We start from the raw sequence: 72,089 nt of genomic DNA on the forward strand, positions 1-72,089 counted from the left end.
GCCTTTTTGTATAAATGGTGTTCAGCCATCTCTTTTAATACAAAGCAACTTATTCTATCCTAATCAGGTTTTCCATATGTACAACTTGGCAAGTATTTTATATTAAGGGATAAATTAGCAAACATAAAGAGAAAATAATAAGTTCTCCAGAGAACTCACTGAATGTATTTCACAGGTTGGAAAAGAAGATTAATGACAGCCTTTTTTTCTGTACTTGAAGGTAAAAAAGATGAATTTATTTATAAGACTGTTTATGAAAAAAGAAGTGTTGAGGGAAATACTACATTAAAGAAAAAACCAGATTTGCTTGTACTTGTTTCTGCATATTAACTTCTGGGGTTTGGTTGTTTTTTTTTTTTTGGGCAGGTGTCCTGTGACTCTGTGTCAATGCTCTTTGTCCCACACTCATAAGCACCCCCGTATGCTAAAGAGTTCTGTCATGGTGCCGTGTTCTTAAGGAAAAGACAGGATCTCTGGAGAGCACAGCCCAGAAGTGCCCTGTGGGTATGAGCAGTGCTTCCCCAGACTTGGTCTGGGTGGGATGACTCTTTAATGATTCATTAGGCTCTCATTAAAAAATATTTGGAAGTCTTGCTGTTCCATTAACCAATACAAACAACTTTACTACATTCTTGCTATTACTTCCTTCTCCTTCTTTCCAGTTGCATCTTAATCCTATTTAAGGCCTAGGCTCTGAGCATCAGGAATACATCCATGTGTATTTGCAGAGTGCCAAAATATCACAAGCACCTTTTCTGCTTTGACTTAGGTCTGGTGTAATATAAAAAATATATGATCACATTAACTCCCAGCTCCTTCTTTCAAGCATTGGGTAGGTGTGTTCTCTCATCCTCCATGGGAAGTGATCATCAATTTATAATCAGGCTCAGCTGCTTCACTGTAGGATTCTGTATCGTTTTCCTGCTGGCATATAAATGATACTCTCTTAATACTCTCAGAAACCACATCCTTCCCTCCCCGAAGTACTTCATTAATGAATTATCCTCATGTTTTCTAGGATAGCTCAATTCTACACCCTCGAGTTTACAGAAGCTGTTGGATTCTCCTAAAGCAGAGACTTGAGGATAATGTAACCCTTAAATGCTGGAGTCAAGTGCAAACTTATGCCTTGTAGAGAAAGCTGTTCTCCAGAATTACTTGGAAGTCATTAAGGCACTTTGTCATTAAGTCTGTTAATCGGAGAGGGAGGCAAGCACTGTTCCCACAGTTTCCAGCACTCGTGCTTGGGTGCACCTGAGAGCTGAGGCAGCAGTGCTGGTCGTGAGGATGAAAAGCATTTCTAAGCATTACACTGCATTTTTTCAGATCTTTGAATTAAATATGCTAAAATACTCGAATATAGTGACAGTAAAGGGATATACACCCATGTAAAGTAGATATATGGTAATCAGCCTTGTGCAAGAGGGACAGAGGCTGCACAATTGTATGAGAATCCCAGGCACACCTGTAGGATCAGGTGGCACCTGCTCTCCATCTTTGCTCACTGTGTGTCTGCTTGCAGTGATTGTTTTAGGATATTACACTGAAAACCTTTTTCTATTTCCAATACACATTCATTTGCATTCACATGAGACAACGCTCTGCAGTTGTTACTAACTACATGTTGAATAGCCTCTTCCAAACAGAAGTATTGCTCAACAGGAGCAGAGGAATTTGAATGAAAATCCATAGTTACCCAGTGGGAATGAGGAATCATTTCTTATCTTCTCTCCGCAATTTCTATGTCATTGAAATGAATGGGGTCTTATATGAAGCTTCCATTATCTGAGCAGGAAAAATCCTTGCTACTTGCCATTAATTGTGCTATTCTGCTAGGAGATCTGCGAAACCATGGCTATATTTTTAGGCTCTTTAGCCAAACATTTTTTTCTGACTTGACCTGGATCTGCTTTGAGTTTAATTTGGAAACCTTTCCAACTCAAAACACATGAGGGTACATGTCTCTGGCATGAGGCAATTCAGTAGAGAAACACCGAGACACCTTCATATAAGAGCTGTTGGATGTGCTATTATGCCTTGCAGACAATCCTCAGGCTCTGCTAATTATTTCATGGTGCCTGCATGTTACAAAGATTGTGCATATTAAAACCAGAATGGCCATTTAAAGATGTCTGGTAAGGTAAGGTCTGCTAGAAGTTTGTGCTGACTAAACATCCATGCTTTAAATCTTCACTCACAGTAAGAGGGTGTGAAAGGGCCATTCCAAAAATACCGCCTCTGATCTCTGCCTACAGACAGGGAGGTAGAGGTTAAACCCTAGCTTGTCAAGTAGTTTTTAAGGATCATTCATATACTAATCCCATTGAGCAGTCTGCTATGGTTGGAGACACAAAATGATCCACAGAGAGAAAAAGCCCTGATAACTGCCCAGGGCTGCACTCAAAAGTTCATGTACAACAGCAGGGCTCAGTTAAATCCTCAATTACTGTGAATACCCTGGAAAATCTGGCATTTCCAGCTATCAGACATGCAAGTTAGGGGCTCTGCACAGCCTTTTGCAGACTGCTGTTTTCAAATCAGGCTCTACAAGGCTAGAAGCGAGTCAGGAAAACAAGTGAGGCAAGGGGCAGCCTGGATAACCGCTCGTGAAACCCTTCTGTTGGAAACAGGCTCCATGCCAGCTTCTTCTTTTCTATGATGTTTCCCTTTCAGGTTTGAGTCTACTGTCTACCTCTGCCTCTTTTGAAGACTTTTTTTTTTCTTTGAACATTGCATTCTTGCTTCATGGGGAAGCAGAGCCATGGGAGCACCAGCAAAAAAAAAAAAAAAAGCATTTTTAGCTCCAGCATACAGAGTTCAGGCCTCTTACTTCATTTGCTTTTGGATCTTCACACATATTCAAACCCCTTACAACCCCAGTCCCTGCTGGCAGCAGTGGGTTTGCCAGTTCCCAGTTTCTTTGAGTGTTAGAGGTATTGTTAGGGCATCATCTATGTCTGGAAGAGAAGGAAATTACTTTGAAACTTATGTCGCAATTGGGACCTAATTTCTTTAAAAAGATGGAATGACATTTTTTCTTTTTTTCCTTAAAAAATAGGATCCCAGCTTGATAATGCCTAAGAAAGCTCTGAAACACTTGCTGAGCTGGTTGAAATAGATAAGCCTAAAATAGATTCTCTACAGGCAGTTACAGAAACTTGAATCTGGAATATTGATCAGGTAAACTGTTGGAAAAACATGGTGATGTACAGCCGTGCTACACAGTCTAACCCTGCCCACTCATGCTTCCAGTAACAGCCCAGAGCAGCCAAGTGCCTGCATTAGTGTTAGAAGGAGGCACATTTTCTTTTGTTTAGAGTAACGTTGTCATATCACAGGCTGTACATCCACACCAGGAAAAGAAAGGGAAATCAGAACCTTTCCTAAGCCAAATCCTGCTCTGGAGAGCATCACACCATGCCACTGGCCAGCCCAGACAGATCCACCCGCCACTGCCACCTGTCACCAGTAGCTTCCTGGGTCAGGTCATCCTCCTTGCAGCACCAAAGGTTGGGCACCTTTCCAGTCCCTGTCAGGGGCTTTTCCACACAGAGCACAAAAAGCCTCGTCCAGGGCTGTACCAAAGCCAAGCCTAGCTTTGAGTTTTCCTTTGTTTTCTCCAGGAGAAGAGTCTGACACTTCCCAGCTAGCACGGCGGAAAATGCACTATCTGAATGCAATTGTCTGGAGCCATGGCTATACTAAGCTGCTTGTGTTTTCAGACATCTAACGTTACAAAAAGACTATACACCCCTAGTAGACTACACACCAAAGGAAGTGTCTTTTTTTGGAATCAATATGTATTTTTTATCACGTTTTCAGAAAACTGCATGGAGAGCGGAAGGTGCTGCAACTGCCATGAGTGGTAGGTGCAAACCAAGATTTCCCAGCAGAGCAATCACAGGAACTCATGTCTAGGGAAGAGCTTTGTGAAGATGAGGAGGTGAACATGATCCTTCATGGCCAAGCAGAGACCACTGCCCCAGCAGCTTCCTCAGTTCAAAGGTGAATCTCAGGACAAAGGCTGCACACACAAGGCAGTGCAGGAGGCAACCTGACCAAGGCACCATGACTATGGCTGCCGCAAACTTCTCTATATCATGGAGATCCCTGGGAATTTGGCAGCAAAAATACATAGACAGTCCAATAAAATAAACACATCATAACTACAGAGACTCAGAGACAGCTCAGATTTAGGTGCGTTAAACCAAGTCTTCTCAGGATGCAACGAGAGTGAAGCTGATATCATCTCTGTTCCTTGGTACAAACTTCAGAAGACAGGACAGTGATAGCTGGTTTAAAACCTGGCTGTGTGTCTGCAGAGGTGGTTTCAAATAATTTTCCTTTGGGTGAACAATTACAAGATGGATCTAATAATCTACTATGGTATCTTTAACAATCTAGTTGCTGTGTGTTCTGCCCTTTTGGGTGGTCCAGTCTTTGTAAAATCAGGTATTTTAACCCTGGTCATTGACAGGGTCACACAAACAACAGATCATGATTTTCATGTCTGCAGCATCATTTCATTACCACTAGAATTACCATTAGAATAAACCAAAAGACCATAATCTCTCTATTTCTCTGCTGACACAAATATTACCTTATGCTTTACAAGACATTTGAGAAAGCTGAAAATCAAAGAAAAAAAAATCTAATCCTCCATGTAAACCACTGTCACTTGAATAACTAAACTGCACAAACCGTAATGCTGATGGAAACCCAGAGCAGAATTCAAACCAGTTTTAAATATGTGCAACTCATTCCTTCTGTTCTGCCAAGTCATCATCAAAAGAGGAACACACAGACACACAAAATGATTCATACAGGAAATCCAGAATACTGCAGAATTCATCTCTCTGCTGTGACAAGCTCATCCTAGTTTCATGTATTTTGTTTCCAATGCAAATAGCTTTCAAGACAGTGTTTCCATGTTTTATCCAGGCTACTTGGTATGTAGCATGAGTGACACAGGGAAGATTTAGCAAATACAGCACAGTGTTTCATGAATTATGCATTTCTGGATTACAGTCTTCAGGCTGGAGATGTCAGTGCTGCAGACACTGTTTACACAGGAGCCAAGTTTACATCGACGAAGAAGAAGAAGAAGAAGATGAAGAAGAAGACAAAGAAGACGAAGACGAAGACAAGACAAAGATGATGGAGGAGGAGGAGGAGGAGGAGGAGGAGAAAAAAGAGATATAATATTTCAGCTTGGTACTTCTTGGTTCCTCACCAGTTTTTTGCCTGCCCTCCCTAACCATTTGTATTGCTACTGCAGTCACTCTCTGCCACTGATGGCCTGGAAGTCCCCATCACATTTTTACAAGTTTTGAGCAGAATCCTGTAAAAAGAGATGGAGATAAGAGTGGTTTGTCATCAGCAACTAGGATGCTGCAGGGCTTGCTGGGGGTACAGCAAGTCAGGGCTGCCCCCTACTTTCAAAAGCCGGTGTCTGGTTGCAAGGCACAAAAAAGCCCACAGGTAATGAAGAAAATGTAATTGCACCTTAAAACTGGCATTTTTCAGCATCTGTGTCTCATTTTGAAATTCAATGCGCTGTTATGGAGAAATGAGTAAGCTGCAAGGCAGAGTCTTTCTGGGGGTACTGTTGTGTGTGCTGGGTTAAAAGCCAAGGGATAGGGGAAGCACTCGCTTGCATGGGTAGAGCAAAGCTTGGTTCCAGCTCCCTGCTGCTGGCCTTCCCTCTCACCACTGGCAAAAAGGGAACTGACACAAAGGTAGACATGAATGCATTATGGTAAAGGACAAAGCGACGTGAACCTCCACGGCTTTAACACAAGTTTGAAAATATTCTGCTCATTTCACAATGTGGCAGCTTTTTGCAATTAAAATCTCCTTTTTTGTAAGGGTAGCTTTACACTCAGTGTGGGGGAGCAAAAGCATAAAAACATAACATGGATGCACCTGAATAAGACAGAAATTAAGCACAAGTTAACAGAAAACAGAACGGATTTTAAGTAGCATTTTAATCCACTTCTACTCCATGACTACATCTTTTGAAGGGTTGGTTTAACAGCACAGAGGAAAAAAGGCATAATATTTTTTAAAAACAGCACAAAGGCTTTCAAAAGGTTTTCAGAGCCTTCTAATCCTACTTTGGTGTTCTGACAATCTTCCTCAATTAAATACTTCCTCAGCATCAAAGATGTCATTGGTGCTCTCAGGAGCAGTCTGCGGCACTTCTCCTTCCCACAACCACCATAGTGCTGGCCACATCTTTGGGCAGATTTCTCTGCCACATCCTGTGGGTTTGCTCAGCAGGGGAGAGAGGTATGAGCAACAGGCTTGGCTTTTGTTTGTCTTGGCTTTTTGAGTCATCAGAACTCCCCATGGGTAATTTTTCCAGTAGATTTTGGTCTCCCCATTTCTTCCACCCTTTGATATCTGTCTGACAATGCTCACTGCTACCCGTACCTGTACTATTGACAATAAATTTGATTAAAAAACTTCCTAATACTGCCAATAAGGAAGTGCCTAACACTTTTTTTTTTTTAAAAAAAACGCTTTTATTTCTTTTATTTCCCCTTTTGGTCCTACAGAAAGTTTTGCTGACTGTAGTCTATGTTAACAGTAGGACAAAAAAAATGCTAGGAAAGGTCAGGAACTCCAAGAGATGGAAGGACACAACAGTGGCTCTACTATAAGGCTTCTTTCTGCTTCAGGCAGCACACAGTGACTGGACAAATGGGAAGCTGAAGATAAGTTAAAGGAGAAAAGGAAGGAGATTACAAAAATAAAGGCTGTTTCTCCATGGGGATGACGTCAAATCTGAGCAACTGAACTCTCACTTCCTTGTCCTTTGTCTTCGGCTTGTTACTAATGTTGGCATGCAGAAGCCAGGAAGGAAACAGAACAAAACACTTTTAGGGAGATACTGTTATTTGCAAATATCTGAGAATGCTAGTAGGAATCACCATTTTCCTTATTCATTAAGAGGTTTTCAAAAATGTCTCCTTAGCCCAACCTAAAAATGAAGGAAATATCTGAGGAAGGTTGGTTTCTCATGGTTGTTTAAAAGTAGCAATAGATACTCATTGTAGAGCAGTCATTTAACTAGGACTGCTTTCACACAAATGAGACGCATTTCAGGCTCTGCCAAAACCAGGACTGAAACCACTGACTTAGGACAGTTTGCTCAGGACCAGTTCCCGCAGCTTGTTTTGGCTATGGTGGCACCTGCATGGCTGCACCCACGCTGGTTACCCAAGCCTCTCTGCGGGTGTGAGCAGAGACAGGAGTGGGTTGTGCAAGGGGATGGCTGAACTTCAGCAGCTGTGCACAACCCAAATGCACCAGCTGCTGGTATAACAGTGGAGGAAGATCTCCTCCACACAGGCTGTGCAGCCAGGAGTGCTGCTCCCAGAGGTGGCACTCGGTGTGTGCCAGCCTTGCTGCTCTTACTGCAGCAGGGCTCTCTGCTTGCCCCAGAAATAATGAGTGCTCCCCTTGAAAATGAAACCCCAAATACATGGTATTTCTGCATATACTTGCAGGGGATTTACAGATAGTTTTAGCCTTCAGAGTTTGGAAGATGGAAAAAAACATTAAAATATCATGGGAATTAGTTTCTAGATAGCTCACACACAGGCTCGTTGGGCTCTTTGTTCTCATTGTCAAGCGAAACTAAAATACCTTCAGATTGAAAACTAAAGAATCTGGCCATGCCAAGCAGGTTATAGCATGACCATAAACAGTGAGCAGTGCCTTACCAGAGAGGATTTCTTTGCTTTCCTGTGGATCCATGCCATTCCACAGCAGCCAAAGTCCCTGCTCCCCAGAACATTGTGATGCAAATGGAAAACACGGGTTTGCAGCTCCTCTAATTTTTAGGCAGCAGTATTAGCTGAGCTGGAAGATTGAAATGGCAAGCCATGAGTGAAATTAGTGTATTGTGTTAGACGAAAAGCATTCAGGCTGACTTTAAGTGCCATGCATAAGTAAGACACCATTCTCTTTCTCCTGCTTAGCAATTCTTTTTCTTTATACTCCATTTACGCTATATTAAGTATTTATAAGAGATCACTTTAAATCCCCTTTGCAGTCAGCATGTGTACGTCAAGACTCATGCCCATTTGCTGAGGCCATATAGCCAGGGAAACACACTGTGGGTAATTGCTGCTGTGAGGGTTTTGACTGAACAGGTAAAACGTGTATAAGTGGCTTTACATAAAAAGCCATTTTCGAACCTGCTCTCTCTTATGTATGCCCAACTCAAATTCATTTAGCTAAGAATGCTAGCATGTGCTCAAGAAATAGGTGTTAATCTGGGGAGAACCAAGGGAATTTCATGTTTTTAACTGGAACATTACTTTGTGCCCATACAACGAGACGATGTGTGTGCTGTGTCTGCGAGGCGCAGCATGCAGTGTGGTACTGCACCCTGTTGGTCTGTGGCATTATGAAAGCCCAACTGCATTCTCAGTACAATGTGAGGCAATTTCTTTTATATTAAACCTTTATTTCAGCCAAGCTGGTTGCAAATGCAACGTAGGGACAGGTGGGATAAAATAGAAACTCATCCTTGCAGGGAGAGTGTGACCTACAAAAGTGAGAAGGAAACGTTGTGTTAGAAAAGCAGCTGTGATCGAAATGTTCTCACTCACTAGTCAGTGGGTGGAAGCAACAGAAAAAATAATCAGCAAGCAAGGAAAAGGAAAGCAGGTTTTCATGTTACTTATAGGGAAGCAAGAAGGATGTTTTAAATCTTTAGAAGAGTGACTCAAAAGTGGGGCTCACATGGTTCAGATTTGTACAAAAGAGTGAGCTCAGGAGAACAGCATTTTGGGAACTTGGTGACAAAACTCAAATTACAGAAAAGGTAATGAAGAATGTGCCTGATTCAGTCTTATTCCTGAGTACATGGCTACTGAACTCATTTTCACTGAAAAAGATGATATCAAGGTGGCCTCCCAGCAGAGGAGGAAGAGCAGGCATCCTGGAAGGGGTCCAAAGCAAAGGACACAAGTGCCAAGGGGCTGGCAGGCTGTAGGAGGCAGAGTGTATGTGCAGTCAGAGTGCCATCATGAAGTAGACAGCAGAATTAGGGACATCACATCTTACAAATCAAGCCAGGCAGAGAGGTTCAGAGGCAGATGCTCAGTTAGGACACTCCTCTGCAGAGAAGCCTTGCCCGTGCACCCTGCTGATCATTTGGCCATATGCTCCTATGCCATTAGCAGTGTTTCATAGCTGAGCCAGGAAACAGTGCGTACTCATCATGTAGTCTTTGCCCAAGCAGCCTGCAAAAGTAACTCATCCTGTTGAACCACTGACAGTGTTCACACAAGACTGTAACTTAACCTATGTCATTGGTCTTAACAGCTCTTTCTCCATCCATTCCTATGGGTTGTCTGTGTTGTGCCACCATCTGCTTGGAGGGGACTTCCCAGTGAATGCACAGATCAGACAGTGGTTGTTATGTCCTTGCTTGCTCCCATGCTACCGCCCATCCTCCCATGTACAGAGAGCTTCTGGTCCTGCCTGGCCTTTTCTTTAATCAGTCTTGGCCTCAATGACTTACTGTGATGCTAAATAGGATAGAAATAAGCACCAAAGACAAGCAGCTGGTTACAGTTGCTTCTGGACTAGCACCTTAAGGGAATGGGTTTTAGGATGTTCATTTGGTGAAACCAGAGTCTTTCAATAGCTGTTGACAGCAGTATTTTAAATCCAATCTATTGCAACAGTATTAGAAATTACATGGATATATGGTTGGGTTTTTTCTCTTTAAGACACAAGTTTCAGTTACTTTTTGTCTCATTACTTCCTTGGAATTTAAGCTGGGGTGCAGTACAAGCTGTACATGCCTGAGCACCCAAGTACCTGGTTGTCACTTCAGGACATGACTTGAGGTGATCTGCTGCAACTTTCCTTGGGTGTTGCATTCCGGGTAGGGTTCCTATTAGTACAGCCCTTGGAGTGGGCAGCTTTACACAGTGTTTAAACAAGCCAATAACAGTGTTTGTGTCAGCAGCTGTGACCTGCTGTTCTCCAAAGGCTGACAGAGCTCAACACATGCATACAGGCAGGAGCCATGCCTCAAGGGCTGCATATTTAATTACTAATTTCTGTGAGAAACCTCAGCATTTTCTTACTCTCATTTTCTCTTGTGCCTATGTGTAGCCCCCGGCAGGACACAGCTTCATCCCAGCAGCCATTTGTCACACAGTGAAAGAGAGAGCTGCCACTGCCCCAGGCTAGAGGCAAGGAGGGAGGTGAGAGCCAAACACCCAGCCCAGCCCGGGCTTCATGCACCCACTGAGAGCAACTCGCTTAGGAACATTGCAAGCAATACACGAAGAAAGCCAGTGTAGCGAGAAGGCCACAGATGTCAGAGCAGCCGTCAGAATCACCCCACCTTAATCTGCAGAGGGGGAAAGCAAATTCAGTGCGAGGTAGAGCAAGCTGTGGTGAGGTTCACATGTGCACCACGGTCACACAGGGAAGCAGGAAGGCACAGGTCAGGCTGCAGCCACAGAAATAAAGTCTCTCAAGAGCCCACCTGACCAAACAGAGCTGGCTGAAAGCTGCTGGACACCGCAGGGCTGGCCGTGTGCTGCCAGTGGAGACTGACAGGCAGACAGACTGGGGACAGCAGGAGAGCAGGCAGCGGGTGGCCACAGCGCACCTGTGCCTCTGGGCAGCCCTGGGGGCTGCTGAGCTCCCACACCAGCCTGATTCAAACCTACACCTCTTCACCTCTCCAAGGGAAAGGTCCCTTGGATCACTAGGCTTGCAAAGTGACAGAAACACGGAGTCTTCTCCCAGTCAATACCCCAGGAGACACAGCAGGAACCTTCTCCTTCTGCCTGCACCCAGCAGGCACCAGCTGGCCTCGCACTTGGGTGCAGAAAGCAAAAGCAACCATCGTTGCCAGGCCCAGCCCCGAGCAACCAGCAGGATTTTCCTGTGTTCTCTGCCGTGGTTTTGCAGCCCTCAGCCGCGTGTCTCTGCTGCCGGGCCATGCCCGCCGGGGCACTGCCTGCCGCGGCACCCACCTGCCTGCAGCCAGTGCTGGGGAGGGTGAGCACACCCGGAAAGTCCCTCGAGAAGTCCCTCTTGTCCACCCTGAACAAAGAGCACGTCAGCTCCTCCCACCCTCTGTAATTAACAGCCAGACTGGACTTTACATCTTCCCCAACTATGAGCCAGCTTGAGGCAGAGCATTGCCACTCTGCTGGGCTCACACACAGGAGATGGAGCTTTGCTCAGGGGCTTCCAGCTACCCCTGGGGCAGTTTTGGTGTTCAAAGAGTCTTGACAGACACCATTACAAGGGACCACACCAGTAACGCCATGCAGTCAGATGGCTGAACCTTGGCCTTTCTTGTGTGATATCTGTATCTGTCCCCTCGCCAAACATCACATTTATTGGGTTCAAACTAAGGGTAACAGCAGGTATCCAAAGTGCATAAAAACAGAAACAAAGCTTCTGGGAAACTCCCCAGCTCCGGTTCACTTCTGCTTTAGCAGGTGCAAACAGCAATATTCTCTGTCACCTCAGGGCTGGATTACAGGCAGAACATAATGAGTTCTGTAGATTTGAGGAGTGGTTTAACACGCAAGGAACAGGCAAGTCCTTCAACATAGGAACAGAAGACTGGAAATGATGATCTAGCATCATTGCTCTAGCCTACTACTTTTGAAAAAGAGAAGTTTTAATTTTCATTTGTCAAGTTACCTGAGACATTCAAATTTGCTGAAGAGCAGTTTTAATATAGCCGTATTTCAAACCACTGAGAACAGGCTTACTCTTATCTGTTTTCAGTGTTTTCCATATCTTCCTCTTGATGAGATATTTAAGACTGTCTTTTCTTCCTGTGTGAGCTAATCCTTGTCTTTCTGCCCCCCTTGTACTATGTAAGAATATCAATCACTTATCCTACTGTTCAAATTGAAAAGAAAGAAAATTTAACTCTGTTAAGCTGACTCATTATTTTATGATATCACTCATTCCTGGTCCCTTGACAATGAATATCAAGGGAAAGTTTCAGCCACTTCATCTTCTTCAGACCCCCCTAGAGATGTTTTTGTTATGAACACAGCCCTTCTTGCTTTATTATTTCACTATAACAATGCTATAGCAGTGCAGCCAGCCAGAGGGTGACCTCCTGCGATTAGCTTGCAAATTTGCAGGTAAATCTGGAAAAACCCTGGGTTTTTTAAGAATTCAGGGTTTGTCTCCCCGCATTACACTCACCAGGTTCTTCCCTGGTGGTGCCAGAAGGCTTCGTATGGCAGGCAGACATTGCCGGGGACCATGCTCCAGGTTTGCTCAGCACTTGTCACTGCATGGCTGAGAGAGGCACACTGTCCCCTAGGAGTGCTGGCCCAAATCTCCATGACAACAGATTTGGGATGGAGACCTGGCATGCTGAGTGGCAGAAGGTCACTGCAGCAAAATAAAACCCCCAACAAAACCAAACCAAACCAAAAAGGTATAGGGGGAGGAAAAAGAGCAGCTGGGGAAGAGATCAAGGGGCATCTTGCAGCACCTTCAACCATATTGCGGTTGTGAGTTCATTGGCTCCATGTGCTGGGGCTTTTAAATCAATGTTGTAAGAAGCAATTGCCATATAGAAAGAAACCAGCCAAGTCCTGTGTATTTCTATCTGTTACTACATTTATTTTTTACTGTAATAGGGAAAACAGAGAGCAAAAATACATTTCTTGCCCCATGGATCTTGTGATATAAAGTCAGGATGAGAGACAAGAAGAAGTCTGGTAGGCAGACAAAAGGAGAAGGTACTGAGTCCAGTTCCTTATGATCCATTTTTCAATGTAATTCATTTTTAGCTCTGTTTTCTAAGGAATTGGAGAGTACAATTGAAGTGACTGCCTCTCCTCCTATCTGTCATCCCCCTGTGCAAAGACTCCTGAAGCCATCCTGCTATTTTTACCAAATCTGCCAAAGAAGTAGAAGTCTCAAAGATATTTAGTTCCTACAAGGATGAAAAAATGCAGGTGATTGTAGAGAGGGCTGAGGAAGTGCCCCGGAGGAGGAGAGGAAAGGGTGGCTCAGCCCTCCTGCACCGCAGGAGGTGCGGCGCTGCTGCATGAACAGCATGTGCACACTGGCACAACGGGCAGCACACGCAGAGCTCTGAACCCGACAGAGCATATGCTGCCTCTTGGGCTGCCAAAAATACAGAGACATGAGAGGAAGATAAAGCACCACAGTGAGGAATTAGGGAAAACATGATGTACAGAAATGAGGGAAAGAGTAAGGGAGACAGCAGAAATCTGGCCAGTGTTAGATGAGAGCGAGTGCAGAGACTGTGAGCAGGCAACCAGAATGATCATGTGTGGGAGGATGTGCGGGGACATTTGAAATGGTCTGTAGGAACTAAACTTTGTCCATAGAACAACCACTTGGAATTAATTCTTGTGTGTTGATGTAACTGTGCACCTGGGAAAACTGCTGGGTTGGAAAACATAGCAACCCTGGTCCCTTTAGATGGAGGAGAGGTATAACAGAGTCAACAGCAAAACAACATTTGCCCCATTTGTAAGAAATACATTCAAGGAAGGGTGAGTCTTGCCTCCTGGGGTCAGTGCTAAAATTACTGAGCAGTGTAAGTGCAGTGGAAACATTTTGGAAAGTGCTCTGACCCTCACTTGCACTACACTCGAATATGTGTGCTTCCAGCATTCCTCCCATTCCCCGTGCACACACACAGCTCACCGAAGTGCTTTGTTCAGGCTATGATCCACCTACAAATGCTCCCAGGCATCTGCTTCTGACAAAGATATGGGGAGTTTTCCCACAGGTATGTCTGCCATTTATAGTGGTTATGAAAAGACAAATAAACCATAAATATTTAATATTTTCTGTGCACCTTCATTCTCACCCGTTCTTTGAGAAAGCAGTAAGTCTGATGTTCACTGCTGTAGGCAGCCTTGAATCACACCCGCCCACCACCATGGCTGTCACAGTGCATTTCCTGTGCCATTCCTGCTCATCCCGTCATTCCCCATGAATTCTTCATTAGGTCACAGCTGACTCTAATGAGTGCTAATTCTTTTCTTGTCCACACCTTCTTAATGCGACACATGAACTAGGAAGGCCATAAGTAGAGCAAAGAGAAGTGCATCGTTGGTTATCTTATTCTGAATAGCAGTGATATCATATACAAAGTGAGTCCAAATTGTGACCATGGTTATTCTTGAGCAGTTTCATGAAAGCCAGTTGTATTTCACATGGCATTTGATAGTGTGATTAAAAAATAGAGATTTAAAGGTAAAAATTACTTAGTTCATTGCGTGGCGTAGGGGTTCCTACAGAACATTTTATTGAGGACCATTGCTTTACTCCACAATGCAAAGAAAATAGCTCTGCTAAAAGGTTAGGTTTTACATTTCTGGGGTTTGTATTCATTTATAGATGAAAATATTTTTTGAGCATAAATTACTATCTCCAGGGAGTGCCATGCACTGCCAAATCATTTTTGATCCCAAAATAATTTTGTCTGATCATATGGAAACCATTCTTAACATCCAGAAACCTGGATGCCATATAGGCAGGCTGCCAGCCAGGGTAAACCAAAGATATTCTGTCCTTGGAGTGGGAAAGGTACACAGCTCGCACAAGCCCTTAGAAAAAAAAATCAGCATCAGGAAGTGTCTTGGCCAAGAGGAACTTGGCAGAGCAGTATTTTAGCTTTGCTGAGGGACTGTGTATGCCCATTGAAACAGTAACATCTGTGGAGGAAGGGCAGAGCACCGGGATACAATGCAGTTTTATGGCAGCACTGCTTAGTCAGGGAAAGGGACTCCAGAGGGAGCTGATGCAGCCAGCTGGCTGGCTGATGAATGGAGTAACGATTGTGGAAGAGATAAAAAAGCTATCAAGTGCTCCATCTCTCCCATAATGAATTTCTGAGGATTAGTGAAGCTTGCAGTTGAAGTATGTAGGTGTGATGTCAGGAAATATTGAGTGGTTTTTGCATCTTTAAATTATTAAAAATTAATTTGAACTCACAAGCAAGCCAAAGCAATGACAAAACTCTAAAGAATCTGAAATTCAGCATGAAGGAAGGGAATACAGACAGAGTACTGTGCTTTTGTTCTCAAAATGAGAGAAGAAATTTAATGTATTTTCTATTGGTATGATGGATTCCCACTGGATTCAGCTGTGCACCTCATGGAGTTGCTCTCTATGCAGAGCACAGAAAAGCCTATTTTTTGGCAGTGAAATGTGTTGAGTATGCAGCAAAAATAGCACCTAAAGATATTTATTTATTTATTGCTCAGGTCACTGAATTTCTTATTTTGTCTTTACTAAACTCTAGGAGATTTATTAATTTTTCTTTCATTTACCACAGTTACTGAACAACAGCAATTATACGGGCGCTGTCAGGTGATCAGTTCCAAAAGTGTTAATTAAAAGCATTTCTAACCTTGTACCTCTCCTTGAACTTTCATGGGTAATTGACATTGTTAAAGCATTAAGCATTTACCTGCTTGAACCCCAAAATATTCTCTTTTTTCCTTCTCTGAAAGAGCCCTTCAAACAGCAGAGAAATTACTTCAGCAAAACCATAAAATTGATTGCAGAGTCATTATGTCACATGTCTACCAAAACACAGAGAAATATAATTTTTTTTTTTTATGTTTTCTAGTATCATCATCATGGGTGTTACATCGGTACTACAACAACGAGCAAGGCAGTTCCAGGGAGCATTGAAATTTCCATCTGGCAATGGTCCTCCTGATGAGTATTATCTTTTAAGATGCTTTCCTGGCATCTACCAGCTGCCTTCAGGAAAATTTATATGCTATTTTAGTTTGTTTAATTTCTCTTCCCTGCTAATGTGCCTTTGTTATTGCCGTGTGGAGTTCATTAATTGCGCCAGTAGATGGCAGCAATGGAAACCACTTTGTGCTCTCCATTCATAAATGATCTTTTGTACTGAGCGACGACAACATGATTATCAAGCAACGTTTAAAAATTGTTTTGAAAAACCAAGAAAAGCAGTCTTCACAGCTGTAGACACTGAAAGTTATGAAAAAAAAGAACTATGAAACGTGAAAGGAACTATGGGGTCCCTTCCCAGGATTGGAAGGTCATTTTTTCAACACCTAAGTTGCAAAGGCCACAGATGGACGTGAACATATAAAACTGTTGGAAGGCATGACTTTCCCTGAGTACCATAACCAAAAAAGTCTAAAGTAGCTTTAATTCATTTGATCTTCATGGCAAGGAACAAAAAACATTTGAGTCTGGAGCAGGAGAGGACTGGGGAAAGTCTGGAAAAAAATCATTAAGATCAGAGATGGCACTTAAGGCTGCTGGACTTCAACCCACATGTCTGATTTGGTGAGAAGAGGCACAGGGAGCAAGCTTCTTATCTAATCGTTCTAATAAAACAGGAGAAGGGACACGCAGAGCCAGATAGAGCATCTACTTAGGAGAAATGAGTGTTTACACAGGCGAATTACCATACATATTTCCCACAGGACACAAGCATTATTAAACCTGTTACAAACTTTGTCAGCAACCACCAAGGAAGAAAAGAATCTTATTTACCCTTCTAAATACAGACCAGTCTTCAGGGCAATACAGCTGCTAAATTTACTGGCATGGATGCCTATGATACAGCCAGGATTTATCAAGCGTAATAAATGCAAAACTGTCTCAGCTTCGGTTACAAGCTTTTGTTCCCAGCATATTATTTATTTATTGCCCAAAATTAAGAGCATATGGGGAAAATGAGCTTCCCCACCAGGGGATAATGTTTGTGTGCTGTTGAGCAGAAGGAGTAGTGGTGATGCCATGAAGATATTTTGCCTTTTCTTTTATACCCCTCTTATACCTTTTTACAGCTTCTGTATTCCTAGTGCTTTTTGCCTACGTTCTTGGACTTGTTTGTCAAGCTGAGAGACTCAACATTTTAGAGGCTTTGTAGGTAGGGGTTAGTGTGCCCCAGACCCCAAGGTCCTCTCCAGAACACATTCTGTAAGCTAAGACAGAACCATCCAGGGGAAGGCTCCTTGGAGAGGGGGCTCACTTGAGCCTCTCATTGGGGAATCTTTAATAGATATGCTAATTAGTAAAGCCTATAATGTTATACCCGATCTTTTGGGGTGGGTATTTTTTGTGGGGTGCATTTCGGTGCATTTGACCTGGATGTGTGCACCTGAGGATCCTTAAAATAAATACCAAGGTAAAATCCCTTTTCCCCTTCTAGCCGTGTTTGACTCTTGATTTTAAGACCAGGAAAAGGCATCAGTGGAGGTGGGGGCTGTGGCAAAGTCCCAGTTCTGCTCTGGTCCATGTTTATCAGCACAGCTAGGACAACCCTGGGCACGTGTCCCCATGAAGGGTTAGGAAGCAAAGGCTGCCAGTTATGTGCTCTCCTAAAACGGAACTGGAGTGGTGAGAAAAGACACAGCTCCTTGTCATGTTTCTTGTTGACTTTGGGGCTGTAAGTTGTCTTGCTGCCTTTGTGAATTAACAGGAACTCCCATCCTGGAGAAACATGTGCTTTCATCATCAGTGTATCCTAACAGAAAAGTCTGTAACACTTAAAGATTTGGCTAATTGCTTGTTTTAATGAGACAGATAATAAAGTAAATCATGTTTATGGAAATCAATCTGTCCTGCATCGCACTCTTTCCATTAGTGAGAAAATAGTTGTGACTACTGGAAACAAATGATGTTCTGAGGTTTTATGGGGCTTGCTTGAGTTAAAAAGGCTAATATTGCCAGGAGGAATACATGGGTTTTGTAGCTACAAGCCACTTCAATCATGGTGGAGACTTCCAAGCAATTTTGCCTTCTGTAAATTAAAGACCCACAGCCCTCAGGGTGAAGGGAGCTTTATTGCAAGAAAATCTCACTTATACTTCTCAGAAATGTCCCCTGTGCAACACAGGCCAGTGATTATTTTGATGTAAAGCAGAATGGTTTAAAAGAAATGCAGATCAAAAGAAGCCTCCTTTAGTTATATAAAAACATGTAATTATGAGGTTAGTTGATTTTCAGTACAAAAGATCACGACCTCTGGGGTTTGTTCATAGTTGAATATACTTTGTGACTGAGAGCACATGAAGAACATGGCCTTTTACACCTCTAATTGTTCCTGTGGTTAGTTTGTATGAGAAGCACCCTCTCTTAAACACCTCAAATGCGATTATGTCCTATTACTACATGTGTTAAAAAATTTATTACAAGGTACGGTAAGTATTCATCCTACGTGGGTCTGTAATACTCTAATATGTAAATGTGTTTCTCTTCCTTATTTCTAGCTCCTCAACTGCATCAAAAGGCAACATGATTTATATTTTCAGTATGTTATCCTACTGGTCTTAGGTGCTTTTAATAAAAAAAGGAAGGGAAGGTACATGTAGCACTACTGGTATGTTGTTGATCTATAGGGTATGCCTCATTCCTCCAGCCCTAATTATATAACATATAAATAGACTAGAGAGATTTAAAGATATTTTAATAATCCTAGGTACAATTATAAATAGAAAAATTCTGTGATGCAGGAAAACAATGTCTAACTGCCCCCTGAGCAGATTTTCTTAACGCTGACCAAAAAGGCCTGCAGAGGTATGGTATCACACAGAAGCACGGAGGTCCTGGGCAGCAGCATCCATGAGGGGCCTGCTCTGGCTTTTTTGCTTTTCTGCCTTTGCCCTGCAGGAGGAGGAAATTGCAGTTGGAGGCTTGTGAGCTCCACCCCTCTCCCTGCTTCAGTGTGGGTGCTGGCTGCCTTTTAAAGCAGCAACACAGAGCATTTCTGTGAGCCTCCTTTAAAAATGAGATGCCCTCTGAAACGCCTGAACTTAGAAGCAGATTTATTATGCAGGCTGGAATAGTGATTAGCTCTCACCAGTGTCACCAGGCACAAGGGAGCTTTCTTCAGATTCAGTAGTGAAATCTAACGTCAACAACCACCACCAACCAAAAAAACCACACCAACAAAAAATACACAAATGGAAAACAACGTGACAGCATGACCTTGTCCTGCCTTGCCACTTGATCAACTTTCATAACCACAGCAGTAATATCTTACACAATACAATAGTGCATTGTGTTGTATTCTATCTTGCAGTATCTTATCTTTTCCATTATAGCCTTGTTCATACTGTTTTCAGTCCTGACCCCACTGTCTCTGTCCTAGGAGTAGCAGGGAGACTAGTGGAGTGGAGCTGCTAGATGCAAGGTGCTAGACACCCCTTACCAGGCCTGATCCTGACCCTGCCACACATGCAGGCTGATGTCCCAACCCGGCTTTAGGCTGTCACCATCCCCATGCACGTGCCTGAAGGCTGGGAGTAGGGCTGCCAAAAAGGCAGTCAAGGTCTGAACAGGGCTTTAGTGCTGACCTTTTGTAGATGAGGATTCAGGTTGTAATGACATTACTGGCAGGTGTGGTGAGGTGCTGGCATCAGTCTGACTGGTTTAGGATGCTGACCTCAAGGCAGAGGAATGCTGCCGGCACTACACATTGTGATTACCACCTAAATGAGGCAGCTCATGAGGCACCACATCTCTGGATATTTCCACTGTGTCTCTGCTACATAAGCACAACACTTTCATCACAGGGCATTTTGAACCCCCGCAGGGATGGGGGTGCCATCCCTCCATGCCACTGCCTGCAGGGACAGCTGTCAGAGGTGATGGCACGGAGGCCACAGGGGAATCTCGGAGTCTGCAGGCACATCTGTTTGAGAGATGCCACGTCCATGTTCCTCAGTGCATGGTGAGGGTCCAGCAGGCACTATGTTCAGTATGTTTCTCTATGAGGAGGCAAGCTGCTGGAGGCAGAAGATCTCCCTGTGGAGTCACACATGTGCAAATACTCAATTATGAAACTGATGCAGGGACACATTTTGTTTTCTTCTTTTTTTTTTTTAACAGAGTTTCCTTTTTCTGTTTCTGTCTTAAGGTTCTTCTGCTGGTAATAATCAGGAAGACAGCATGTTTTTTACCCACACACCCCAAACGAAATTTGGTATTTCTGACAGCAAACACGTGTGTATTTTCCAAAAGTTTCTCTTGGGGATGGATATTTACACAACACTTCTCATGATAAAATTCTGCTTGAAAAAATTGCTCACATGCCGTAGAAAAACCTTGAAAGGATGGGGACAGCAGGTGCCCAACAAGATTAAGAGTTTGTACTTCTGTGTCCTCAGGTCTGAAACATGCTTGAGAGCAGGTAAGATTTGTGTGGCAGATAGGCACGTCAGTGCAGTGGGGGTGCTGAGCATGGATCCAGACCAAGGTGACAAAGTTAGGTGGCGTAGGCAACTGACGTGGCAAAAGCATTGTGGCTTGTCACGTGTCACTGAGTAGCTGGTTGTGAAAGACACTGTTTGAACAAACTTTGTGTACATTTCCATGTCAGTACCTGTCTGTCCAGATTCTTAATTTTAAAATGCACCTCTTAAGCATATTTGAATGAGTCATTATTTTTGGCCAGCATTGACAGTAACTGGAAAATCTGAACATTATTGCACTGTACATCCCCTGCACTCCATAGATTGCACAGCAGTTTTTTATATGGGTTGCACCCTACTTCTGCTCTGTCCACACCCTCGTTTCTCTATTTCCATCTGAGAGGACTCTTGTTTTGTCACAAAGAGCTCTCCAACTCCTGCTGGATACATACTTTCCTCCCCTTGGTGCAAAAGCCCTTCTGTATAGTTACTCTTTGAGCAAATGGTGACACTTAGCATTTGCAACTTGGTTCTGTTAATTTTTATACATCAGTGCTTGAAATGGCAACGCAGCTTTTGAGTCCTCATCTTTGGGAGCTGAAGCCAGGGCCCACAAAAATCCTTCGTACCCATGTCTGCTTATTTATGTTTGCCTGTAGTAAGGTAACTGTACAACATGGCATACAATCATTGACAGAGTATTGCAAGAATATTACAGACATCCTTGGGTGTTGCAGCGCTAGGTTTGGTTTAGCAAGCTGCCGCTTTCCCGTAAAGCACAGCTGGGCTGCTTAGGGCAGGGCAGACATTCTGCCCTCCCGTAGTCCTTTTGGACTTCCCTGAGCTCCTACTCCGGCTAGCTGGGCTCTGCAACACAGTGACAGTAAAGGAGCCGAGAAGGGTCTCTCCATAAGGAACCTTTATTGTTTCATGTTGGTTCGCTGGTTCCCAGAGGCAGAGAGACCCTGTGATCCGGGAACAGAGGGGTTTTCTCAGATCGCCTGGGCGGTACATGGGCAGAGTTGGGGTACAGGAACCAATAGGGAGAACCAGAGGGAGTGGCCAGGACTAGGGGCAAGGGAAAGGGGGGGGGGGGGGGAACAATATGGGATAAGAAAAGCAGTGGGTGAACAGACTTGGGCAGGAATTGCCTGATTTTGAGACCAGTCAACCAAAAAGCAGTAGTTGGAGCTTCTAGTCAGCATGTCCCGCACTTCCAACAGCAGTTGGAACAGCCCACCTCTGAGAAAATAAGTTGATGAAATTATTGAGAATATCCCAAATCTTCAAAGTGTTCAAATAAGCCTGTGAAAGAGAAGGGGAGCAGGATGAAAGGGAGGAAACTCGTGGTGGCCATTGTAAGGGAAAAGGAAACAAGGGACACTGAACCACTTCAGGAAGGAAAAGCGTACTCAGATGTGGGTGGGATACAAGCCCTGGAGTGAGGGAGGGCTTGGAGACAGTGAACAGAGAGATGAGAAGGGAGTCACACAGTCATCCGGTGGGGAAGAGAAAGGCAGGAATTCAGAAGCATCTGGGATGTGCCAGGATTTTGATCTTGAGGTAACCATAAGGCGTGCAGCCTGGTACTTCCATGCTTTGACTTCAGTAGAATAAAAGCCATGAAGCTATCATCTCTCTTGATACCACAGAAAAAGACCAGCTCTCCTTTCCTGGGAAATGACCCTTGCCAATTCTTTCCCTGTCTTGCTTAATCAGCTCTCTGTAAGCCAGCAGCTGAAACAATCTTTTCCCTCCAACAATGAACCACCCTTCATATTTTCAGGTTTTGGTGTAAAGAGAAGCATGAAGTCTATATATCATTCAGAGTGTAGATCATGAGCTTTGGCAGGTCCCAGCAGCTTCGCTGTGACTTGCAGTGAGAAATCACCTTTCATATAAGCAGCAATTAAATAATAATCTTTCAAATAAGCAGCAGTTGCCAATGATGGAATGTAAAAAGAGCTGCAATTGCATGGTAGACGATAACAGCCTTATTGTTACATTCCCCTCCATTTCAAGAAAAAAAAATATGATTAAGAAACAACACCTTTCAACACTCACTATTTGGGCAGCCTGGCAAATGTATAAGCAATAAGTGGGTGACTGTGCAACACAAAAATGTGGACTTCTGACAGGAATTTCTAGCTCTTGAGAGGAAGCAGCCTAATGCTGCCACTAATTACCAGGACACCAGAAACAAGGGGTTGTTAATGGAACTTAAAATTGCCATGTAAATTGGAAGGTGGTGCCTTTATAAAGGAGGTTTTAAATATTGCCTAGGAAGAACTGACTATGAAGTCCAGGCTGACAGAAATACAGTAAAAATTAATAACTCATGGTGAAAGATCATGGATTTCAGGATTAAAAAAAAATTCAGGTGTCAGATAGGGAGTTACTGAACTCTACACCATGGGGAGGAAGGAAGAAAATACAATACAAATTTCAGGCCTGTTTAAAATAAACATAATAGCAAACTATTTCACACAGGGTACTTCTGATTGACAGAGGGGTGGGAAAGCTATCAATGACACTTAGGAGAATTCATCTGGAATACTGGTCATCTATGTTCAAGAAGGAATTGCCATGGGAACCAGTGCAGAGAAAGACTTCAAGACTAGGCAGGAGACAAAAACCAACAGCACTGAAGTCTAGATTCATGCTGTCCAACTTCAGGCACTTCCCAAAGATACATAAAATAGGAGCACTGTCACCAGGGTCTCCTGTAGTCAACGGAAGGAGATGGGCCTCTCCAGTCATTCAGCCTTCCTAAGTTCTGACTTGGCTTCTAAATTAGATGATTTATTTAAATACCCTAACTACAAAGGAAGCATATTGCTCTAGGGAATTTGCATGGCACCCTGAAAAACAGAGGGTCAGAAAAAAACCAGCTGCTCCCAGAACTGTAAACACCACAGAAGAGGTCAAGGTGAGGTTTAGCAGCAAGACAAACTGATACATGCTAGGCACAAATAAACTTTCTTGATAAACAGAAGGCTGACCTTTGGAAACAGCTTTCCATATGCAGATGGGGGAATAAGAAACTTGCCTAGAATTAAATGGCACCTGAATGAATTCAGTTAAGAGGTTATATGATGAACATACCTGAAAGAACAAACATTTCGACTGGCAGATACAAAAAGTTCCTTTCTCATCTGTTTCAATATGCTGTTTTATTTGGATTTTTTCTTACTGAACACAAACAGGACTAATCCTTTATACTGGCATAAAAGACACTTCTTGTAAAATCACATGTGTTTTGAAAAAGAATTATTGGAAGGTACCGCCCCCTTGTCGTTCTCCATCTGCATCAAGGGGAAGGACTGGAAAGTCTGTTTCCTGGGACCAGAATTGCTCAAGACCAAAACCAAGAACAGCTACAGCTGAGCAGCTGACCTACACTCAGCAAACTGAGAAAAATGCTTCCTGCCCAAGGCAAGGGAGGCCAGCTCTCCTAAGTGATGGGCAAATACTGGGCAAGGTGCTGTTCAGAAGGAACAGAAATGCTATCAGCAGGTTCCCAGTTGTCACTGGCACAGGTAGTGTGTGCAGTAGGGTGTACAGCTGATGGCAAGTTAGGCAAGTCAGCATCTTTCCACTTTATGGTTGTTGCAGCAACGGAAACTCATTGTCCATGGAGCAGCCCCACGTACAACCTGAAGTGCTTGAACCACACAGTTAAAAGTGTCCAGCAAATACAAACGCGGACTATCGATCACAGCTGTGTATTGCCAAAAGGGTGGGAGAGCACAGCCAAGGGCCTGGCAAACAGATAGAAGAGGACATGGGAATGTAAGCATAGAAGGATTTTGGCAGGAGCATTGGCAGAAATGAGACTGGAGCATTGTCTCCTGCTGTTTAACCCTTCCTAATTTTCAGTGGAATGAGCCTCTATGCACATTGCCAAAAAAATAATGTGGCAGAAACAGAGAAATATCAGATTCTTCTACACTGATATTGGCTAACCAGTTGGGTCAACAGCATTCTAATGCAATAGTAACATGTGCTAAGAGAAACAAGATGTATACTCCTGATTATTGTATTGCATGCTGGGGAATGGCTGTGTCACAGTCCCTTAATTCTCTGCAACCCTGGTATTTTGAAAATAATTTGGAAGGATAGAAGTAATTTTGAATTTTATGTTTTAATCTGAGCCTGTGTCTAAAATTATATATATATTTCATTTCAGAATAGCAGAAAGTAGTGATTTTCCTGGGTAATACTTAGCATGAAGTTAGTGGTTGATATTAGGAAACACAAAATTTTGCAAAAGGCAGAGAACCAAGTGAAGCAAGACACAAAGTGACAACATACAAGGCCTTAAGAGGCATGACATACATGATTTTATGACACAGTTTTACAATAGCAATTACATTTATTATTCTAAATCGTTTGTTTGCTAAAGCTTGCCCCACAAGAAACAATAAACTAGAGACAAATACAGAGTCATATACATTTTTTGTTTAAAAAAATGTGCTAATCCTTATTCCAACAAAATCTTGTTAGCTATTGCAAAATGTTTGCAAGGGCTTTATGTTTGACAGAGTCTTATCTTTCTTTTTCCATGGGGTCACAGTTGCTCTGTAATGCCGTTACTGTTCAGGCTAATGTTTGTGGTCAGTTGCTATTGGCAGTGACAGTCGAAATTCAGGCAACCAAATTTAGACATGAAATTAATAATGGCATATGTACCAGAGATCTTAAGTATGCATTGTTTCTTCATGACTTACCAGGAAAAATTCTTACTGAGGTCCAAGAAAGCTTGGCATGAATAAATCATATATATGGAGTGAAGGATCTGCCTTCAATGGAGGTAAAAATGGAGGTAAGTGTACACAATGGAGGTAAAAATGGAGGTAAGTGTCAGTATAATCTGGATAAAAGGAGACAAAATATCTGGAGTATGAATGTAGCTGGAACCCCTGGCTGTGGAAAGCCTGGGTAGTGTGCCACTGAGGATGTGCTCAGCTGCATAAATACACAGTGTTTCCTAAAGTCCACATATTCTCTACTGCAGAAATTGTTAATTTAAAAAGGATTGGAATTTGACCGCAATATATGCCTCTAGCACCGTACATATAATATAAACAGTACCAAGGCTGTGGAGATTTCTCTGTGACCACTAAGAACTTGCCTGATTTGCACAGTCACGCCTCTGTCTCAGCAGGCAGACTTGCTAAATCCATCTGCTCACCATAAACAATTGAACTTCTTTCCTGACTGCTTTCTTTTCCCTTCAAAATGTCCTCTGTGTGTCCATACACACAGGGCTGCTGAAATTAGAGAAAAAAGTATGACCTGTTTTTGTGTCACCTTACAGCTTTGGACTTCAGCCACCTATAGACACCATGACCTCCCCTCAGTGTCTGAAGTTAATCCTTCAGCTAAGACCAAAACTCCCTCAGGAACTAATAATAGTGACTCTAGTAGTGAGCCTGCCATCACATTTATTTTATTCTGGACTTGGGGTTCTTGGACGTGCTTGGACCACAACTGGCCAGGCTTCCAAAATATAAACAAGAAGACAAGAGGTAAATAATGTAAGAAATCTGAAAGGACCTCCAACACGGATGCTGTGTATTTTTTACTACAGTGTAATACTCCTGAAATATCAGGAACTGCTTAGGCCTCCAATATGTATTCCAGCATTCAAAGGGAAAAAAAAGCTGCAGCTCTTGGCTACTGCTCTCCATTAAAAATTCATGTCACTTGCAATTGCTGTCTCAGAAATAAGAGGAGTTCTGTGGGAACTCAGATCAGATATATCTTGCATGTATACCCAGAAGTACATGCCTTCATCTGAGCACCTTCCCAGTGAAGACCTCACGTGAGCTTTCCCTTCTTAGTTTTTCTTCCACGACACAAGACCAGGTGCCCTACCTATGCAAAGGAAATGAATGAGTTTCTTTTGCCTGCAGTCAAGTCAGCCCCCAAGCAAGCATTCCACTGTAGCAACAGTAGCCAGAATTGAGGGGGCTGTGGCTGTAATTTATCATAGCAATTTATTTTGGGCAGTGTGACTACATGTCAGTGCTGACAGCATTTGTAGCATTAAGTGTTCCAGAGAGAGGACCATGGCACTGCTAGCAGGCACACACTCTGAAGGCCTGTCAGTTCTGGTAGGTCACTAAAAACACAGACATTTTGCAATATTTGTTCAGGGAATGCCTTAGCATGGCTCATTTTTCAGGTTTGCATGAGCCTGGGATCCTCTTCTGGGTTCAAAGACAGTCATGTCCTAACGACCAGAAGAAAGGAAAAAGAAAATGCAAAGAATTTTGTATGCAAAGATAACAGGAGCATTGTGTCAAATGAGGAGGAAAATACAGCCATATGAATCAAGGATCCATATGATTCCCTCAATTCTGACTTCTTTACAGCATTTAACAGTGTACAGAGAATACGTCTGGCCATACCTTCAGCTGGTCGTAAATTATCATTGTTTACACATCTTTAAAATAAACTCTGGCATACAAATCCTAAACCACATAAACTGAGTCAGTCACACATGTATGTCCCTCAGCTGGGGTGGAGTTCTTAATTAGACCTTTTCTTGGGGCCTTAGTCAGCATTAAGCTGCCTGTGCTCAAAGGCAGCTCTGCCAAGGTGCAGCTGAGTGACCTTGGATTAGACTGCTACGTGAGAAAGAGCTGTAAGAAGTGAGGGCCACTTACTTTGCTCAAAAGCGGTGCCTACATTGAAGAACTCTCCTCAGTTCTTGCCTGAACTATGTCACAGGTATGACTCTGCCTGGCCACACACACTGATCCAGACCCTGACCCACCTGAGCTGATCTTGGATCCTTCCCATCACTGTGGGCTTGTCTGATGATGACCAGACTGGTGGCTGGTTAGTCCTGGTTATTGTCATTGAACCTGATCTGATCCTGACTCACTGACTTGACTTTTCTGGCTTGACCTCAGATCTCCTTGTCACTATGTTCACTGGGATTGTCACTGGTGATCTGTACTCTTGGCTGAACTTCTAGTCACCACTAGAACTGCTTTGCTATTCTTGTTTGGGTGCTGTGGTACTTGCTAGTGAAGCCACTGCCATGCATGCCTTACTGTCACACTCCACTCCCAGCTTGCCTTGCAACTACATAAAACACTTTTCTCCAAAGGATGTCACCTCTCACCTACCCCTGGTATCATCGGTGCCAGAGGGACTGTGACACCCCTGACACCAGCAGTTCCAGCACAAGCCAGACAATAGGAACACGGATTGCCGGCACCATGTCACTCTGCATTTAGCCAAAGATTTTTGTTAGAAATCTGTCTTGAGCCAGCCTACTGGCGCCATGCATTCCTGCCAATAGGATAAATCAGGAGAGTGGGCAAGAAGTCAGCAATCGAGACAAAGAGTCTGTTCTGTCACAGACAGACAGCAAAACTGAGCAGCGATACACAACTCCTCTTGTGTGACCTCACTTTACTGTTGGTCAAATAACCAGGGAATCTCAGTAACCTGGAGACATCGTATTTCACAAGCCCAAATAAAATGCAAAGTGGTCACAAACCCAAAGTAGCCGCAAGTTCTCTGGTTTTGTCACCTTTTGTAATTTATTTTAATTGTCTAAGTCTGGCAACAGTGTTTCATATTTTAGATGCTAATTTTCCCACCTCATCTGCAGCATTCCCTCCTCTCCCTCTCCAGGACGAGATCTCTCCTGGCGAGATCATCTTCAAGCATACAAGGGCTACGACACTTAATTCTTCAAACTCCACCATGAGGTACCACTGGTGTTGCACCTGAGCTGCCACACGGACAGGCATAGTTCGGCACGTTATTCAGACTGTCATATCTGCAAGGATTTCAGCACTAAACCCAATCCTTGCTGGCAGCCTCAGACAGCAGTTATGAGACAGGACTATCAGCAGGAAGGCAGCAATTTCAATTCAGTCGAGGCCAGGCAGCCTGCACCCCCTGAGATCAATCTGTATATTAAAAGGGTGAACATACAGGAAATTGTCAGGACATGGCTGCTCTCGCTCAGGTGGTGTTGGCATCTTGCAGCTCAAATACTCCCACCATACAAGTTTGCTTGGCTCCTACTGGGTGCTGTAGCATGTCCAGTGCTGCTCCCTTGTTCTAATATTGCCTTATGTACTCAAGAGAGTTATGCCTTCTGCATTTAATTGCCACTCCTCTGCCAACTTACCTGGAAGGCTGTCCTTTGTTCTAACATTTCATCCTGAAGGAGAAAAACTACTGCCCTTGAGACGTTTGTGTTGTCCTGTATAGATGCAGTATATACTGACTTCTGTCTTTTCTCTGCTCTTCTTAAACAGGATGCCTGAACAGCCTTCTCAGAAATTTGAACCTCCCACGCCCAAAGAATTGTTAGCCAGGAGTCTCATGCTGCGCAGCAGTGCAAAACATTGGGCTCAGGTAGAGCCAGCTACCATTTTCTAGAAATAGACACTTCCAGCATTTCCCAACCCAGAATGCACAAATGGGTCACTAAATCCTTTGTTGTTTATGTAGCATATATAGAGAATTGTTATGAAAGTTTACCTTTCTGGAAGTCAGTGTAAATACATTTTGTACACAACAGAATTCAAACAGTGTAATCATTATTGTGTGTTATGTAACCTTTCAGCACGTTCTGCAAAACTGCCATCCCTTCCTCAAACACTGCAGTTCTGATATGGCCTATCAGTGAGCATTCACAAACATTCACTGCTCAGAAACATAAACCAATCTGTTTGGTGGACAGGAAAGCTATTGTATTTCTATTAATTTAGTTAGTTAGTTATTTGACATTTAGCAGAGAACATTAAAAAAATCAATTTTGCATTAAAAAACATAAAATACAAGTCTCTAAATTGGAAGATGCAATTGACAAAACCCATTTCTGCATGTGGAAGAAAATCTGCTATGAAGGAATAAAGCATCTATCCTACATATCTGCTTTTAAGTGAGAGGCACACTGCGGTTCTGGGCTCCTCAGTACAAGAAAGACAAGGAGCTACTGGAGAGGGTCCAGCAGACACCCACAAAGACCATTTGGGGTCTGGAGAATCTCTTTTATGAGGGGAGACTGGAAGCTGGGCCTGTTTAGTCTAGAGAACACTGAGAGGGATCACATTAATGCATATAAATATCTCAAAGGTGGGTGCCAAGAGGATGGTGCCAGGCTCTTTCCAGTGGTGCCCAGTGACAGGACGAGGAGCAGAGCCCATACACTAACACATAAGAAGCTCCCCTTCAACACGAGGGAACACTTTACAGTGCCAGAGCACTGGAAAAGGCTGCCCAGGGAGAGATCATGGATTCACCCTCTCTGGAGACATTCAATCCCCACCTGGACACGTTCCTGTGCCACCCGCTCCAGGTGACCCTGCCTTGGCAGGGGGCTTGGACTGGATCTCCAGAGGTCCCTTCCAAACCAAACCGTTGTGTGATTCTGTGAATCCTTCCGGCATCCCCCGCCTACACGGCGAGCAGTGCCGGCGACGGCTCCGCACGCCCACAGAGTTCCACACAGCCCAGCCGAGCTCGCCCTTCCCACAGCCAGCCGCGCACGTGGCGCCGGGCCGGAAGCCGAGCCCCCCGGGCACAGAGGGCCCCGCCGAGCACCCGGGGCCGCTCTGTCCCCGCCCCCCGCGGCCTCAGACGCCCCCAGCGCCGCCCCCCGCCCCTGCGGCCCGCCGCTCCCGGCGTGCACCGCGGCGTGGCGCGCGAGGCGCCGCTGACGTCCCAGCCCCGCCACTGCGCAGCAGCGCGAGCGCGTCACGAGCTCGCGCGGCTGAGTCACCGGCCCGCCGTCGCAACGCCCGGCCATTGGCTGCGGTGAAGCGCGGCCCCGCCCCCGCAGCCCGGCGGGGCTATAAAAGCCGCTCCGGCGCCCCCTCCGCGCCTTTAGCCCCGGGTGTCTGAGAGGAGAAAGATGCATCGACTCCGCTCACGGGCCTCCACGGGGATTTCTGCCTTCGCCGCCGGTTCGCCCTCTGCCTGCTCTCGCCAATCACCTCCGCTGCCCCGGCCCGAGAAGTCAGCCTCGCAGAGGCGTTGGAGTAAAAAGCGCTCCTGCTCTTCTATCGGCTGATTGTCGCTGATTCCCGGGCGGGGGGGAGCAGAGAGACCGAGACCCGGAGAGGGGCCGCGGGAGCCGAGCCGAGCGCCGCTGCGACCATGCCCAAGCCTAAGAAGCGGGGGAGCAACCACCAGCGCGGAGCCGGTGAGCGCGGCCGGGCCGGCGGGCGGGGGAGCGGGGTCTAGACGGCGTTTCCCGTGGCCGCAGGAGGGTCGCCCCGTCCGGCGGTGCCCCGCCTCCCCGCGGGCGGTGGGGGTGAGCAGCGAGGCGGGCGCGGCCGCGGGGCTCTGGCTGGACGGGCCGGGGCCGGGCGGGTGACAGGAGCCGTCCCTGAAACCGCCACCTCACGCCGCTGCGCGCATGCGCCGGGGAGCGGGGGGGCTCCGGGCGCGGCCGCGCTGGCGCCGGCGGCGGCGACGGGAGCGCCCCAGGGCAGCGGCGGCTCGGGCCGCACCACCGCCAGCTGGTGTGGCTGTGTGTCACCTTGCTGTGCCCCGAAAGGCTGCTGTGTCTTTTTAAAAAAACCCTTATTCTTAGCCTAAAATAGGGTATTATAAAATAAACAGTCTTCATACAGATGCAGAATACGCGTATCTGAGGTGTTGATGCTTGGGCAGAACGGAGATTCTGCGGGGTGGTGAGAAATTTCACTTCAGTCTAGCATAGCGATGGGCAGCATCGGTTTCTAATACCAGTTTTTCAGGAAGTGAGCAATTTTTGGGGTGTTTCTGCAGCTGCTGTTATTCTAGTTTGTGAAGGGCTTGCTGTCGTTCTTGTCACTTGTGTTGAAGTTCCCTGTTTGAATCAGCAGAAGCAAGAAGGTGGCCATGTCAGAGCTCTGAGCTTCCAACTTTCTTTGCTCATGCATTCGTTGGTGGGGTTTTTTTGGGTTATGGTTAATGATACAACTGGCTACAGCTGAAAGCAGCAAAACTTCCGGAGTGTGACTAACTTCATTGGAAAGCTCTTGGACACAGATCCAACTGAAGGTTGATTCTGCCTAGATAAAAATAGTTTTATGGGTCTTGGTAGTCAGGGAGCCTCCCTGAAGCTGGTAAGCCCTGTGTGTAACCTTCTAAATAATTTAGAACCAATTGTGCCACAAAAAATTAGCTGAAAGAACAGAATTCAGAGTTCTGTAAATGATTTTTTGGGAACTGTTGGAGAAATAATGGATGTGAAAAGAGAGGTGAACACTGGTAAAAATACTGCTATATTCAAAAAGTCTGAAGCTGCTGCACCAAGGCCTTCTTGGTCCCAAGAGGGAAAACTTTTATTCCCTGTTGAAGCATTTGATGTTCTGGGTTGTATACTTTTAATTCAGTATTAAAAGAGTTGGACATGGCTGATGCTGCACATACTACACTTAATCCCATAAATCCTGCATTGCACTGGGTAATGTATGTTTGCCTAAAGGTTCAACTTAGAACTGTGTTGAAGCTCCTCAAAATTAAAAAATAAAGACTGTATGGCAGTTTTTTTAGGTAGCTTGTTCTAACAGTTAAATTAACATAGACCTATTTTTAAAGTATAGTCACAGAAAACTGCATTAATATGAAGTTGATTGTAGAAAGATCCTAAATTTACAGTAGGAATTCAGCCAACATCTGGAGTAGGAATTGGACCAATACTAGGTGGGCCCTTCCTCACTGTTCACAAATGGTCTTCCAGAACAAAGCCAACTAAATCTTCAGAATAGGGGGGACTAAAGGAGCCAGCGGAAGATGGGAATGTTCTTGCTATGGGTGGGTCAGGGAGAGTGAATCTGCTGGGAGATTCAGCTCTACTTTTGGTGCTCAGATTTTCCCTTCCCATATGAAAAATGACCAAACTATTGTGTTCATTTTTCCTTAAGGTGGTCAGCCCAGAAATGTGCAGCCTTTTAGTGATGAAGATGCTTCAATTGAAACTATGAGCCACTGCAGTGGCTTCAGTGATCCTGCTAGCTTCACTGAGGATGGTAAATTCTTTCATTTATATCTATTCATCTTTTTAAAAATGTAAAACTGAGCTGGTTTAGTAGTTCTGATGTAGTAGTTTTAAGTAGTAGACTGTAAGTAGCAGTAACAAAATAATGGCATTACATTAACACTTTATGATGGTTAATCCAGTGGCTATTGGTTTTGTTTGGTAAGAGTATACTCTAGGTTTCATGAGCCTTGTAAAACTATGAGGCTCTTTTCTATTACAATTATGGAGTGCTGATATAGAGACAGTAAGAATTTTAAGGTGTATTGTAAGACATGGGTTTTCATAACAGGTAGTTGAAGCAGTAAGAACTGCTGAAGAGTTTAAGATGAGAAAAGTCACATTTGCCTGTTTTGAGCTAGATTTGTGCTTTGTCTCCTTTACCATCTTTGCAACCTGGACTGGTCTACTGTGATTTTGTTGGGAGGAGGAGACCTGAAAGCCTGCTACAGGGGGATAAGACAGGGAGCCATTTCTGGATATGTGCTGTTCTTAGCTGAGCTCCTATTGCAGAGGTATCTGAATTGATGCCCTATAGGACAGGCTGCTTTGACTCACTGCATCAGCTGTGAGCACCTCAGTGTACTCTAGGGGTAGACATAGTGGACTGAAAATGTGTTGTTGACAGGATTGGCTGATGGTCATCAGGTGGAGAAAATTCATGTAAGACGTGAATTGCTCCCTCATACATCCTTGGCACATGTAAGAAGCGGATCTAGAAACAGCGCAGATGTATCAGTAGCCAGTTTTTATAAAAGTATTTTAGGGTGCAGTCTGATTTAGTAGGTTTAACACCATTATGCTGCTCTAATATGGAACAATTCTGTAGCTGTTGTCTGTGTTGAACTGCTTTCTTATTAGTGTTAAAACCATTGTGTTGGATCTACTGTATCTGCTAATGAAATGTGTATCAGTAGGACTAAATTATTTCTTCTGGATTAGGGCCTGAAGTTGATGAAGAAGCCACTCAAGAAGACTTAGAATACAAGTTGAAGGGATTTATTGATCTTACATTGGACAAGAGGTATGGTCTGCTTGAAGAAACACATTCATACATTGTTCTCTTGCTTTCTCTGATTTAATAAGGAAAGTACACATGAAATCTTTTTATATGCTTGCTGAGATTTTCATGCTGGGGAGGACTTCTGGATCTAAAAAGACCTTTTTCCTTCCACCAGTTTTTTTGGATGGGTTAGACTTTCCTAACATGTTGAAGTAGAGTCACACTTTCTAGCCTGCAGTACCACTGTGAACTTCATCTCTAAACAAAATTCTGCTGTCCTTGAGTAAGGAAGTAATTCAGAGCATTTAATTTCTTCGTGGTACTTCTGTGGGTTATATTGAGTGCAGACAAATATAAACTACCATAAAGCAAAGGTGGGGGTTTAACTGATGTGTGCTGGTTTCAGGACGTCTTCCTTCTCTCTTCTAATAGTGCCAAGACAAGACAGGCAGCCCTTGAAAGTCTGAAAAGTGCATTTTCTTCTAAAATACTATATGAATTTATCATGGAAAGGAGAATGACTCTAACTGATAGCATTGAGCGCTGCATAAAGAAAGGTAATTAACATGCATGCTATTAGGAAGTAATAATCCCTATGAAATAGCACATTGTTTAAAAGAACTTAAGATTTTGAATGTTCTCTAGTACTTTACAGAGTGCTTAATAATTTAGGTAACATTCCTTTTTTTAAATGTAGGTGTCAGATTTTAACTGTCCTAGAAAATTAGCTGAAATTGTCTTGTATCTGTTGGTTTCTGAATTTCCACTTACACGCTTTCAGACTTATCTGTAAAGATTAAATGAAGAAAGCAATGCAAAAGGTGATTGCTCATCACTGTGTTAATCCCTAGGTAAGAGTGATGAACAGTGTGCAGCTGCTGGACTGGCGTGCCTTCTGTGTGTGCAGATGGGGTCAGGAATTGAAAGCGAGGAGATTTTTAAGACCCTTGGTCCAGTTCTGAAGAAGATTGTCTGTGATGGAACAGCCAGTATCCAAGCCAGACAGGCTGTAAGTATGAAATGTTTATTTGCCAGGCAGGGACAGAGGGCTGCTTTTGACCAGTTCACTATTGTGTAATCCAGAACTAAAGGTTACCACGCTAGTGTGTATTCGTAATGTTGACATGGGCTCTGAATGATGCATAGCAGTTTTCACTGGCTTAAAAAGTTCCACCTGAAGGTTGAATGTGATTCTTTTCTTCAACCTAGGGCCCTCTTAAAGAGCTGTTACATGTAGTACTTTGTCAAGTGTCTGAACTCACTGTATTGCAGTCTCCTTACTGCAGTTCTGAGGGCTGATGTTGAGGTCCTAGAAAACATTTCCCACTTTCCCACTGAGTGATATAACCTTCCTGTATTAATTTTATTTTATTCTTGAAAATCAATTTTATTCTTAAACAGCATAGAAATGTTACTTAAGCATTTACATTTATTTATGGTAAAATCACATACAGCACATCTGAACGACATAAACAATGCAGTCATACTACCAAAAGTATTTCTAAGTTACTTTTGCCCAGTCATCTCATCTGTACATCAGCGGCATGCCTGAAATAGTGAGTGAAGACTGTCCAAAGCTCTGCCAAAAGTTTTGCTTCTCAAACTTCAGAGATTTAAGTAATATTCTCCAGCTTCCCTTTATCATTGCATGGCTGGCTACTCCTATTCTAGTCAAGCTATGGCACAATAGATACTGTCAGCTGCAAAAGGAGGTATTAGTTCAACAGCAGTTATTTCTACAAAAAACCAAAAGCTATTAAAGTTTGTCCTGTTTAAATGTAGTTTTGAGTCCTGTGTGGTTAGTGCAAACATCACTTTCAAATGTCTTTTTCCTTATTCTTTGTAAGAGAAATTGGAGTAGAATATGAGGCATAGGGAACAGATCTGCAGAAGTTGCAAAGTTCCGGGAAAGGCTTTTAAAGTGCAGAGTTTTCATGCCATTTAATTGTAATAGTGGTCAGAAGGGGAAGATATTTCCTGCAGCCATGAATAAATACCGTATGTTGATTACTGTTTATCAGCGTAATTTCTGCTTAATCCTAGTGAGATTTAAAATCTTTGGGTGAAAAGAGTGTTATGTGTAGCTTTTTCAAGGGCTTTGTAAGCTATTTTAAAATAATACATGAAAAAATGAAGGCTTATGAGTAGCATATGTTGTAAAATCATCCTGAGAGTAGATGGGAATTGGGAGCTAAGTATTACAAAGAAGCTGCATTAAACAGAGTTGGAGACTTCTAGACTCTGCTAAGGTCTTAATCTCAAGTTTGTTACTTCAGATGTTAAATTTCAAAGGTCCGAAGTTTGAAAGTTTTGTCAACTGTAACATTGTCAAATACTGACACTTTTTTTTTCTTTTGTGTCTAGTGTGCAACCTGCTTAGGGATTTGTTGTTTCATTGTCACTGATGACATTACGGTGAGGATGATTGATACCTTTCAGATGTAATAAACTGGCAAGATGAAAATGTGTGACTCTTAAGCCACTTCCATTATGTTTTTGCCTTGTACAGGAACTGTACTCTACTATGGAATGCCTGGAAAACATCTTCACAAAGGCTTATCAGCGAGATAGAGACACTAATGGTGTATCGAGTACCCATAATACTGTGCTTCATGTCAGTGCTCTCTTAGCATGGACACTGTTGTTGACCATTTGTCCAATGAATGAAGTGAAGAAGAAAATTGAAATGTGAGTATCTTTCTTGAAAAGCAGAGTTTGTAATGACTGTTTATATGCAATGAAACAGTGTTAGCAAAATTTAGATCTCAATGGAATATAACTTACTCCTTAGGCACTTGCATAAACTTCCAAGTCTGCTGTCTTGTGATGATCTCAACATGAGAATAGCTGCTGGAGAAACACTAGCGCTTCTGTTTGAACTGGCACGTGAAACAGATGCTGTAAGTAAACATCAGCAGCTAAACCTTCTTTTGTCAGGACAATGATGAGACAAATTACTTAACCTGTGTTGCGTAGCACCCTGGATCTCAACAGGTAGCAAATAATTCCATGGTTTATGTTCTTTTTAGTGAGCCTGTCCCAGTCTAAGTGGGTATAGCAATAATTCCTAGCTATCATTTTTTACACTTAATTTCTATATTGCAAAACAGGACCAGTATAACAAAATGCACCAAATACTACTGAATAGCAACTAGAAATATGGAATGCAAGGTTTAAAATCTAAATCCAACACCTGCATTTAAAATAAAATAAAAAATATCTCCAGAGAGATTCCAGGATAAAACAGTATTGTTTACTGTAGTGGGAGCGCTCATCAGATGCTTACGCAGACAAGTTTGAGTAGTTCACAGTCTGCACAATTCTGCTCTCACAGCCAGAAACCTATCATCAGGTGGAAAACATGTTGACTTAAGTATTGTTTTTTCAGTATTCTTACTTAGGTAAGAATACTTGAGAAGAATAACTCGTATTGCATGATGGTTTCAGAGCATTTGACTATTTGTCAGTTAAGAACTAGGCAGTCACTTTAAGGGGGAGATTTTTAAAGAATTTGCACAAATTTTGCACAGACACCAGTATTACTATGTTTGGTGAGATTTCTTGGAGCTTGTTTTTGAATTGGATTAGGTGCAAGCTGCTCAACATTAGCTCGTCCACAGGTAAAGTTGTCTTTACATTCTTCAGTATACCTTATTAATTTTGAGACTATTTTCTTGACAGCTCAGAAGAACATAGCCTCCTTCTGCTTATGCATGGCAACTTGGGAGAGTTGTCTGAAGGGCTCTCAGCTCAATCAAAGTGCTGTGCTTTGCCAGAATGCTGTCTAAAGTGAAAAGATAACTCATTTGAATCAGGAATCATGACACACTAGCACTGCATAATCTGAAACAATATGTTAAGGCGTCTGTATAAGTGCAAGCAGTGATTTGAGTGTCTTGGCTATGGAAGTCAGCTTTGAAAGGAGCAAAATAAATTGGGACCACAGCTCGATCCTTTATTTGGTCAAGCTGACCAAGTAATTAAAGTCTTAAAATGTGCTAACAAACTAGACTGCATTCACTACAAATCTGCTTCATTGAGGAAATGCCACTTTAATCATTACAAATTATTCTCGTTGAATCCTTAACAAGGATCTTGTTGGATCAGTGCAGATTAAAAATACTTACTGTATTTGCCTTTGACCAGTTCCTCTCAGAAAGCATGCAGTAAACTCAATCTAGTCAGTTGACATAACATTCATATTAAAAACCCTCACAAACCACAAAAACTTGTTTTTACATAAGGATGCATACATTTATACTAGTCCAAGTGAACTACTGCCAAATTATTAAATGCAGTGGAGAAAATATTTATATGCATGTAAAGCACGTATTATACTTTAAGTGTTTTGTTAAGCATTTAAAAAACAAACCTGCTTTCTAGTTTCCCATTCCATACAAGACTTATATCTAAATATTCCGTACCCTCAGTCTAATGGTGTCTCGCAATCTGCCTCCAGCAGCATGAATTCTGTGCTAACAACCTTAAAGTGCTCTCAGCTTGTTGACAGGAGTGGTTCAGCAGATCTGTTAGATAGTTTGAGTCCCTTGGAATTATGGAGCAGAACAGATTAGCAGGTGTATATGGCAGGTTCACATGGCTGACTACCAAAATAGACTTTGTTAGTGCCCCTCCTGGTAAACTGGGTGCTGTGCCTTTGTTCCTGCTGGCTTAAATGCTGCAAATGGAACTGCAGAAGTGCTCCCTGTCTTTTTAAATAAAGTAAGAGATTGAAGAGATCTATGTGCCCAAAATTTAAAAGAGATCCATTTTCTTATTTGTGGGGAAAGAGGTTAAGGCCAGAAAATAAAACAAACAAAAAAAAAAACACACTAAAAATTTTTGTTGTTGTTAACCTAGGATTTCTTTTATGAAGATATGGACCTTCTAACAGAGAAACTAAGAGCTCTGGCTACTGATGGAAACAAGCACCGGGCCAAAGTGGATAAAAGAAAGCAGCGATCTGTCTTCAGAGATGTTCTACGGGCTGTTGAGGTGATTCTTTTGTCCCAGATACAATTTAGACCTTAAAAATACATAGTGTAAAATTTAGGGAAAACAATTTTACTATTAAACAGAAGTACTGTTTCAGTGAAAGAAACAGGAAAAACTATTTTAAGTGAGATTTCACAGTCTGATCACTTGTGTGAAATAGAACTGGTTTTCTAGGAATGTAGAACAAAGACACTTGGAATAGGTAAACATCTTGGAAGCTAAGAAGAAAGCTTGGCATGATTTGAAATCACCTTTAAGATTCTGCCTGTAGAAGGATCTGAGTCACCTATTATCACATATTGTATTTCATTGTCCCAAATGTATCTACTCACACTTGTAAGGTAGAGACTAAATGAGGTTTACAGCCTGACTTAAAGGTGACTTCTGCACTCAGAACTGGTTTATCTGGGGCTAAGTCCAATTCTTAAAGTAATTTTGGAGATAAAAGTTGAGCATTTGTTTTTTGAAAAGCTTTCTGATAGTGAAGAATATCAGCTTCAAATTCTACATGAGATTTGACTGTAGGTGTGCATCTGCTTTATGATCAAATACAGTGTTTAATATATTTATACTATATTATTTGGAAGGTTTTGGTGTGCCAAATTTATCAGTGAAAACAAAGTTCACTGAGGTGTATAAAATTCCTTGTACAAAAGACTGTAAATTATATAAGTTGTTTCCTTTGATTTTTGCATAGGAGCGTGACTTTCCTACAGAGATGGTGAAGTTTGGACCTGAGCGCATGTATATTGACTGCTGGGTTAAAAAACAAACTTATGAGACATTCAAGGAGATTCTGGGGTCAGGGATGCAATATCATTTGCAGGTGAGCTGCTCTTTGACACTTGGTCAGACTGTTGCTCCCTGTCTGGCTTTGATGTAACTCAGTCTGAATTACAAAATCCCGAGTAGAACTTAGGGAAATGATGAGCTTTGCATTTGAAGTGTTAAAAGACAGCACTTAAAAAATAACTACAGTGAGCTGAAATGGTCTAGGTAAGCTGCTTCTGCTGAGTTGTAGCCTGGGTTTGCTGGCTTAGTAATCGACTTCTCCAAGAAGTAAAATTTTAAACTGAGTATCTTTCTAGCTTCAGGGTTTTTCCTGAATCCTTATGCTCCCTTTCAGCAGAGTGGTGTAGTTGTCTGGCTGCTATAAAGCTGCATGCCTCCACCCTTCCTGTGCAAGCCTGTAAAAGGAAGGCAAAGTTTTAGTCAAAAATAATGAACACAACTTGCAGCCCAATAATGACAGCATTCCAGAAGAGAAGGCATAAGTCTTTATCTCTGTTCTGGGAACTGCTTGTTTACTAGTCATCTGTTTACATATGTAGCAGAAGCAGGAACTCTACCTTAGGAGTATATGCTGCCAAATTGCTGTGATAATCATGGAGTTAAAATCTTTAGTCCTGTGTTAGTTAAATTTCTATGTGACTGAGGGAGCTAGGGCATGTAGCATGTTTTTCAGTTTTTTCAAGTACTGCTTTCACAGCCAGATATCTTAAAACTGGTGTGTTGGGAAACTATACAGGTCTGTTCAGCTGCCTCATTTTGTGTAGAATGGAACAGTGTCTCATTTGCTGGGACAAAAATATCAAAGGAGGCAGGAGGGGCTGTCTGTCTTCTCAAGGTGGCAGTTTTTGCTTTTAGCCTTATTCTGGTTAAAGGAGGAAGTGTTCTTGACTTGATTGCAAAAGATAACAGGAATTGACACAAATCTGTGTTTCTTGTTTAGTCAAATGACTTTCTTCGGAATGTGTTTGAGCTTGGTCCACCAGTAATGCTGGATGCTGCAACTCTTAAAACAATGAAGATATCCCGTTTTGAAAGGGTAGGTTATTGCACTTTAATGAATTTTCTTTACTTCATACTCTAATTCATTTCTCCTGCACTTCAGAAGCTGTCATTGTTACACTTTTCACTGTAGTTCTAAGAGTGCCTCATATTGTCCTGAATGAAACCCAGCTTTGTATGCATCTATGAGCTCTTAGATTTTCCACTGGGTGTGTGTCTGCTACTGTGTTTTTTCCAAGGGGCCTGAAGGTTGATGTGGTTGCTACCAGATTCATGTTCCACACATGTGAAACTTGGTCTCTTCTGAGAGATACATGTTTTTGGGGGGGCACCTACAGGAAACCATGGAAATTGAGTCTTTCTAAAGACAGTGTCCCAAACTCAGCAGTGTGAAATGGGCACTAGGAGGTTGACTTTTTTCTGTTGATTGTGAATGCATTCATCCTGCATATAATTTGGGGAATGGTGCTACCAAGTTTAATCTGGGGGTAAATGTAACCTACATGGTATCTGTTTGATATTCAAGACTGACTGGCTTCCAGAATTGCTCATAGTTCAGCCTTCCTTATACAGGCTAAGTTTCTTTTAAATACACGTATATATATATATATCTGTGTATATATATACGAAAATTAAATCAGCTTTTGGTGCAAAGATAGCATACTATAAATTTCAGAAGGCCTACCAGTTTACTTCAAAGATTAATAAAAGATATTTTCATTTGTAACATGAAAAATCTGTAAAGGGCATAAGCCTTATGACACGATGTAATTCTTTTTTCTTTTTTTATTTTGTAGCACTTGTACAACTCTGCAGCATTCAAGGCTCGGACAAAGGCTAGAAGTAAATGTCGTGATAAAAGAGCAGACGTGGGGGAATTTTTTTAGACTCCCTTTTCAATAGGGTTCAATTTTCATAATTAAAATGAACTTGTAACATTTAAATGACTTTTTTAACTTCTGTAGTCAGTTTGCAGTTGTGCACGGGTTTGTTACATAGTCTGTAAATATAATGCATGTTGTTGCTTAGTCGCATATACACTGTATATAGATTGATGTAACATTTGGTGCAGGGATACATTATAATGCTTGTGTTAGCCCCCCACTAGCTCCAAAGGTCGATTATATTGTAACTGATACATTAAATGGGGTGGATAACTGTAGTCAAATACCATGTGTCAGATTGGATTCTTTATATAAAGGTAGGGTAATTCATTGACTAAATGTTTTGTTAAGAATGTGCTAATATGAAAAAATGACCATGTTTATGTGAGATTATTTTTAGTAACTTTTTAAAACTCTCCAGTGGTAGATGGACAATGGAATTCCTATGTAAGTGTAACTTTATCCTGACAGGGACTGTGAAGTTCGGTAACTTCCACTGACAGTCAAATAGTGAATGACAAATAGTTGTCTCCATGTAAAATAAAAGCAAGATTCTTGTGTTCTGAAATTGAATATTTAATTTTTGGAATAAAGATGTTTCTCACTGCCTGCTCTCTGTGTAAAAGTAATTATTCCATGAATGAAAAGCTGTAGCACTGCCAAAACCCCAAAGGCTGAAAGGGATGGGTTTATTTGCTGGTTCAAACACCTGCTTGGGGTACTCTCAGTGCTTTAGTAGATGCTACATGCAAGTCTACCTTGCTTTTTTAAAGGTGTCTCATACATGAGGTCTGCACAACAGCCTCATCTTGATTTGTCATTGCTTCTCCAGTGGTCAAAAGCTTTCTAGTATTGGTGCTGCAAAACATGTCGTTTATCTTAGAGGACCCATTCCAGCTACCCTGTGTTCATCATGTTGAAAACTACTCTTCTCAATTTCTGGTTCTGTAATTGAGAAACTGTCTTAGGAATAGTGGGGGAAAGGGGGGGTGTTATGTAATAAAGACTAAAACCTAGATAGCTGGAGTTTCTGAACCTGAATATAAAAGTGCTTGTTAGAATAAACATTCTTTAAATGTCTATCACCAGATGAAGTAAACATTGCATTGAAATGCAAGACCACCCCCCTGAAAACTCTTGCCTGCTCTGATAAGGGAAAGTTTGGGTTGGGGTGGAGTGGTTTGTTTGGTTGTGGTTTTTTTTTTTTTTTTTTTTTTTTTTTTTCCCTCTCCCAGTCTCTGGTTAGAGCAGAACCTATTCCAGAAAGTCCATGGATACTAATCAATTGTACCTTCTCCATTACCCTCTTTCCCTATCCTCGCCCCCCCCCCCCCCCCCCCCAAATAATCCCCTCTGTTCAAACTTGTCTGGCTTATAAAACTGATCTCTTGGACTACACAAAGCCTTCAACTGAAATCTATGATGATGAACATGTGTTGTCAGTGCCACACCAGTGGAGAATAAACTTCTGATCCTTGCATGAGGTGAAGTTGTGTGCCTGTACTTGCCCAGCCCAAGACAGTTCCCTTTGAGCTAAACTGTTCCCTCAAGCCTGTTGGCCTCTCCTGTGGCTTCTGCATAGTCACCTTTGATGGCCCTTGCCAGGCACTTTTGATAGCTTCCTGCCCAGCATTTCTGCAGCACCTCCTGGCAGGGAGCCAAGCAGGTGGTTGCCTTTTTCTCTGTTCCACTGTGGCTGCCACCCACAGTGACCTGCATATCTTCTAGGGCTGTTGCAGAGGTGGGATGTTCTGCAGTCCTGCAGACATCCCAGGGGTTTGCAAACCTTTGCAAGTTTAGAACTGGAGAGGCCTGGGTTCTCATTTTAGGATTATGTTGGTGTCAGGAGTTTTTGGGGCGTGGGCGTCACAGTGATTTTTTTTTCTGGCTTGCAATTCCTTATTTGGAGGGAGGACTTCCAGGAGACTCCTGCAGAAAGGGAGCGATTCTGGGCAGCAGAACTTGTCAGCTTAGGGTGGGAAGTATGAGTCAGGTGATCTATTCTCTATTGCTTCCTGAAAGAAATACGTTTATTGGCAGTTTAAAAGGGATTCAGAATTTTAGACATAGGATGGCTTCAGAAAGAATTTGTTTTGAGCTGCAGTCCCTGTGTGTGTCAGCTGCCTGTCAATACAATGTTCTGTAACATTCCCTTCTGCAATGTCAGCAAGGAAAAAAGTGATCACAAGAACTGTCAGCAAAGGAGCAATTACACTACTCACCACCAGTTCATCAGAATTTAATCTTTGAACGACTAAGGATGCCAGACAAATTAGTCCACCCCATAATACTGATCCACTTGAATTTGTAAAGTGTATGGGAGAAGGGGGAAAAGACCCTGTTTTTTCCAGTCTATGACTTTAAAATAGTCATGACTGTAACACTGTAGATATGACTCTTCTGCATAGCAAACTGGTTACTCATAGCTACAGTGTTGTAGATACAACCCTTCTGCATAGCAAATGTATTTTAGACAAGCACTAAACCTAAGAGGTTTGGCACTAACCAAAAAGTTAGTGAAATACTGATCATCAGTAACAGCCCTTGTTCTCCATGATGGGATATTATCATGATTCCAATATAATAAGAAAGATCTGTGTATGTGCTGATTTCTGTTTTAGCAGATGGATTTTGTGAAGTGAGTATACTTAGCCAAGTTGAACTCTAAATATAGACTGAAAGGGGCAGTCTGTTTCATAGCTATCTTTATGGGTACTGCAGGGCTCAACAGGTTCCTATGGGAGTAAAAGTAGAGAGAGGAACTGCGAACCAAATTTTCTTCACATGATTTTCACTGGCTGATTTCTTCCGTACTGGCACATTATCTGAATGTAATTATGTTGTAAGTAATGTTTCATTCTCCTGTTTTTTTAACCTTTAAGATTTTAATTCCTTTTTTTTTCTGTGAAGAATTTTCAGTGTGTTCTTGTTCTAAGTTTTTATTTTACCACAACAACTTAAGAAGAAATTTAAAAGTTGCATAGGGTAGGGGAAAAAAGTCTTTAGGCAAGGTTAAAGTGCAAGATAAAGTGAAGCCAAAGCTCCCAATGTTTAGATTGGTTTGTTGGGAAAATAATAATACTTTTGTCCAGTGACACGTTTGTATCCTTTCTCCTTTGGCATGTCAATGGAATCAAACAAACATAATATAAACTTTTTTGAATTAATAATGGTAATCTTCACTGTTTATATGTGCAAATAATTAAATGATTAGTAGTAAATGCAAAAACATATAATTCATAATACTAATGAATCAAAGGTACTCACATTTATTACAGTTCAAGTTGTTAAGAAGAGTCTTCCCTGAAGCTGCAGGGAGGCATTAATGAAAATACCCAAGACAAACAACTGCTCTTCAGAATCTAAAAATAACCAAAAGCCTTTGTGCACAAAGTGGTAACTTTTAGCACACCGTTCAAATGCAGGGCTCCGTGATTGCGTTGGCTGCGGATGTGCATGTGGGGAGACAGCGGAGCAGAGCCAGCTCTGGTGAGGACGTGGCTCACAGACTCTGCTGCCTGGTGCCACGTGATGTTCTAGAGGAAGGACAGTGGGCACAGCCATCTGTCCTGAAGTTACTGCTGCACACCTAAAAATCATATGCTAGGTAAGGCTAACTCCTATTATGCCAGCTTCTCTACACTTTCTTTGTACTTTGAAGCAACAGTTCTGAACAGAGAAAAAAAATAAGGTGTAATCTTTTCTTATGGGCTGTTAAAAAGAAATATGAAAATATCCATATAGTCCTGTCAATCTCCACTAGCAAGAGAACAAGCCCTGTTGTCAGGATTGATTTCAGTGCTTACTCTTCAGACTTACTGAGGCTCATTGAATGTCTGCTTTACTGTGTGCTCTCAGATTTGGGGGAATTACATACAGCAGTCTTCTGTATTTGGTTTGATGAGGAAAGGAGTGAGTGTTTTCTGCAAACAATCAGGGCTATATTCCTCAAATTTTAGGTTTTTAATTTAAGTGTTATGTTAGGAAACTGGTCACACTGTATTCTTTATTCCTTGGAGAGAAAGAGAAGGCTCAGAAGCATGTCAAGAGGACAGTTCAACCCATCTAGGATTCAGAGATCACCCTTAGGTGCTTAACACACGTCATCAAGGGAGGTTTGCATCCCATGAAGTGCTGATTTATGTTGGCAGGTAAACTTGAACTTGGGAGCTTTATAAAATGCTAAATGGGTAACATACACTCTACTCCAAATTTAACTGTGTAAGCTCCCTCCTTACATTCACTAGCAAGAAAAAGGTACATTTAGGCCGTGATTTTAAGGTGAGAAAGGCATATCTTAGAATGAGAGGGATATTACCTGGAGGAATGTATTTTTCTTCAATAATTACAGAGGGATTTGTCAGTGACAAGTGTAGACAAACGTGCCTACTTAGAGTGTCTGCATCTCCTTATGGCTAGAAGTGTAGTTTGTTTCTAGAAGACATTTTTGGAATCAGAGTGGTGTAAAGAAAAGAAAAAGACTGATAAGGAATTATGTGCAATACATAGAAGCAGCCTCCTCAGATATTGCTTCTTTTCTATATATAATCTTCTTTCAAAACTGTATTTATATGAAGAATCATTCACTGAGTTCATGTACCCAGACTCTACAGAGAAACTGTTTTTACTGATTGGACCTCATCCAGTGCCTTTTTTAAAGCAAGGGGTATTAGTCCGAAGAGAAAGCTTTTAAAATTTGTCCAAAATTGTGTGAAGTAGAACCACATTACAAGACTATTTTTTGTTCCATTTTTCACAAATAATAACATCACAGTGATATTCTAAGGTATGTAAACAGACACATACTCTTGTTGCTTATCTCCCACATTCATACCTGCTTTCCCTGTTTTATCTCTAAATTATTTGATGCTGAAAGAAGAGGACTTGAGTGACATCCTTTCGGGAAGTGTTAGTGAAGGTTTGGCTTTCACTGCGGTCAGGATCTCACACCATCTCTTACCAAGTACTCACCAAATCAAAGGATAATATACTAAATAGGTACCATTCAAATCAATGCTGGAGCCAGTCAAACTGATTTTTCTCTTTCTCTCTTTCCCCATACATACACATATGTGCACAAACACAATGTAAAACCAAAATGTTTCAATCATCAAAGATTTCCAAGAATAAACAAGTGCTATGTACTGAGTTATCCCTGCCTTCAAGATCTAGTAAGTATGCTGGTCATACAAATCCCTTTATTTTAAGGATTGCTTAGGCTGCTCAGTATTTCCTTAGAACAGGACACCAACTGTTACCAGTTATTTCCCATAGCCATGTGTTAATTTACCTTTTAAATTATTATTTCTTTTAGATACAATGGAGAGGCCTTCCTTGGAATTTAACCTGCCTGATACTCATGAAGAAGGAAAACTTTATGTAGTTGATTCCCTAAACAACCTAAACAAGCTAAATGTTTGTCCAGATGAATCCCAACGTTCACTAGGTATGCATGATAGGTTGTATGTGGATTTCTATATATACAATCCATATTGCGTGTCACTGATGTCAACAGCCTAATAGGCCAATATGTATGACAAGCTCTGTACTGAAAAATGTAAGAAAAAGATTGAAAATGGCATAATTTAGAGAGATCAGACAATGATTTAGCTGCCCCTGCTGAGTATTTCTGCTTTAGGTTCTTGAAAATCCTTGCATTTAGTTGGGATTTACTGTCAAACCTGAAATTATCTTCCATTTCAGTCAGAATTTATCAGGTGATCACTTGCAGGATAATGTCTCTAGTAATACCCAGTATACACCTTCTGCATAAATAGCATCATAACTCTTCCCAAGCACTAAAATTCATAAGTGGCAATAGAAGTACCTGAGAATTTCTGTTCATTCCTTTAAGACACACCTCCTAAGAACTCAAACCAATTACCTGAAATATCCCATGAAACCTTTAAGCATTTTACTTTCCAGACTTTCTTTACTTATAGTTTCAGATATGGCTCCCACGCTTCTACTGGTTTGATAAGGCTTTTGCCTTTGATTTCTCACAGCAACAAGAATATTTTCACCCAGTGATAGCTACAATGTATTTCAGTTCTTTGTGACCTGAAAATATCTTAAAACCTGGAGCTCTTTATCAGCATTCCACATAACAATATTTGAATCTGCTTTTATTTCCCTTACTGTAATGGGAAATTTGAGTGAAGAAATTTATAGATCAACAGCTGTGTTGAAGCATGTTTCAAGCGGCCATAACTTAATCATGCTTCTAGTTATGGGTCTTAAATGTGTTCTCATTGCTTCTGTTTCCAAGTCCTCTAACTTTTCCTAATCCAACTAACTAGAGTGGTGCTGGTTTCTGCATTTAATGCAAATATGTTAGACATAAAGTACTAAATTCTCATATGCTGATCTCATTCTGATATTGTCACTTCTACACGCAGAAAATGAGGCAATGGCATATATAGATATTAATGTCAAAGAAGCTCCTCTCAGTGTGACTGTTTTGCTTTCTTTTGCAATTTTTATTGGACAGTACTATTTACTTTTCAGATATATATACAAGGTTCTGTGGAAACATATGTGGTTCTCACATGCATGCATTCATTATTCCTCCCTACATTTCAGTAGTAAATAATGGTAGCTTAATAAGTATTTTATTCAAAAATTTGTAAAGTTTTTTGGTTCCTTCTAGGATTATTGTTTTAATGTAGTTTTTAAGCTTGGAGAGTCTGTAGATATCTCATACTGTCAGCTACCTCACTCAGCAGCATAAAACTCTGGTTCTCTTGCCAGAAAATCAGAGACACGCCAAAAGCTATTTAAAATGTATATACCTTTTGGTTTCTTCAATAGGAGCCATGCAGTAATTTCTTTATTTTAGGTGATAAAATGTTCCCACTGTTTGCAGTTTGACAAGAGTGTGTGCTCACCAATTCCTCACAACACTCCAGTCTAGCACATTCAGCCTGATGAAATAGTAAGAAGAATTCATTAGGCAGAGCGAGCTCAGACCACTTTTGAGACCACTATTGATGGCTTAGGATGCTTGGCAGGCAGCAGTAGCAGGCCCTGCCCACCCCTAATATTCTGATTAGAAAACAATATTGGTGCAGACACTTAGTGTATGGTGCATTTGTTACGAATGCTAAGGGAATGACAATAGAACCTCAAAGGACAAATATGAAAATATTTCAGCTTACTCATGGACAGGAGTGTTTTAAACATAAAATAAAGAAAAATAGGATATTCCCAGAGATCTGCCATCTCAGTGAATTGCCTAGCTCTAGGTAGGGTCATTATTAAAGTGCTATAATGGCACATGCAGCCTTTCCTCAGCTTTATCACTCACTACAGGCCCAGTTGCAAAGATCTCAGAGATTTGCACCAGCTAAAACAAGAACATGATCTAGAAATACATTTTCCACAGATGTACATGCTACTCTCCCTTTCAGAATGGCAAGACAGCAATTACAGAAGGATAAATTACAGTAATTTGCATGTAATTTTAGTATGTATGAGACTGACACCAAAATGAAATTACATTAGCTTCCTCCTCCCTCCAAAACAGAAAATAAATCTTTGCAAGTTATTACACTAGTGTACAAATTTAAGATTAAACAAATCTGGCTCAAGCATTTTACATTCACATGAATTGCCTCATGGTGTTCAGCTGACTTGTTCTCTTTAGGGCTTATTACCACCTCACATTGATTGCAACTATTCCTATGAGAGAAACTACTGAGTTTCCCTATGTATGCAACACACTCTTTATAAAGCAGTGAACTGGCTTGTTGAGCTGATTCAAGGTCAGCATTACAAGTGCTTTTCCTTTTCCCTCTCATTCTTCCTGTGCTTAAAGGACAACATATGTAGTCCATATAGGAATGTGTTCCATTCTTGACAATTGGGAGGTACCTCATTTTTTCACTGGAATGAAACCAAAAATCCTAAAGATGAAGAAGAATATTGAAAACATTTGTTTTAAGATAAAACAGTCAAGACCTACATTCATTCTATCCAACATCAGGAGCTTAACTGAGGTGTTTACGTTGGGAAATTAATCATTCCAGGGATACTTTTCATTAAACAGAAACAGAAGCATATCTAGAGGATGAATGCGTATGATGAATCTGTACCTTGGTTTTCAATAGGAATTTTTCTCTCTTCCCTTTTGAAAAGGTTAAGTGCATTCAAGCCCTTACACAGCTGCCTGATGAAAACTTCATTGCAACCTTTGTACATGTAAAACAGCTGTACAACTCTGAACCCTAAACCGGGTCAACTTCAACAAAACACTGTATTTCAGCAAAAGAAATATTTTTGTTGAATATGTTCTAACAGCTATAACAGATGTATCATTTTTTATATTTCCTAATTCAAGCTGAGTTCATAGAGTTGATTTCTTCCCTTTCCATGCAATATCACAGGAAGTAAAATCTGTTGGCCAAATATATGATGTACTCTGCATCATTTCATGAAGCCAGAAGTATTTTGTCATGCTTATCCCAGCTGGCCTTAAAAAACTGTGTCACCAAATGATTTGTCATCTCTTAACAGATGAGGAGGAGAACACTGGTGGTACTGGAGAAAGGATGGCAGGGAGCAACACAAGAAACCAGTGTTTGTTCTTTGTCATCTTTATTCTTACTTTGATCGTCAGTTTGGCACTTGTTTCATTTGTAATATTCTTAATACGTAAGTAACCAAAGAGTGGTTCTTAAAAATGTGGGGCCAATTGGAAAAAGAACTTTTCTGAAATGTGTCACACTACCTTACAACATGCTACTGCTGTATTTGCATGGTCAAAGGCAATTCTGGCTTTGGCTGGTTCTGGGCACTGCGTCCCAGTCCTGGGGGCAGAAGTACAGGCAAACAGCACTCTCTCAGGGCTAAAAGGCAAAATTTTATTCTTCGTGCTAAGGATTTGTGAGTTTCAACAGCTGTGAAGAATTTATCTCAGCAGCATTATACTGTGTCGCTAAAAATGCTGAGTGGAAATGAAATTAAAATTTAAAGGTAATTGTATGGCAGTGAGATACTTTGGCAATTTGCCTTCCATTCCTTTCCAGATCAACCTCAGTATTGGGGTCATTCCACTGAAACTGGAATTATACCCAGGCTAACACTCAAATCAGGCTACCTGAAGGAAGACTTGAGGGTTGTCATCAAAGTACTGACTGGAAATTGGCTTGGAACTAAGAAACTCTTAAGCATAAGAAAAAAATTAGAAAACATTTATGAAGATTTGCATGTAGTATTGAGTCTGTAGACATAATTACTGTTCCAGTTTTTTAGGACTGATCAGGTGGGTTTAGCTAAAGACATGGCTGGTTAATCAAGATGACCCTTGTCATCTTGGGGTTTTCTGAGCTAATAATATTGAACAGAATATGAGGTGCATTATTTCAGTGTACAAGTCTATTTTGAAAGAATTGGAACCCATGTGAAATCAAGATTTCCTGTATCCTATAGCAGGGAATTTGCTGGAACATAGCAAAAATCCTGATTTTCTTTTTTTTTTTGACCAGGAAATCTAACCCCTGACTAAATTACCTTACAGGCACTCAGAGAAAGAAATATCAGACAAGTAAAGAACATAAAGTAGAGTTGAAGTGACATGATTGTAAAATCCTAATCAAAATACCACATACTTGAATTTCAGATTTATTTAACAAGGAGCTGCTAAAAGTAGAGACTTGGTATAAAAAAAAGAATATTGTCTTGCTCTAGTGGAAAAATGCTAAACTAATGTGAAAAACTTTCTTACAAGAATTAAAGCAGTTTGCTTGGGCTCACGTTGGTGGAAGCCTGTGGTTTTTGAAAGTGATTTCAGTGGTGTTTCCGTTTATGTTACAATGTTCTATTAGATATACATAGATACAGACATATGTATGAGTGTGTTATATAATCTGAGATGTTTGAAAACCACATCCATAGATTCATTTAGCATTGCCACTATTACACTTAACCTTCAAAACCTATGGGTAAATTTTTTAACTTCAGAAGGCCAAAATAAAAATAGTTCCAAAAGGGCATATTGGCATGCCGGAGGAGGCTGGCCTCAAAATGCCAGTATTTGCAAGAATTTTCCTTTAATGTAAAATACAATACGTGCACATACTGACCACAAATTGGCTCTTGAAGCCCGTAAATAAGACATTTCCCTGTGGACGTTAATGGAATGGATACACTCCTGAAAACTGCAAAAATTATCTGAGCCATATCTGATTTTATTGCTCTGCACTAAACTAAAAAAAAAAAAATCCAGAAAATAAACAAAAGAGAATGTAATGAGCAGGTAAACTCACCAGATGTATAACTTCTTATCATTAGGTTCTGCAGTTGTTCTCCTTTTTAATATATTTAGTCATCATAATTCCTTACAAAGTCTCACAGGAATGCAAGTGAGAGTAGTGATGCTCTTGACTTAAGTCAAGTTGCCAATTTAATGAGGTACATTTTCCTTTTCAAGTTCAAACTAGAAATGAGGTGGACCAAATATCAAGCAGACTACTCTCTGAAAAGAAGAACATAGAAGAGCTGAAGAAAATTAACAGTATTATATTAAAGCATCTAAATCAATCAGGAATTAAGGAAAAGCCTTCTGATCTTCATGATTACCTCTTTACCCACGCTGAGCTCAAAGTCCCTGGAGAATAGATCTTCTTTGGAAAGAAATTCAGCATATTCATGACTCAGATATTTTCACATATGGCACACAGGTTGCTGAAACACTGCTGGAAAAGTCAGCTGAATGAAAAATATTAGCAAATAATATTTTATCCTGTTTTATGTGGACATAGTTTTGTAATACAAAGCCCATATGATTCACAATAAACAATGGACTGTCAATTTGGGGCAAGACTTCCAGATTCTCTGTGCATTGTAAATTGCAGGAGTAAGGGCCTAGTTTTACTTTAAATGTAAGTGAATGATCACCGAAAATCACAAGTTCTATTCATATGATTCCAGCATGACGTTGTTCACTTAATCATTCTCCTGTTACCTTTGTACAAGCTTTCTGTTTGTTTCTAGTATTATTTGTAATTAAGGATAACTTCAGATTTCATAACTTATAAATAAATCCATTTCTGCCCTAGAGTTTTATGGTTTTCCTTTCTGTGCATCTAAATATACTGATGTACTACTCTTTTTGTGAAAAAAACCCGGACTTGAATAACAACAAACCCTTTTATAAGATGCTATAGTCAGCCCAAATTTGTGTTGACAGAGTGCGTGTCCTATTGCCTTATATGGAAAATGGGTTTAGAGGACTCAGTCTGGTAACGTCAGAGCAGCATCGCAGCCAGTCTGTCTCACAGCACTGCCAATATGCTGTACTCACAATTTGCAGGTGAAGCCCGAGTGTTTTTATGAAGTGATGTGGGGAAAATGCTACATGTTCTTGTACTCTCCCCTGTAGTTGCTGCTGGCCACCATAGAGAAGGGCCAGATGAAACATGGTTGCAACCTTCACGGTTTTAATGTGGAGCAATACCTCAAAGGCTAAAAGGAGCCACTCTCTCTGAATTTACACAGTTGTGGAGACAGACACCTGAAAGTGTGATCACATAAGGGACTGCTGCGTAGCTTTGTCATTTTTAGTATTCAGAACCTTCTACTGAAATATGCATTAAGAAGGCATCTCCATAATCAATCAATAAATTTGTTACTCCCATCATAATGGTGGAATGGCAGCTGAAACTATGGAATATGTCCAACACCTTCTCTTTTACTTCAAGTTCTCATTTTCATCCAATTCTTTCTTATCTCTTCTGGACAGTTTTACAAACAAAAAAAAAGTCACCAAAGTCAACAGCTTGCATTGCCGCCTGCTTTTCCAGAATGCATGATAGTCCTTTCTGTGATGACTACAACATTGTCTACAACAAAGTGAAGAGCTGAGTCCAGGAGAATTTCTTGGTATCACTCTGCTTGGATTTGCCTGCCAGTTCTATTCCTGCTATAAGGAGTGCTTTGCTTTACGCCTATGTTTTACATCACTTTCTTTCTATTTCCTGATTTTTATTTTGCTGATGTATTACTGTCAAGTAAATGGTGAAGATTGGTTTCAAGAGTTTATTACTCCTGCTGTTACTTCCCAGATGAAATTTTAGTTATCTCCTCTGGACATCACAAGTAGTTTTTACAAAGATGACTCTAATACAGCCATCAGAGAATGACAAAAGTAGGTGTAGAAAACTTGTAAGGAAAGGAACCCTAAAAGTCTAACCCAAACATTTTTCTGTAAATGCTGCTAAATGATAAAAGAAAGGTATCTTAAGACTAAAATCATGACACTTGCAGTGTTGCTTCTCTGTTCTTCTCTGAGCTGTCACCTGCATTTTAGTGACAGTATTAAGTTCTCATCCCACCCACTCTCATTGTAGCCACTGTAACTGCTCTCAAGCTCCTGCCTTGCACTGACACACATCCATACTTGTGACCCAGGGAGAAATGCTAGTATTTGGCACTCAGTGTATCTCAAACATATGGATTTGTCACATCCTTCATTGCAACTGCAGTTATCAGAGCAGTCTGTGGTCCACTAGAAACTGATACCAAGAGCCAATAGATTTTTTTTTCCTGGCAGGAAACTGTAAATAAAATGTGTGCTACAGCAACAGTCCCAAAGAAATGAGTTTCCTCATCTCTCTGATGTTGTCCTCAATTACTCTTAATCTGGTTGCTAAATCAGTACTCATAATAAATCCACTTTTTCTGTCTCTGCTATTGATTAGAAATGTTGTTTCATTCCATGGTTTCCTCCTGCAGGATTCTGAATGACCTCAGCTTCTCCAGACTTACGACCAGCTGAGTCATAACAATGTACAGGCATGCTCGGTATCATACAGGACTGAGGCCTCAGATCATTCTTCTCATATTTAATTGCTTCTTCACTTACAGTGATCAACAATTAAGATCAGTGACTGAAAAGTTGCAAAGGTCCAGTGCTGATCCTGCTAGTGCTGCTGAAACACACCTGCTGTTGGAGATACTTGCAGACATGGGGCAGCACTGCTTATGGCTGCCTTTGGCTTCTCAGCTCAAGCTAACAGTAGTTGACAATATCCATTTACTGTCAGAATTGCTTCTATATGACATCAGAGCAAGGGTTGAGAGCAGAGTGCCAAAATCCCTTCATCAACACTGTCTGGAGGACCCCCTACAAGCTCCTTTAGGGGAACTTTTCTGTCTAATCTACTGACAGTGAAGTCGTCCCAAACAAACCAATACTTCACTCTTAAAACCTCCTACAAACCTGACCCTGAAGCGAATTTCAGCTCAGTTCAGAGGCCCATAATCTTTATCTCAAATAAACAGCTAAGTAAACTCCAAGCTCCACCTGCATGTGACGTAACCACTGTGCTGTACATGGATGTTGCAATGCCTCCTGCAGGCCTTGGTAAGTTCTCTCTTCCTGTATTGCTGCACATCTCAAGAGCCTTTGCAATGTCTGGTATTACAACAGGAGGAAGATGATCTGACAGGTTCATCTTACAGCAGTCACAGCTGTTCTTGGTAATACTGCTTCTTTCCTTATTCTCTTATTTGTAGGCTGTAGAGGTATCTACCCAAAGTAACTCACCTTTCAGTAACTCTCTGAGTCCACTGTAATTGGAAAGAGTGCATAGAGGTTCAGATAGATTTCACAACATGCCACTGACACTCATCTGCTCCAAGTACTGTCATTGGTGAAATAATAACATGGCTTCAGGAAATTTTCTGCTGAATAAACCTGGACAATATTAGAAAAATGCTGGTAAGTGAAGAGGAACATGTGGAAGATTTAACCAATAAGTTACCTCCACCTTCCAGCGAAGGCATTGTCATGCTAATCCCTGAAGTGCTGGCTGAATCTTTAGGTTGTCAGGTAATATCAGTAGACAAAATACTTTCTTGCCTTGGTTAGCTTGCTGAGAAATTCACTCCTTTGTTCCAGATACAGCCCATGTTCTTGTTAACCTCAAACCATCAGTGTCTGACTAGCGAATAGTGTCTGACTCTCTGTGGGAAGAATATACAGTACTAAATAGTAGAGGGTCAGCTGGAGCAGGCATTTGCTTACCTTCCTTGGGGTCATGTTACCTTGAGAATATCAGCTTGTACTTGGCCTTGTGCTGCTGTAGAATGAAACAGCTCAAGCTCAATATCTGCAAACAGCATGTAAGAACTGAGGGCAAAACATCCTTCATAGACACCTGTCCATGTCAAATGTTACACAAATCTGAACAGTGGGCACCTTCATCTGAAAAAGAGGCACAGAGGATAAAGAGGGATTTTGAGGGACAATCAAACCCATCCCTCTGCTTGACAGCAGCATTCAATTTACTCAAACCATTCCTGACAGAAGCTTGTGTATTCACACTGTAAAATATTCAAATAATGGACTGTCCCTGGGCCTCCCCTTCTAGTGTTCAACTAAACACATGGTTAAATCTATTTTTCCTGAAGTCTAACTAAAATTCTCCCCTATGAAATTTAAGCCCATTATCAAGTGACCAATTCCTTGTGAACATGAAAATTAGTTTGTACCTTCCATTTTTTCATTTATTTGATATTATACTAACTGCAAAGCATTTTTAACTTCAAGAAAGCTTTTTTCCCCTTTGAGATACTTGGAATTTTAATCTAATATTTATTCTTGAAATCTAGTATGAGTTCAGTTCATGTGCTTTGTTCACAGGTAACAATACAAAGCTGAACATGGGTAAAAAACAATAATGATGACGTGTGAACTCTGAATCTGGAAAAAGAGAAAATACCAGGAGGGGCAAAAGGATTGTCATAAGTTTGTTAGATCACATGCTCTCGAAGGTGATGTGGTGTGTGTGGCACACAATCCAAACTGTTCAGGAACACTAAATATGGCCAAGGTATTTGTAAAATGAGCAGAGTGGAATAATGTTGAACAAAGATGAACTATTGGCACAACTAGAAGTATATGAGGAACAAAATCCTGCCTCATGGGGTTTTGAAGTCTTTGAAGATCACATATTTATTTTTGTTTTATCAAAGCATAGTCTTCTAAAATTAAACAAGACTGCCTACAAATGTGAATTTTCAGATCCCGAATTCCAAGTTTTCTTATTAATTTCACTCGGTCTGACTGGAGTTTCTGTTCTTGAGATACAGAACCTACCCCATTGGAAATGGCAGCAAAGCAATGTGCTGGGTGAAAGCTTTACTGTTTTAAAAATATCTGTTTTGACAGACAAAATTGCAACTAGTTCTAATTAGAACTCTGATTAAGCAAAACCTAGATAAAACAAATGCCAAGTAGCAACTAAAAACAGATTTATGTTTTGACTAGTAACTGAAAATCATGTGTCCGAGAAGATGCTTAACTTGATCTTCTTATAGGCTGCTCGTACAATTATCTTGGACATGTCGGTGAATAATGAAAGTTGGATCAAAACCTTAGATCTCAGCTCAGCGCTACTGGGATTAAGGGGATTGTTCTTTTCAGTTAAGAAAAAATACTCAGCCTGTGTTACTCTTCTTATTTTCCTGAGAGATTAACAGGAATACTAAGATTTAAAGAGAGGGATGGAGGGGGTGAGTGTACTGTCACTTCCTCTGGGATACATAGGAAATAATAACACTGAGGCCAAAGAACTTAGTCCTATTCAAGAACCCAACCAATCTTAGAATTCGAGAAAAGGCTTTTATAGACTCTGTTTCCGATCCTTTCTCTGGTTTCTGGGCCACACTTCAGCAATTGCAATGCTGTCCACGATTCACTGATGAGCCAGCAAAACCCCTGAATGGTAATGAGAACCTTCGAGTGAAACAGTCACAGCACAATGCTGCTGCTAATTTATCACTGTGAGGCAAACCACATTACACACAAGGGTGAAAGGACAATTTAAAAATCGATTGCCTGCCAATTTAAATATCTATTAATAATTATGGGTTTGCTTTTCAGTTCTGCACTGTTCATTTAATCTTAATATCTTCTTCATCACATAACTGACTTTGGAAAACAGTGTCTGTCTACAAGGTGACACGAAATGTTGAAACTCCCAGACACCCTTTGCTCCTCAGCAAAAGCTCATGGATAATTCATTAACTTCCCATTTTTAGGTTTTGTTGGTTTTTTTTTCCCTAAGTTTAGTTTATTTCTTAAAGCAGCACTGAAACATTTTCCTCAGAAGAAGTGTGAGTACTCAAAATTGTATGGGTGGGTATTCATCATGAACTAAGCTAATAGGACAAGGAGTAATGGGTTCAAACAGAGGAGAGAAAATTTAGGTTAGATATACAGAAGAAATTCTTTACTGTGAGGGTGGTGAGACACTGGAACAGGTTGCCCAGGGAAGTTGTGGCTGCTCCAACACTGGCAGAATTCAAGGCCAGGTTGGATGGGGCATTGAGCAACCTGGTCTAGTGGAAGGTGTCTCTGTTGGAACTAGATGATTTGTAAAATCCCTTCCAACCCAAACCATGCTGTGATTCTATGATTCTATATAGGTAATAACAACAATATTTTTAGTGATTTTTTTTTTTTTAATAGGAGGTATGATATGGATTCTGTGTCTTTCTGTGCATTCACATTGGTGTGCCTGAGCTGCTATTTAAATCTGAAATAGCTTTTTAAGTTGCACTTCTTGCTTGACATGAATGTGATGAATCAGTGCTCCAGCTTCCTGAGGTCCTAGTACTTAGGACCTGGATTGAAACTACACTCAGCTTCATACAAAAATCTGCAGCAGGAGGATTCCCAGCTATGGACATCGAGTCAGCTCCCTGAAGTGCACGGAGGGTGAATGAAATCCAGGGAAGTGATTCATCACCTATAAGTAAATACTGATGGACTCACATAAGGCCTCCTCCTCGAGGAAGGGCGGTACTGACAAGACTTCGAGATAAACTGATAAAAGAGGAAAGCCTCCGGAATTTGAAAGCTCTTCCCTAACGCTGTTCACGTTTTTGTGCCTTCCGCAAGAAGCAGCCTCCAGCCTGCGCAGATGCTTCGGGGCCTTTTTTCGGGCACCTGGGCAGAGGGAGCGGCAGGCACCGGCCAGAGCAGGCATTCCCGACCGGCGCGCTGGGAGCGCGCCGCTTCCCTGCCCCCGTGCCAGCAGCGCCCCGCGGGCGATCCCTGGCGGCCCCGGCGGGGCGGGGGGCGGCGGGGACACCGAGGCACCACCTCGGCAAGGGAGGCACGATGGAAGGGACGGGGAGGGGGCGCGGCGGGGCCGGCGGGCTGCGGGCGGGGAGTCGGGGGCGAAGGTCGGCGAGTCGGGGCTGCGCGCCCCAGCCAAAGGGCGCTGGTGGCCAGTCCGCGGGCTGGGGAGCCTGGTCTTCCTCAGTGGCTCTCCCCCTTTTTCCGTTCCTCCCCGCTCACTCCCCGCCACCAGCGCTAATGCCTTTTTAATGAGTTTTCAGATGCCTGTTGCTATTTTGATGGGAATTGTCGAGTCATGTACTCAGCTGGCTTGCGGACGGCTACAAGCAAGAAGGCTCGGCAAAAGTGCAGCTGGTCAAAAGTATTACCTTGAAAAGAGAGAAATATGATCGAGTACACGTGTAAGTGTGTACCATAAACATGTTATGGTGTCAGTATGCCTTTTAGTATTTGCAATCCAAGCACTGCTGACTCCATTACCTGAAGTCGGTGAAGCCACTCTGGTGTGGACTACAATGGTGCACCCAGGGGGGTCATGATCAAATCAAGCCTAAAAGGGAATTAAACAATGTGAGTGACCTTTGAAATGTACCCAAGCCTTTCAGCATTCCCCTTCACAGGAAGGAGGGAAGGAAGGAAGGAAGGAAGGAAGGAAGGAAGGAAGCAAGCAAGCAAGCAAGCAAGCAAGCAGGCAGGTGAGGCCTACACTGGAAGATGAACAGAGGCATTGTGTCTGACAATCCTGGAAAACAGGGATCTCTCAAATATCTGCTTTGGCAATGTATGGGGCACAGCTGGGGTAGGGACTGTCATAGGAAGAACCTCATCCCATCTTGGAGGTGGGGAATGGGCATTTTTGTGTGCATGGGGAAGGCCTGGGAGTGAGACCTGCACGAAAGCCTGTGGTGGCCCCCATGGGTATGTGAAATGCAGCTCTGCCTGGGGACAGACTGGGCAGGAGCGCTGTGCTCAGCATGGAGCATTGGCCAGGCCTGGGAGCTGGGGTTATATTTTCTGAGAGGTAGTTAACTTGGATCTGCACTAGTCTATTCAGCATCATTTTTCCTTTCTTTAGACTTGTTATAAAATGACATTTTGCCAGTGACTGGAACGGCCATTCACACGCTGATGGAGTATGTACTGCTAAGCCTATTAGACAATCATCAACATGGAGGCACACGCTTTGGCATATGCATTTAGGCATATGCATTGATTCGGGGGAGATGTAGGCCCTCTGGAAAATTATCATAATACAAGGGGCAATTTTATAGCCGTGATCTATTCACTCATTTTGAGATGCAGAATTTCTTATTAAAGAACCCTTCTCAGTGCACTATAGGGCTAGTAAAGATGAATCCAATTCTTTCAATAAATGTCCTCTATTATGCTTTATGGACCCTTTCTACATTTCCCTTTCTACAAGAATCTGGGATTTGTAGTTTGAATTTCTATCATCCTACTGAAATAGCTACACTAGCTGTCTCAATATGATATTATTATGCAATACCTGACATCCCAAAGTAGCCAACAAACTGCCTTGTTCTTCTCTTGAAAGGAGTAGTTAAACACTACAGTTTAACTGTTTGAGTTGGGTCTGTTCAAAATGGGCCAGTCCTCTCCTTTCTGAGAGACTGCAGTCTCCTCTGTATTCAGATTTCCTCCTAGGGGACCTCTGGTCTGGGCTCAGTCCTTGCTGGATAGCTGTCATCTGACTGATTTCTTTGTTCTGAGCAATTGAAACCTGTTGCAGCTTAAAATATTTCAAGACAGACTCTTGCTTGTCTCCTTAAAGCTGTCATCCTAGTATATAAGGAATTTTAGCTAGTATTTATAGTCAATTTATCTATCCGTCTTGGCAGGAAGTGAAGCACCTTATTTGTAAGAGATATCATGATGATTCTGTGCAGCTCAGTGCAGAGTTCTGTTTCAATTTAAAGGACAGCAGTCTTCACATTTTTACAACCACAAAGGAATTACACAGTGTAATTGGAAGGAGCACTTACTCTTACCAAACTGTTGATATAGTCTCCTATCCTTAGGAATAGCAAGTACTAATACCATTACTTGGCATGCAGTAACTATTTGGAAAACTTTCCATCCTGGTTCTCCTTTCCAGCTCCAGGTGTCTTTGACAAGTAAAAAGTCTTTACGGTAGTTTCCAACAATTTATGTTGCATAGCTTAGTTCTAGTTCTTTGTTAGATATCTAAAAAAGCAATGGGGTTTCTAATTTCTAATTAAGTTGCCTCTTCCTGGGGGATTCTTTTATGAGTACCACAGACTGTACTTCTCACCTGCTGTTAATTTCTTGCCAGCTAGTCATGCACTGTATTTTCTTGTTCCTCCTGCAAAAACATCAACTTCATATGAAAGTCAGAGAATCACTGAATGGGTCAGGTTGGAAGGGACCACAGTGGGTCATCTGGTCCAACCTCCCTGCTCAGGCAGGGTCATCCCATAGCACATGGCACAGGATTGTGTCCAGATGACTCTTGAATATCTGCAGTCAGGGAGAATCCACAGCCTCTCTGTGCAATCTGTTCCAGTGCTCAGTCACCTGCACAGTAAAGAAGTTCTTCCTGATATTCAGGTGGAACTTCCTGTGCATCAGTCTCTGCCCATTGCCTCTTGTCCCATTGCCTGGCACCACCAAGCAGTGCCTGGTCCATCCTCTTGACACCCTTTTGTCAGAGACTTATGAGCATTGATGAGATCCTCTCTCAGTTGTATCTTCTCAGCACTGAGCTGGCCCAGCTCCCCCAGCTCTCCCTGTAAGAGTGATGCTTCAGTCCCTTACTCATCTTTTTAGCCCTCCACTGGACTCCAGGAGCTCCATGTCTCTCTTGTACTGAGGAGTACAGAACTGGGCACAGCACTCCAGATGAGGCCTCCTTAGGGCTGAATAGAGGAGTAAGTTCACCTCCCTTGACCTGCTGGCCATGCTTTTCCTAATGCATCCCAGGATACCATTGGCTTTCTTGTCCCCCAGGACACACTGGCTCAGGGACAGCTTGTTGTCCATGGGACCTCCAGGTCCTTCTCCACAGAACTGCTTTCCAGCAGGTCAGACCCCAGCCTGTGCTGGTGCCTGGAGTTATTCTTCCCCAGGTGCAGTCCTAACTGCTGACACTTTTATTTGAAACATTTTCTTTCTCAAATATATATTTTCCATGTAAATGGTACAACTTTAACAGTTGTCACCAAGAGCCCTGTAGTTTGAGAGCTGTAGCCTTCACCTAGGAAATAGGAAGCAATAGCTGAAATCTCCCCATGCCTACCATAGGATAGCTGAGCAGCTTCTTATTGAGCTAGTGGGAAAAGTGGGAGAGGGGACAATAAGCCTACCCACTGCCTTTCTTGTCCTATGTACACCATGATTCATCAGAAGTGCTCTGAACACTTGAGCAGATTGGGTACTATAGGACAGAGTGATGTGCAAACAACTCATTTCTGAATCCTGGCAGACCTTAATTGTGAGCTAGATGCTAACTGACCACTGTTGCCAGGAGAGGCTGTTTAGATGATCAGGAAAGTTTTCTGCTGCAAAGATATGTTCGCATACTTCCAAAGTTACATGGCAAATTAGCTGGAGTTTTGGAGATCTCAATTTTTAATACAGATGAATGAGATTAATAAAGTGACAGCTGGAAATAAGGTGGTGGCAAAAAGCTGCATGATGATAACATTCAAAGAATCATTATGAGGATAAACTAAATACTGTGAGGCATCTAGTAATAAGAACCAGATAATGACGTTGTTTGGTTTGGTTTGGTTTGGTTTTGTGGTGGTGTTTTGTTATTGTTGGGGTGTTTTTGTTTTTCTTTGGGGTTTGGTGTTTTGGGGTTTTTTGTTTGTTTTTTTGGGTTTGTTGTTTTGGGTTCCTTCCCGCCCCCCCCGGAAAACAATAGGAAAAATCCTACTAGGATCAATGGGCACAGGATTTTTCTGTTCTATCTGGATGATGTAAAAGGAAGACAGCTTCTTAACCCTATTGCTTTGACTGCTGATCAAAGTTGGATCTGAAAACGAATTTTTTCTCTTCTAAGGCCAAAGGAAGCTTCTTGCTCATTTTGGAACAGGTGGGAAGGAAGAGGATACTCCATAGGTATGCAAGACTTTCCTGGCAGCAAATAGGAAGAGGTGATAATAGCAGTTGCATTTGCCTTTCCTTAACCTTCTCCTTTCTGGAAGTTTCCCCTGACTTGATTTGGCATTTCAGTCTCAGCGCCCAAAACACAGGGCATCCTGACACAGAAGATTGCCTGGATGAATACAGTGGGTTTTGGCACAGTTTGCACTTGAGGATGCACCTGAGTGGGGATGAGGGGGCCCCGTGAAGCAGAGGAAGGGAAGCAGTGACATTCATTGGCAGATCTTCCTCAATTTTTTAAGCTTTTCAGTTTCCCTTACATATTACAAACCACTGAACTGAAAACACAGACATACAGTTCTTCTATATTGAGACACATTTTTTGTGGAGTATATAATATCTGACACCTTCAAGGACAGTTTTATACAGCTTGGCACATTCACCAGTTCGTGAAAAAAAAAGAAAAATACTTTGGTAGTAAGTGCTGGTAAAAGGGGCTTACAATGGGAAGGTTTAAAACCGGCACTAAGGGGAAATCTGAGCTAAGTTTTTTAGGAGACAGTACATACTTTTCCCACTAGGTGGTGGAAATCTGCCACCATCCAGAGCTTTAAAAAACAGGAAAAAACCCACATAATTATGAAGGGCAGGCTGAATTAAGATAGAAAATAGCTGTAATAACAGCTTATGATGTATCGATTAAAATGAGTTCTCTGCCTGTCGAAGAGACAATCATAGAAAATTATTGTTAATGTTATCCTTGACACAAAGGCAAAAATGTCAGTTAGGGAGGTTTTCTGATGTTTTAGAAAAGGAAATGAAAGGATAATTTAATCTAAATGAATTCTCTCACCCCCTACAGAAGGACTGTCATCTGTAATTTCAGACCATAGGAACGCAGGAAACAAATCTCTCATGCATTTATTTATCTTCAACTGCCAAAATATATTTTTTAAATTAGCAATTTTAATTAACGTGCATCATAGATCTCTTACAGCCCAGGAATTGCTGCCATGTAAGCATTGTTTCTAAAGGTGTCCTCATGGCGGCAGTAAAACAATCAATTATTTAACAACAGATTTGAAAATGACACCATTTTCTGTTGTTCTTGGCATGATTCATGGCTGGAACAGCAGAGACAAAGCACATGCTCTGGTGCTAACAACACAGAAGAAACAAGGCTTTGGTAATTCTTCTAGTACAGCACCAACAGACAACCATTGCTGACTTTATTCCATGCATTTTCCTTCAAAGCTACTCCCAAGCCATACCTGACATATGATTCATGTTTTAAGATGAAAGCAACTATCATGGACACAGTTTTCAAAGACATTGAGAACCTACTATTTTCACTGAAATTCATGGCTCTTATCTCAGCAACACATCCCAGAGGTGAAGTCATCCACAAACCATTTTGAAAAAAAAAGATGATGAGGTACCTTCAGCTACTGAGATGCAGCTAATTAGTCCTCTTTTGGTCCTCCCAGTGAGGGTCATACCAGTTCCACTTCTCCCTGTCATTGCCAGGGAACATGATTTTGCCTTTTGATCTCTGTCCTTGGCCTGCCTGTCTGATCTCTGAGCTGCCTCCATGTTGCATGGGTACCCACTGATCTGTGCAATGGCTGTGGTTCTTGCTCTTACCGCTTGAAGAGGTCTTGCTTTCCTAAGTAGGACCAGCACCATTTTCCCTGCCATCTTCTGAAATACCTTTCTCTGCTCTGTTCTTCCACGCTGCTCTGCTTTACTCCCAGAGTCAGACAGTGATTTCTGACTGTGGTTTATGCAGGGATGTGGCAAGCAGGGAGGCTGTGCAGAGCTAGATTAGCTTCGTACCCACTAACCTTGTAGCCAGAGTGTGCCAGCCCTTCTGTCCACACTTTGGCATGCCAGGATACCTGGATACATTTCCAACCTGTTTGCCAGGCATTAATGGAGCATACAGTGGTTATTCTGAAAGTAGTGTAACCTACTCCGCCATGAATTAACCATTCATGGACTTGGGTGGTTACTGAAGCTGATACAATGTTCTGGGAGGTTGGTTTATTTTTTTTATTTTTTTTTTTTTTTGAGGTAAATATTCTGTTGATGCTCAGCTGAGATCTAACCAAACAGGTATGCTGGCTACATATACAATAAAATGGTGTGCCCAGGTCAGAACTGAAATGCAGTGTTGTAGTGATGAATGACAGCAAATCTCCAGTTAGCTAGCTAGCAAAACTTAGACAGGTGTATCATAACTAGATTACTTTTCTCCTATTAATTAAAGTTGGGTTTTTTTCCCAGGGTGCTTTTCATGGACCGCTGCTAACCACAGAAAATAATACTATGTTGAAAATGCTAATAAAGGAGACGGATATCCCCTTTTTATTTGATTTCTGGAGTGTCATTCAAAAAGTTAAGTTTTTTGAAGAACTCAAGATGGCCTCTTTTTCTGTTCCATCTAAATATAAGGAGCAGGATTTCTGCATTCCACAGATACTCTCTAATAGTTCCCAGAAATCTATTATTCATTAAATGTTGCACCTAATTTTAGGTGTCTCATTTTGCAATGTTATCCTTCACCCTCAAAAATGTAGTATCACTTACATAAAGGTTATTTTTGAATCTTCTATTACACAGGATCACATTAGCAATCCAAACTATTTCTTCTCTGTGTGGAGACTTCCAGCCAGGACTATATTATTAAAATGCAGGAGTTACAGTACTTTTCTTCAAATTTATTTGCCTTTTAACAGTCCTGGTAAAATACTTCTTCATTTGCAAATGTTTGTTATCATAAAAATGGAGTATATCAACACTAAATTGTCTTAACTCAGCTGTCTAGGATACACTTGAAGCAACATCTCTCTCAGATTGTAGTGCTCACCTAAGACATTAAGTAGCACAGGGACAAGCTGCTGCTGAGTGTTGTACTGTAACATCTACATTGCTCTGAGGAGCCACATGACTTATTTTTAAGTTAGAGTTCATATGGCTTTATGAATCAGGCATTTGCCTGCAGAAGAGACATGTTTCAGAGTCTATGATACCAATGGCCACAATCTGAATATAATCTCAGGGTTCAGGGCAGTTTCAAGTCATGGCATTAAACCAGCACTGTAACTCTGAAGAGAGAGAAGCACAACAGCAATCTGAAGAAATTGGGGTTTTTATCCCTTCTTGTATGTCTGATGTGATTAGGTAGCTCTCAAGGTAAAGTAGTTGCTCAAGCTATGGACAGGTGGTACACACGTTCCCTTTCCCTGCATCTATTTTTGGTGTAAGCTCTTTTCGGTAGGTGCTGGGTTTTTTATCTTGTATGTTGACTAGAACAGAGAAAATTCAAATTTAGATGGTCTTAGGTATCATAACTACCCAAATGAATGATATTCAAGTCAGGAACATGTACAACACATGCATGCATCAGTGGTAATTGGAAGGTGTTGCAATTCCCTTCATACAAAAAGGAGAAAGAGAGCAAGGTAAGCAAGATGCCTGGAGAACAGAGCACTTCATATATCAGAGCACTATAAAGCCATTCACTCTGGCTGGCTGCTTCAGAGCTGTGATTTCTGTAATACATACCACTATGGCAAAAGAGGAATTTCAGGGCTGTGAACTGGGGACACAACCAAAGGACAGGTAGAAAGTGAGAAGGAAACTTGATGGAGGAATAATTGTACTCTCCTAATTCCTATATTCTAAATGGCTGTCCATGTGTGAACCAGAAAATGGTAATACCTGTTTAAATAAGAGTATGAATGTGGAATTGAAGATAAAAGTATGAAATGAGTCAATAATAATAATAATAGTAGTAGTAGTAGTAGTAATTATACACTCGTATCATTTGTTTGCCTGAGTGTGTTTTCTGAGAGGCAGACAAGAATTGTTCTATGCATTAGTGGAACTAGCAGAAATCTGTATGTGTCTGTGCAGAGCATTGTGATGCTTTGGGATATACAGAAATAACATTTAAAAAGTAAAAAAGTATCTATTAGTACTCTTACTTCTGGATAAGGGAGCTAGTGCTGGTGCACTGACAGCTTCCCTTCTAGCACTTTCTGATTTCTCAGTGTCTGAAATAGAAATCTGAATATTCTTTTGCTGTAAGTTTTTTATATTACACACAGACATAAGCATGTGTATGAACACGCCCAAATGCACACATGCAAACTATATTAAATTCACATACAACTTAGCACATAAAATAGAAAACTAAAAAAAAAGTTATTGCTCCTCTAAAATGCCTTAATTCTTACAGATACAGCTGCAAAAACAGATTAAAAAAATCCAGAAATAGAGGGTCATACAGATGTAACATTCCATCTTAACATGTACTTTCTTTGGAAAAGTGATCACATTTAATCTTAATTTAAAAAATGCTTCTTTCCAATGGGAGCCATTTTACACTAGTCTGAAAGATTGCTTGGTAAGCATGAGACAAATTCCAAGTGTTAAGTGCTGTGTCTGACACTGAAATGATGGGAAATTGCAGACTGAACATGTTATAGGAGCAATTTTCTTATATTTCAAGGTCAGAATCATGTAAATCCGTTATCAGGCTCCCTAAACTTCTGATTAAAAGAAATGGTTTCACCTGCTCTTGTACTGAAAATATCTCCTCTTTCAATTTCTACCATTTTTCTTTCTACCATTAAGGTGATTTGAAGAGGTTTTTTTTTTTTATTTACTAGCCATCCTGATCTTAACTTCACCATACAAATGAAGAGAAGCACCTGTACCCACAGACACTGAGGGTACTTTAACCTGTTCAAAGGTAAGCCAATGGATTGATTTTCTATCTTGTTCTATGAATTCTCAACAAATACTAACAATAATTTGAAACTTTTTTGTATAGATTGCTGTCATGTGTCAGATGACTGCCACCAGCCATCACGGAAAGCTAAGACAGACATGGCTACTGATACCAGTTGCTTAAATAGTGAGTGCAAGATTGCATCAAATCTTCTGTAGATTTCTGTGGTGGTGAGAGCTATTGTTTTTTATTTGTTACATCTGAGTCAGTAAAAACTTCTACTCATCTGAGCACATCGCTCCCTTCACGTAATGTTTTTCCTGTATGGATAAAAATGGGAGTTTTGTCACTGATTTCAGAAATTTTCACCCAGTTGTGTCTAGAACCAGATGCAGATATGTACCTGAAAGCTCTTGGAAACTTGCCCAGTGACTGAAGCTGTATCTATCTCCCTGTGGCTCCTGGGAATGTTAGTTCTGTCCAAAAGCCTGCATTCCCTAAATACAGGAAAATGCCAGTTGAGGCAATGTACATAAAAACTTCTCAACTCCTTGTTGAGGAGTATGGACTAAGAGCTGGATCTTCCATATCCTCTTAGCAATGCTCTAGGTTGATGATTGTATGTATTTTTTTCAGTCTTATATTCTGAATTTGTATATGAATAATGAAATATTCACTCTTGGTATGAAGTGTCCAGTGTCACAAAAAGGATGGAGAATGTCTCGTTGTGCAGATTACTTGTAGCCCTGTAGAGACAGCGCTCAGTTGTGTGTGGGTTCCTGACACCCTGGAGCCAAAGAGCTTAATTTGGATTTGCCTGCCCTGCTGCTCACTCCCTTAGGAGTGCAGAGACACAGGGGGAGTCCTGCTGCCTCGGGGATGGGCTGCAGGGTGAGTGGGCTGCCCAGTGCCACAGCTCCCCTGGGACCTGGAGCAGCAGCAGGGAGGGAGGTTTCTAGTCTTGCCCCATAAAACTGGCTTCAGAGCTGCCAAGGGAAGGTATGAATCCTATTCTGGATCATGTCCTTGGCCGACATTTACAGTTTCTTAAGACACCCCATGGCATGAGAACTATAAAAAAAGAACAGTGTTTGAGGGAAAGAGAAAGAAAATGGGTCCAACAGCAAAGGTGAAATGAAGAATATGGCTGTATTACTGGGACATGCATGTGAAACAGAGGAGCAGAGCAATTTCAGTGCAGTCCAAATCATTTTATGCACTGTCAGCTCCCATGTCAGATATTAGCATCATTCACTTTTTAGAAGAAAACTGATATAAGCAGCAGGTTTCACCATGTGAACAGACTCAAACCAAACTTTGCAGTACTTTCTTGGTGTGCCTGCTCATCTGTTAAAAATATTTTGCAAGGGCTTCAAGTCCTGGAAGACCTCCAATCACTTTTGATGTGATTTTTGGGAAAGTTTTAATAATAAAAAAGATTTTGATTCTATAAATAAAAACATTCAAACATTCTTCAGATCTGAAGCTTGAACCTTTGCCCTTTTTCTGCTGTTTTGAAATCCAGAGACTGTTAAAAATATATTAAAATGCTCTGTGCTGAAGAGAATATTTTAGCATTCTGAAATCTCACTTGGGACTGTAGTTTCAGCCTTCCATTTTATTGATATCTTGCCAGAAATTATTTAATAAAGATTTTTAAAGGTTTTTAATATCCAGATTTATATATGAATGTGAATGAATTATATACTGAAAGTCCTGGAAATGATATCAAGTACTGTTTAGTACAAATCTAAAAAAAAGAAATCAAGGCAGGCTGAGATTGATTCTACTTTTTCAAATCTACTTTTAAAAAAGGTATCCTGGTATTATGGGATTTTTATCCAAAACTGCATTATACCTTATTGGCTGAAAATGATAAAGTGTAGTTATATTAGAATGGGACGTTGAGTTGGTCATAGTATGTGAACTGTTACAAAAGAAAGAAAATGAGTACATGGAGGACAACTTAGCTGCAGGTTATTGCTTTACAGTGTTTTACCATCTAAGACTTTTTATGTAGAAATAACTAAGGAGCTCAATCACTGTAAGCCTACAAACGCCTTTTGAATTTTAAACAACAAACAAATGAAAAGAGCTGATTCACTTTTATATTTTTATTATTCCTCCATGCCAGCTATTTCTAGTCTGGCGGTTTGAAGGTTCTAAAAATGTCATGCATAACAAACATCCTGAGCAACCTCAGGCTGGATACAAGTGGCACAGTTTAATTGAAATTCCATTTTTGGTATCACTTCCTGCTTCCTAACAAATGCTGTGATGAAAAAGCTGTCCTTACATACCGAAGATTCTACCTTTTTGATGTATCCTCTGACTTCCGTGGTAATTAGGTGGCACCTGTCCAGGCCAAAGTTGTTCTTCCTCAAATACTTCTACTAAATACAGTTTGCACAGAAGAGCTGTGGAGATGCCTGTGGAGTTCTCAGGGGTATTGCTGGATGAAAGATGTTACATCCATGGAAATTCCCACTTTGAGAAGACAAAACAGACATCACCTACTAAATAAGTAGGGTTCCCTGATGATGTGAGAAATAACAGGCTCTATTCACTTTGCAGGAGCAATGTCCAGTGTAATTCTACTTTTATGTGCAGAATTACTGGAGCTGCAGTGAAACAAAAGTAACAAGTATGAACTGGGCTTTGTGGTTTTAGTGTGTCTGTGAAAAGGTTAGATTTGAACAGAGAGGCTGCAGCCAAAAAAGATTGCTGCCTATTAAGGAGCGGTTTTGTGTTTGGTTTTACTTTAGAAAATTTGGGAAGGGCATAATTATGTGTAATATAAAATAAGGCCTTTTCTTCACTGTCCTGTGTAAGCTGTAGTCATTTGGTCAGTACAAATGGATGTTGATCGTTACCACTTTATGCTCACACCATGCAGGTCACCTTGGGAAATGCTGAGGTGGACAGCTAATGTAAGTAATATAAACCATGTTTGAGCTAGGTAGAAGAGAATGTCCTATAATACAGGAAATATCTCCATATTACAATATATGAGTTTGAGGTTCAGTTGTGCCATTCTTTCTGAGGAAAGCATTGACTTAATCCCATTTTTGTAAGCAAAGAGAATAAAATACAACACTTCATATAATTTTCTGTATTTTATTGGACACTTAACCAGCAATCTTAGGAGCCAATCCCTGGTCATTTCCCAGTGTCCTTTATATACCTCTCTTCAAAGAACAAGGATATTCAGGAAAAAAATACAAATCCGGTATTTTTCTGGTAGAGGTCTCCAGTGTTTAATCACATCAGGAAATCCATTAAAATACATGGTTATCTTGGCAGATGCATAGATAACAGCTGATGTCCCTCACACTTCTCTGATCTGTGTGACAAAAATGTAAGTCTATTTAGTAGAAATTAATGGTTATTATGCTGATGCTTTTTCTATTTGGAGTTCCATTCTGTTTCCAATAAAATCTTTCTGAGGCTGCAGAATTAGAAACTCTTTCTCCTACTTGTATGTAAACATTCATTTTCTGTGGTTATATTTAGTATGATTTGTGAATTTTAGTAATGATGAAGTTGTAGGAATGCTCGAGAAATTGGTAGTCTTTTAAATTTCTTTTCTGTTACTTACTTTCATGCATGAAAAATAGTTGTGGCTTCAAAATATATCCATAAATCAGATTAAACATTCCTGTGTTTGTAATTCTAGAGAACAAAGCAGTCACTATTTTGTCTGTGATGAACAAATCTGCATGGGGGTTAGAATTTTTTTTTCAGTAAAATTTTTTCAGTAAAAACCCCAAACTTTTTAATGGAAAAACAAGAGGTGTCAGTATATTGAATTAGGTTACAGATATTTTTAGCTCTGATTATAGTACTAAATTCATACTACCTTTTTCCTTTCCTCTGAATGTCAGCCTACAGATGTCGTTACATTTCGAAAACAATATAGATCTAAACATTAGATAAGCATACAGGAACTACATGAATAAGCAAGTTCTAGTTAGAGAGAATCAGCATCAAGTGATGTCCAAGAAGGTTAGATTCCCTCATCTCCATGGCTTTTGAGGGTCGCATTACATCAACCCAGGCTCAGTCTGAACACATGAGTAGATGTAACAGAGCAAAGTTGGATAGCAGAGCACTGTAGCATTGTGAGCCTTAGACACAACTCTCAAGTGTCCAATGACATGTATCTGGCATGTCATTGAACACAGGAAAACAGAAGACTCTGGCAACATTATTTTAAAGCAGTGCCTCAAGAATCTTTCCTCTTTTACTCTGTCAGTTACACTATTAAAGAAGTACCTACTGTGTTGGAAAGGATTGTCCTGGCTCAGCTTCCCAGGATGGTGTAGTGAAATAAAACGGAGTCCCCCTTTTTGGTCTACTGTAGCAGTTTTGGAAGTTGCTTTGTTTGCTGGGCCTTTTTGGACACTGGTCTGAATTGTTTAGAAATATCTTTTTAGTCCCCTGCTTAAGACAAAGGTTATTAGTCTGTTTGGCTACTTGCACTGGTAGATTGCCCCTTAATCGAAGAATATGTAGGAGAGTCTTCTACTAAGTGAATGATTTTTGAGTTTTATTTTACCTGGCTTTGTCTGAGTTGCTTGTGTCCTTGTGAACACTAATAAAAGGAAGGAGAGAGCAGGGGTGATGGTTCATGGTTAGAGCTTCAGTACAAAGCACGTGGGAAAGTTTGACGCTTCTGGTCCTCATCCAGAAGATGAAGATCCATACACACCTGGGTAGTTCAGAAAGTAAAGTTAGAAAGCAGCATTTGTCTTGGAAGAGGATGCAGGCAGGAACTGCTATCAGAGGAACAATCTAATATTGAGGAAAGGTTTGTTAGACCAGGTGCTCCAGCACTGAAAACCAATCAATACCACAATGAAAATCTCCAGGTTATCTTAGCTTTTCTGTCCTGTTTTGTACATGCTTGTTCTGGTTTATCTTCACAAAACAAAATTAGATTTCGATAGCAATAGCAGCAGCTGCAATTGCAATCGCTGTAACTTTTCCTTATTGCCCCTTGAATAGGATAACCACTGCCCTCTAAAAGGCAACAGAAAAGAAGGCATATAATTAATAGTTGCAGTTGCTAGTGCTTTCCTTTTTCCTCTTTGCCGTCTGTGCTTTGATAAAGAGAACGAAAGATTTTTAATGGCAGTCAACAGTAAGCAGGCTTCAGTAGCAGAACTGACAGATTATAAGCAACTATTGAATTTCATATTGTGACAGAGCTGTGTTAACAGTTTTAATTCTCAAAGTCTGTGCACTGCATCAAAATGAATCCAACAGCTTTAAAGGACAATTCTATTCACTTCCAGTATT

General features: G+C 41.4%; 2 protein-coding genes across 3 annotated transcripts; both read left to right on the forward strand.

The window, feature by feature from the left end:
- The first annotated feature begins 30,040 nt into the window (after positions 1-30,040).
- Positions 30,041-41,481, forward strand: IFRD1 (interferon related developmental regulator 1). Of its 2 annotated transcripts, XM_048301653.1 has the most exons (12): positions 30,041-30,375; positions 32,087-32,191; positions 33,142-33,223; positions 33,635-33,759; positions 34,054-34,211; positions 35,567-35,617; positions 35,712-35,890; positions 35,994-36,102; positions 38,063-38,197; positions 38,895-39,023; positions 39,930-40,025; positions 40,786-41,481. In XM_048301653.1, the coding sequence occupies exons 1-12, from the start codon at positions 30,330-30,332 to the stop codon at positions 40,873-40,875; spliced, it is 1,305 nt and encodes a 434-aa protein (XP_048157610.1). In that variant the 5' UTR covers positions 30,041-30,329; the 3' UTR covers positions 40,876-41,481. The 2 variants fall into 2 exon arrangements, with proteins under 2 accessions (XP_048157610.1, XP_048157611.1); XM_048301654.1 differs by lacking the exon at positions 35,567-35,617.
- Positions 41,482-43,350: 1,869 nt separating this feature from the next.
- On the forward strand, positions 43,351-51,917 carry LSMEM1 (leucine rich single-pass membrane protein 1). Its single transcript, XM_048302727.1, has 5 exons — positions 43,351-43,714; positions 44,298-44,479; positions 46,187-46,318; positions 49,387-49,524; positions 51,302-51,917. Exons 2-5 carry the CDS (start codon positions 44,473-44,475, stop codon positions 51,487-51,489), a joined length of 465 nt encoding a protein of 154 aa, XP_048158684.1. The 5' UTR covers positions 43,351-43,714; positions 44,298-44,472; the 3' UTR covers positions 51,490-51,917.
- The last annotated feature ends 20,172 nt before the right edge of the window (positions 51,918-72,089 follow it).

Source organism: Corvus hawaiiensis, chromosome 4, assembly GCF_020740725.1.
Source record: "Corvus hawaiiensis isolate bCorHaw1 chromosome 4, bCorHaw1.pri.cur, whole genome shotgun sequence".
Taxonomy (NCBI): domain Eukaryota; kingdom Metazoa; phylum Chordata; class Aves; order Passeriformes; family Corvidae; genus Corvus; species Corvus hawaiiensis.

What these genes read in the sequence shown, in the direction of transcription:
- IFRD1 (XM_048301653.1), top strand. Translation starts at nt 30,330, where the DNA reads ATGCCCAAGCCTAAGAAGCGGGGGAGCAACCACCAGCGCGGAGCCG. An exon ending in TTGTCACTGATGACATTACG is followed by an intron (nt 35,618 to 35,711) that starts GTGAGGATGATT and finishes TGCCTTGTACAG; the next exon opens with GAACTGTACTCTACTATGGA. An exon ending in ATGTTCTACGGGCTGTTGAG is followed by an intron (nt 38,198 to 38,894) that starts GTGATTCTTTTG and finishes ATTTTTGCATAG; the next exon opens with GAGCGTGACTTTCCTACAGA.
- LSMEM1 (XM_048302727.1), top strand. An exon ending in TGAATCCCAACGTTCACTAG is followed by an intron (nt 46,319 to 49,386) that starts GTATGCATGATA and finishes ATCTCTTAACAG; the next exon opens with ATGAGGAGGAGAACACTGGT. An exon ending in ATTTGTAATATTCTTAATAC is followed by an intron (nt 49,525 to 51,301) that starts GTAAGTAACCAA and finishes TTCCTTTTCAAG; the next exon opens with TTCAAACTAGAAATGAGGTG.